The sequence below is a fragment of the Salvelinus fontinalis genome, chromosome 35 (genome assembly GCF_029448725.1).
Source record: "Salvelinus fontinalis isolate EN_2023a chromosome 35, ASM2944872v1, whole genome shotgun sequence".
Classification (NCBI taxonomy): domain Eukaryota; kingdom Metazoa; phylum Chordata; class Actinopteri; order Salmoniformes; family Salmonidae; genus Salvelinus; species Salvelinus fontinalis.
The window spans coordinates 24,405,499-24,477,587 of NC_074699.1; the positions used below are offsets into that span (position 1 = coordinate 24,405,499).

General features: G+C 43.3%; 1 protein-coding gene across 1 annotated transcript; it reads left to right on the forward strand.

Moving 5' to 3' along the window:
- The first annotated feature begins 669 nt into the window (after positions 1–669).
- On the forward strand, positions 670–21,128 carry LOC129834138 (transcription factor SOX-6-like). The gene is made up of 5 exons (XM_055898879.1): positions 670–798; positions 1,142–1,247; positions 12,177–12,419; positions 13,968–14,184; positions 15,286–21,128. Exons 1-5 carry the CDS (start codon positions 670–672, stop codon positions 15,596–15,598), a joined length of 1,008 nt encoding a protein of 335 aa, XP_055754854.1. The 3' UTR covers positions 15,599–21,128.
- The last annotated feature ends 50,961 nt before the right edge of the window (positions 21,129–72,089 follow it).

Here is a 72,089-nt window from a genome sequence, read left to right on the forward strand (position 1 = left end):
GTGGGTGGAAAAACAAGAACACAAACAAAAGAGTGAAAGCCCATAGAACAGTGAAAGATGAATGTGTGTGTTGGTGTCGGTGTCTGTGTGTGTGGCAGGGGAGCTGTTTGCATTATAGGGAGCCCACCTGAGTGTCTGTTCAAACTGCGTGGGATAGGCAACCTCAGAAAAGACACAGGAAGAGGAGGAGTACACATAGTGCACCTTTGGCAGAGATAGAATGCTCACCCTGGGAGTAAAACAAACACTCTCGGCTGAACCCTGGCAACATGCCTGCTTTTAGTGTCTTCCAGGCCAATCCGAGGGGAGAGATTATTTGTGTCATGCCGAGTCAAAGTGTACATCTCCTACTTGAGTCTTTAGAGAGGAAGACAGCCCTGTGCTAATGCCCTGCGCATTCACTGCCGAACTAGGTCATTTAACAATGGAGTGAGCAGCAGTCGGCACTCTCCCCTGCATAATACATTAAGTGTAATGTGCAGCAACTATACAGAGGGCCCCGAAAGCTGTTATTTTATTCTGTAAATGCACACGGACATGCCGTTTAACATTGTCACAGGCGAGCGGAATGAACGGGTTTCATTGTGCGTCAAGTACAACATGATGCCAAGTTTAATCTGAGCATAAAGCAACATGACAAAAGGGAGAACACGGTGTGTTCTATAAAGCATGAGCCCTAAATACGTGAGGGCTGCTGAGCCCTGGGCGCTAGCGACAGACAGACAGACAGACAGACAGACAGCAAAGATTACAGAGGGAAAACCTGAGCGCTGCAAGGAGAGGGCCCCAGTCCCTATTGTGTGCTCGGGATCACAAAGTGTTCCTCTATAACTCTATTTACAGCACCCCTGGCTCCTACTGTCTCTACCTCCCTCCCTCCTGTCATACATTATAGCATCTGCTGAATGCAGCCAGGGATGATAAAGGCAAGCTCAATACACTTCCATCATGTCAAAGGAGCGGCTCTACAATAGAGCTAGCAGTTATTTCAAAGAGATAATGTGTTTCAGAAATGACTCATTCAGTTATTCTACTGATCAGCTATTCTCTTGATATGGAAAGAGATGTACTGTATATGCAGCCGTTTGTTCAGGTTCCTCATTGTCTCTCTCTGTCTTTCCTCTGTTTCTGTGTACTGTAGGAGCGGGCACACTTTGAGAGCCTTGGTCACCATCTTAGCAAACTGGGCGAGGATGGCAAAATTGGCCACAGAGTCATCGACCTCACCAGGCCAGAGGATCTGGATGGTAAGTACAGACTTCTCTCCTATAGTTTTCCCTTTTCCCATGCTGAAAAGTCATCCAGTCAGTTCTATGTGACAGTGAATTCTTCAGACTGCTGCCTGCATCCCCCCAGTGCACAGTGTGTTCCTATAGTGGACCAGAGAGAGGTGAGGGCTGCCAGAGCAGTAGACCAGGGGGAGCTGGGTTGGGGGGATAGTGGTGTTTGAAGGCACCCACCGCTCCTTGGTTTTCACAGGTAAGTGAGGGGAGGACAGGGTGCCTGAGGACAAAGCTGGCCCTTCTCCAGGCCTGGCCCTGGCTGCCGCTGCACTTGTTTGAGGTCCTGGGCACAGAGGTGTAAATTCGTGTAGCACCCGTGTGACAAAGCGCCATCTCCCTTTGTGGGCCTGGAGCGTAAACAGTGGCGAGGAATGCCTTGATGCGCCAATGTTTCTCTGACGTAAATATTTGTGTCAGTTTCCATGGCACTTCAGAGCCCCGAGCAGAGGGAAAATGAATCAGGCTCACCTTTAATAGCTGCAACATTCTCAAGATGGAGGGAGAGATATTTATCAGGACAATACAAGAGCACTCGCCTCTTTAGATCCATTCTAAAAGCCCTTTTAAAACATTTCCCACCAATTTCCCCATTTCCCAACATTCCCAACAAAATAATTACAACACACAACATTTCACAAATTGTATGGTCTACCTCACATAAACCTGCTTGTTGACAAAGTCAAAGAACTGAAACATAAATGAATTGTCTTGTCTGCTTTCACATCACACCCATAAATTCAGGATTAGAGGTGCAGTTAGTGGCCATAGAGGGATAGTTCCCACGTCGTCGACCGCAGCAGACTCTGTCCCACCCCTCTGGCCCTCAGGGCAGATGTTCTCTAGGTCCTCAGCCTCTCCCAGTTACCCCAGTGGGAACCTTTCTTCTGTGGCTACTGTGGAGTCAGGACAGGAGCAAGGCGCGCACCAGCCCCTGTCGTCAGGGATCAGTTGTGTCCTTTTATGTCCTGTACAGGGCCGAGGGAAAGGCCAGCGCCAGACGCCTCTGGGAAGTGAGTTCCCAGCAGGCTGTGGATTAAGAGGAGGCAGGGAGGAGAGGAGAGGCAGGGCCCACGGAGGTCCTCTTCCCAGGGGGAGAGAGAGAGTGGTGGCTAGAAGCCAGAGACATGCACATAGCTCACCAACACAGTCACCATTTCATCTATCTCCACAAATATATCTGTCTATTTCAACAGCACCACCAGATGAATGATGTGAACGGGGTTTTAACATGATGCCCACCACATTAAAGCCTGTTTTTACAACCACAATCTGTTTACTTTGGAGAACAAGATATGTGTTAACTTTTGAGGTTCTTGTTTGGAGGCATTATGTTGAGCAAATCTAAGAAAATGCATGTTTACTATGAGAATGGATAGGATATAACAATTATAATAACATTATTATCATTATTTACTTTAATTATTTGCCATTTTCAAATAATCATAGCTGTCAACAGCATTTTCAACCGCTTAAACTTAAGTGATTTCTTGAGGGAGAGCCAGGTACTACATGTAAATATGGTTCATTATTTTAAAGCAGGGACTTTTTATTCTGCAACACGCTATTCCACAGCAGCACAGAGTGTACTGCAGACACCTTTCTGCACCCCAACATGAGGAAAACTACTGGTAGTATCTGAATATACCTGAACAGGCTGTAACTGCTACCTAGTGACTGTAGGTCTGTCAGGGCAGGGGTCAATCTCCCTGCAGAGGAGAGACAGTGTTATTCAGAAGACCACTGTACAGAAGGCCTCGCTGCAGTTCACAGAAAGCTTTAGGTTGCTTAAACTAATATTTGCAAAGCATGCAGCAACCAAATTAACAACTGCCAAAGTTCTAACGAGGGCCATTGGAAAATAGTGGCGTGGTATGAGAATAGATAGGATTTCCTTCATTTTGGAAAGCCACAAGCCACATGCATCAGCTCACCGCAAAGACATTAGGTCTTTTTAAGCTCAGATGAAAAACATGAACAAATACCACAAAAGGCCTCAACCCAGCCTCTTTGTTCATTCACATATGGCTTGGTAGAAGTAGAATGACACGCGGGTTGTGTGTTTATCTAAAGCGCCTCCGCCAGAGAGGGTCCTGGGAGAACAAAGGTGGCGTTGAGAGATGCAGGGAGGCAGGAAACAGAGTTCATCGGAACGCACAGCACAATATCATCTAAGGAGAAATAAGCAAGGCAGCTTGGCTAAGTGGAAATATGCGAATAGACTTCTTATGGGGTAGGAGAAACAGTAGTGTTGTACTTTTGTTGTACAGTAACAGACAGTGATGTTGTGTTTATTTGTCTTGGTAGCTCAGAGCTGTTCTTCAGTTTATTATCAGATGATTGTTTTGAGAAGTTCATGTTGTTGTTTTCCTTCCTAACCAGAGGTTCATGTTGTTGTTTTCCTTCCTAACCAGAGGTTCATGTTGTTGTTTTCCTTCCTAACCAGAGGTTCATGTTGTTGTTTTCTTTCCTAACCAGAGGTTCATGTTGTTGTTTTCCTTCCTAACCAGAGGTTCATGTTGTTGTTTTCCTTCCTAACCAGAGGTCCATGTTGTTGTTTTCCTTCCTAACCAGAGGTTCATGTTGTTGTTTTCCTTCCTAACCAGAGGTCCATGTTGTTGTTTTCCTTCCTAACCAGAGGTCCATGTTGTTGTTTTCCTTCCTAACCAGAGGTTCATGTTGTTGTTTTCCTTCCTAACCAGAGGTCCATGTTGTTGTTTTCCTTCCTAACCAGAGGTCCATGTTGTTGTTTTCCTTCCTAACCAGAGGTTCATGTTGTTGTTTTCTTTCCTAACCAGAGGTTCATGTTGTTGTTTTCCTTCCTAACCAGAGGTCCATGTTGTTGTTTTCCTTCCTAACCAGAGGTTTATGTTGTTGTTTTCCTTCCTAACCAGAGGTTCATGTTGTTGTTTTCCTTCCTAACCAGAGGTTCATGTTGTTGTTTTCCTTCCTAACCAGAGGTTCATGTTGTTGTTTTCCTTCCTAACCAGAGGTCCATGTTGTTGTTTTCTTTCCTAACCAGAGGTTCATGTTGTTGTTTTCCTTCCTAACCAGAGGTTCATGTTGTTGTTTTCTTTCCTAACCAGAGGTTCATGTTGTTGTTTTCCTTCCTAACCAGAGGTTCATGTTGTTGTTTTCCTTCCTAACCAGAGGTTCATGTTGTTGTTTTCCTTCCTAACCAGAGGTTCATGTTGTTGTTTTCCTTCCTAACCAGAGGTTTATGTTGTTGTTTTCCTTCCTAACCAGAGGTTCATGTTGTTGTTTTCCTTCCTAACCAGAGGTTCATGTTGTTGTTTTCCTTCCTAACCAGAGGTTCATGTGAATTATAGGCTGACTTTTATTGCCCTGAATGTTCCCATAGGAGGCTATTCGTTTGAGCTCAAACTAGGTGGTTTAGACATGAGACCATATCAGTTACAAGTGTAATGTATTAGATCAATTAGGGTGTCCCTTTTTGAAGTTGGTTGATTCCCAAAACAATGAATTCAAATGTTTTTTGATGAAGGGATAAAACATTACATTTGCAAACATTTACTTGGTTCAGACAATTCAGACAATTCCCTTTATACAGTTCACGTTTGATTTCCAATAGTTCTGTTTTATTCATATAGGCCTATCCTTGGAGATTAATGTGCGTGTGCCTGTGTGTCATTCCCATAGTCTGTTAGGACGAGTTGGTTTTGCATGATGTTGAGGGCTCAGAGACTGCATGTCAGCCCAGGTTGCCCAAGTTTTATTGATTCATTCTGGAATAGTGAGATGTGAACAGGAATGCTCCTTGCCCCACTTTAAGGCTGATGGCATGCGAGAGGAGATGGAGGAGACAAAAGTAAGAGCTATACTGTGGCATACAAGTGCCAGCCTGTCAGCTTTTAGTTCCTTTACACACACATAGAAATGGAAGAATTCAAAGCATCCAACTGGCATGTTATTGTTTAATTAGCGGACTATGAACCACGGCTTGAATAGAGGCACTGAGCACTGCATGTGTCATATCTGTCCATACACTGCATGTGTCATATCTGTCCATACACTGCATGTGTCATATCTGTCCATACACTGCATGTGTCATATCTGTCCATACACTGCATGTGTCATATCTGTCCATACACTGCATGTGTCATATCTGTCCATACACTGCATGTGGGCTGATCCCCTCACTTGGAGGGAGAGGCCCTATTGTCAGCAGTAAATACCTTTAGTGAGAGGTGTTTGATTTGATCCCACTGGGCGGGGAGCAGGGAGGGCTTGGCAGGTTGGAGTGATTGTTGCCTGCTCACTGAGGCAGATCCTCCTGAGCAGATTCCAGGGTAAAAGTCGGTGTTGCCCTCAGAACAAAGCCGAGGGGAAGGGGAGAGAGGGGCAGCACAGCCCTCTGGCTCTGCTCGGCACAGGGTCCAGTCTGAACCTGCAGCACACATGTGTCATAGGCTGCTGGGCTTCACTACACTCTCTCCATTTTTTTCTCCTTTCTTTCCCTCTCTCTTCTTCATTTTGCCTCCATCTCTGATTTCTTTCTCGTTTCCCTCTTTCTCTCTTCCCCTCTCCCCCTCTCTCCTTCTCCCCTGCTCTCTCTCTCTCTCTCTCTCGCTCTCTCTCTCTAGCCCCCTCTCCTTCTCTCTCTTTCTCTCCCTCTCTCTCTCTCCCTCCCCCCCTCTCTCTCTCTCTATCCCTCTCTCTCTCTCCCTCTCCTCTCTCCCTATCTCTCTCTCGCTCTCTCTCTCTTTCCCTCTCTCTCTATCCCTCTCTCTCTCTCCCTCTCCTCTCTCCCTATCTCTCTCTTGCTCTCTCTCTCTTTCCCTCTCTCTCTCTCTATCCCTCTCTCTCTCTCCCTCTCCTCTCTCCCTATCTCTCTCTCGCTCTCTCTCTCTATCCCTCTCTCTCTCTCCCCTTCTCCCTCTCTCTCTCTCCCTCTCCCTCTCCCTCTCCCTCTGTCTCTCTCTCTCTCTGTAATTCATGCTGCTCATCTTCAGTGTCTGTGGGAGAAACAAATTAAAAGCAGATTCTCATATCGTTCCGTCACATTGAGCTGCAGGCCTCATGAATCACAATAAATTCGATTAAGCAGCCCTCCCCTGTTACCCCCCTTGCCCCCTCCCTAGCCTCAACCCTGGGGGCTGCCCTGTCACTGCTAAACATCTGTATTTATTTATACAATCACACACCTAACTAACTGCTTCCCCAACGTGCTGCTCCTCCCCAAAAAATCAATTAATGCTTGTTTGTAAATGTCAGAACAGTGTTGGGTGTTTTATTGAAGAGAGAAAACAGCATTGTTGTAAATTGCATGTTACCGTTGTGGGGTGATGCTTGGTGAGCTGCTGCTGCCAGCTCCCTCAGTGGCTGCTGCTGCTTCTGATTAGGACACATCATGATTACCCTGCAGGGCCAATGAGAGGGCGGCAGGGACCTCCCATGTGACCATACACAAGCACTGTGGTACGGATGGACGCGGTCCTCTGTCCCCATGGAGTGGTGGCATCATGCGGCTCTTAGCAACCGCCTTCTAGCCCAGGGTCAGGCTCATTTCTGCTCCCAGCTCCAAGTCCCAACACTGACAGACAGAGCCCCCAGCCCTGAGTCTGGTTCTGAGTCTGGGTCTGCTTAGCCCGTCAACACTCCATTCCATACTCACACAAAGCCACCAGGATGTTATAATGCTGTTTAGAGGAGCCATAGATTTCCCTTTCATGGCCTGCTGGTGCAGATACGAACTGGAGAAGAAGTGCTCCTCCTCGTCATCCGCCTGGCGAACCAGAACCCAGGGCTTCACGGGCCTCATCTCTAACGAACTGATTGAAGTGGTTTGTTTCCTGGCGCTGGTGTCAGGGTGGCGGGCCGTGTTGTGTCCCCCTCCTCGTAAGAAGCTCACCTCTGCCCGTATGCATGCATGCCAGTATATAAATTGCTGAATCAGTGTCAGTGGCAGAGTAATGGCACGGGGGGCATCGTAAATTAGAGCGAGCGATCCCAGGGCGCAGACACTGGCTGTCGTGTCTGAGTGAGCGCTGCGCTCCTGCCCTAATGAATACCTTCATCTGGCCCGGCAGTCAGCAGATTGGCCTACGTTGATGGATACTGTCAGCCCCACGCCACACCACATTTCATTGCACAATAAACATGGCTGTCAAAACCAAACAAAGTGAAATCAATTCATCCTGTACAGTGAGTGCGTGCTAAATGAAATGAATGTACTGTGGGGACGGTGGCAGCAGAGGTAGTGTATTATTCCTGAATCGTGATGGCGTAAAGCAGGGAGGTAAAGACATATAGGTTTTTCTCAACCAGGCATGTGTACAGGTATGTGTGTGTTAAAGGGGATACTTCGGGATTTTGACAATGAGGCCTTTTATTTACTTCCCCAGAGTCAGATGGACTAGTGGATACCATTTGTATGTCTCTGTGTCCAGTACGAAGGAAATTAGAGGTAGTTTAGCGAGCCAATGCTAACTAGTGTTAGCTAGCAGATACCCATAGACATCAAGTCATTACGTTAGCAATTGCGCTAGCGCTTATTAGCAACTTCCTTCAAACTGCACCCAGAGACATAAAAAGGGCATCCACAAGTTCATCTGACTCTGGGGAAGTAGATAAGGGGCATTGCCAAAATCCTGAAGTATTCCTTTAAGGAGAGATAGGTGTGAGAGGATTTTTTGTCTTGTGTGTATGTCTGTTGAGAAACAGGCTTTTTACCTCAAGTTGGAGAAGAAAGGCTGGGCTCTAGAAGAGCTTGTTGACCGGGGTCTCTCCCCAGGGCTCTGAAGGAGGATGATCATATGAACAGTATGGTGCAGGCCAGTCTGAGCCAGAGAGGTAGCTATATCCATCCATGCACAGTGCAGAGCAGGCAGATGAGAGCGGGTCTGACCGTCAGATGCCTGATATGACTGTGGCTCTGAGACTGTTGCCTGGCGAAGGCTAAATGACAAGAGCTGAGTCCCCAGGGCTCTGGCTGATGTACCGTGACAGTGTGAAGAGGCAAATTGCACTGGCCTCCCAGATAAAGGGAAGCCTTTCTGGATCATAAATGTGTCGGTATGACTGTTAAACATGAGCTGGTGTAAATGGATTTGGAGGCCCTATATGGAGGCACAGCCCAGCGGGGTCCTGGGAGAATAGGGCCTCCTGCTGGACGGCCGGACCTCAGCCGGAGTCCCCCCTGAGTCCCAGCCAAGCCTCAGCCGAGACCCAGGCCTCGCTCCTAGAGATCAGGCCTACCACCACAGGACCTCCATCCCCTTATCAGTCTGGACATGGCTGTCCACCCCAAGCCCAGCGGGATGTGTGTGTGCGTGTGCGCGTGCGCGTGCGTGCATGCGTGTCGTCTCTCACCTACTGTTTCCTTTAACAGTCTCCTGTAGATAGTTAAAGCTCTATCTAAAGTTGAGCCAGTCCTCTTCTCGCCATGTCTTACTTCAGGGCTTATCTCTGTACTGTGCTGAATAGAGCCAGTGAATGAGTCTGTGGATAGTGAATTAATCACAGAGTAGCGCTACATTCCATTACTCATTAACAGTTTGATTTTGTTTATCAACTGAAATAATACTAGAAATCAAAGTGCAGGTAACGTGTGCCAAGATGGAGGGCTAGTAGAAGATCCTAATGAGAACACTTCACATGTGGATGATGAAATATGCATGAGTCATCCTAAGCTTTCCTTTCCAGATTTTGGATCATTAAAGATGGATGGTAGCATATGGAAAGCTTTTTTTGTCTTATTTTTCAAGCCTTGTTTATCAACATGTTTTTGTTTGTTTAAATATTCATACAGCTTTTATTTAATTCTTTCACATCTTACATATAAAAGGAAGCAAATGCGCATGCAAACATAAATCATTATCAGGCTGATGTACAGTTTAATACGGAGAGAGAGAGAAAGAAACTCTTCTCACATGCTGATTGTGAATGGCCTGATTGAGAAACAGCACTTTACTGAGGAGTTCTGTGTGTGTTGGTATGCTCTCATCTCACACTAAATGTGTGTGCATTGGGGTGAAGTTGGCATTTGTGCTTCCAGAAACTTCTGGAACTTCAGTTTGAAATGTATGGGGCTGAGTATAGAAGTGTGAATGCTTGTCGAGCCCCAGAAAAAATATTTAACAGGTATTTAAGTCATGGTTCTCGTCTTTTGGGTTTGGATACATGTGTTGATTCGTAGGGTTGTTCCCCTGCTCTCACAATGTCCCCTTGTTCTACATTCAAAACATGCTCGTCAAATCCAGTTGTCAGAGCCAGTCTGGTCCAGTGGAAAGGAACCTTGAGAACTCAATTTCCTTCACCTTGTAGTGTAGCACCAACCCCACACCTGGTCTGGTCTCAGTCTAGCTCCAGCACCAACCCTACCCTACCCCTGGTCTGGTCTGGTCTCAGTCCAGCAACAACCCTACCCTACCCCTGGTCTGGTCTGGTCTCAGTCTAGCTCCAGCACCAACCCTACCCTACCCCTGGTCTGGTCTCAGTCTATCTCCAGCACCAACCCTACCCTACCCCTGGTCTGGTCTCAGTCTAGCTCCAGCACCAACCCTACCCTACCCCTGGTCTGGTCTAAGTCTATCTCCAGCACCAACCCTACCCTACCCCTGGTCTGGTCTGGTCTCAGTCCAGCAACAACCCTACCCTACCCCTGGTCTGGTCTGGTCTCAGTCCAGCAACAACCCTACCCTACCCCTGGTTTGGTCTCAGTCCAGCACCAACCCTACCCTACCCCTGTTCTGGTCTCAGTCCAGTCCCAGCACCAACCCTACCCTACCCCTGGTCTGGTCTGGTCTCAGTCCAGCACCAACCCTACCCTACCCCTGGTCTGGTCTCAGTCTATCTCCAGCACCAAACCTACCCTACCCCTGGTCTGGTCTGGTCTCAGTCCAGCACCAACCCTACCCTACCCCTGGTCTGGTCTGGTCTCAGTCCAGCACCAACCCTACCCCTGGTCTGGTCTGGTCTCAGTCCAGCACCAACCCTACCCTACCCCTGGTCTGGTCTGGTCTCAGTCCAGCAACAACCCTACCCTACCCCTGGTCTGGTCTCAGTCCAGCACCAACCCTACCCTACCCCTGGTCTGGTCTGGTCTCAGTCCAGGAACAACCCTACCCTACCCCTGGTCTGGTCTGGTCTCAGTCCAGCACCAACCCTACCCTACCTCTGGTCTGGTCTCAGTCCAGCACCAACCCTACCCTACCCCTGGTCTGGTCTGGTCTCAGTCCAGCACCAACCCTACCCTACCCCTGGTCTGGTCTGGTCTCAGTCCAGCACCAACCCTACCCCTGGTCTGGTCTGGTCTCAGTCCAGCACCAACCCTACCCTACCCCTGGTCTGGTCTGGTCTCAGTCCAACAACAACCCTACCCTACCCCTGGTCTGGTCTCAGTCCAGCACCAACCCTACCCTACCCCTGGTCTGGTCTGGTCTCAGTCCAGGACCAACCCTACCCTACCCCTGGTCTGGTCTGGTCTCAGTCCAGCACCAACCCTACCCTACCTCTGGTCTGGTCTCAGTCCAGCACCAACCCTACCCTACCCCTGGTCTGGTCTGGTCTCAGTCCAGCACCAACCCTACCCTACCCCTGGTCTGGTCTGGTCTCAGTCCAGCAACAACCCTACCCTACCCCTGGTCTGGTCTGGTCTCAGTCCAGCACCAACCCTACCCTACCCCTGGTTTGGTCTCAGTCCAGCACTAACCCTACCCTACCCCTGGTCTGGTCTGGTCTCAGTCCAGCAACAACCCTACCCTACCCCTGGTCTGGTCTGGTCTCAGTCTAGCTCCAGCACCAACCCTACCCTACCCCTGGTCTGGTCTCAGTCTATCTCCAGCACCAACCCTACCCTACCCCTGGTCTGGTCTCAGTCTAGCTCCAGCACCAACCCTACCCTACCCCTGGTCTGGTCTCAGTCTATCTCCAGCACCAACCCTACCCTACCCCTGGTCTGGTCTGGTCTCAGTCCAGCACCAACCCTACCCTACCCCTGGTCTGGTCTGGTCTCAGTCCAGCACCAACCCTACCCTACCCCTGGTCTGGTCTGGTCTCAGTCCAGCACCAACCCTACCCTACCCCTGGTCTGGTCTCAGTCCAGCACCAACCCTACCCTACCCCTGGTCTGGTCTCAGTCCAGCACCAACCCTACCCTACCCCTGGTCTGGTCTCAGTCCAGCACCAACCCTACCCTACCCCTGGTCTGGTCTGGTCTCAGTCCAGCAACAACCCTACCCTACCCCTGTTCTGGTCTCAGTCCAGTCCCAGCACCAACCCTACCCTACCCCTGGTCTGGTCTCAGTTCATCTCCAGCACCAACCTTACCCCTGGTCTGGTCTCAGTCCATCTCCATCTCCAGCACCAACCCTACCCTACCCCTGGTCTGGTCTCAGTCCATCTCCAGCACCAACCCTACCCCTGGTCTGGTCTCAGTTCATCTCCAGCACCAACCCTACCCTACCCCTGGTCTGGTCTCAGTACAGCTCCAGCACCTACCCTACCCCTGGTCTGGTCTCAGTCCAGCTCCAGCACCAACCCTACCCTACCCCTGGTCTGGTCTCAGTACAGCTCCAGCACCAACCTTACCCCTGGTCTGGTCTCAGTCCATCTCCAGCACCAACCCTACCCTGCCCCTGGTCTGGTCTCAGTCCATCTCCATCTCCAGCACCAACCCTACCCTACCCCTGGTCTGGTCTGGTCTCAGTCCAGCACCAACCCTACCCCTGATCTGGTCTGGTCTCAGTCCAGCTCCAGCACCAATCCTACCCTACCCCTGATCCCAGTCTCAGCCCCAGTCTCAGCCCCAGTCTCAGTTCCAGTAGTAGTGATGACAGCCCATTGGGTATGGGGGTTGAACGTGGCTCGTAGCAGTTGATTAACTGCTCGCCTCGCTTTCTCTTCTCCTTCTTGTTCCTACTCTGGTGTTTCCAGGGTGGAAAGCTCTGAATGGCTCTGGTACCGGAGCAGATAAACCACAACAGTATTATTGTTGGCCTACAGGAGGCGCCAGCACAGCCGAGGCACGGGTCTACAGGGAAGCCCGGGGGAGGAACAGCAACGAGCCCCACATCAAGAGACCCATGAACGCCTTCATGGTGTGGGCCAAAGATGAGCGCCGCAAGATCCTCCAAGCCTTCCCAGACATGCACAACTCCAACATCAGCAAGATCCTGGGTAAGCCTTTCTTCTTTCTCTCTCTCTCTTCCAGCCATACCTCTCTCCTTCATCCAGCCATTACAGAGTCTGTTACAGTCTGTTAGCCTTCCTGTGTTAGATTATGTTTAAAAAATGTTTTGACCAAGTTGGAAGGAACAGGATCGGATTTGCTCAGAAAGTCAGGAAACTGGCATGAAAATATATATTTTTATAGGTTTGTTGAAACTATTTTTATAGGTTTGTTGAAACTAAATTTTGTCTCTGAAAAAACAGTCCTTATACAGTTGATACAATCAGTTTACTATGAAATGATGTTGTAGGCTTTCGTTAAAATTAAATGTTCCCTATTAAGCACAAGGAAGTGAAACAATAGCAAGTGTCCGAAAGCGGCTTCCCTTTTTAAAGTCTGGTGTAGTGTACTCCTCCTCAATAGCCTCTCTCTCTCTCTCTCTCTCTCTCTCTCTCTCTCTAACTCTCTCTCTCTAACTCTCTCTCTCTAACTCTCTCTCTCTAACTCTCTCTCTCTAACTCTCTCTCTCTCTCTCTCTCTCTCTCTCTCTCTCTCTCTCTCTCTCTCTCTCTCTCTCTCTCGCTCTCGCTCTCGCTCTCGCTCTCGCTCTCTCTCTCGCTCTCTCTCTCGCTCTCTCTCTCTCCCACAATTCTCCCCTCAGCTGGGTATAAACACTAGGCTGTTTGGCTGTTGGCAATAGTGATAAACGTGTAGTGTTTAAACCACTATGTTAACAACAAGAAGAAACAGAACCCCATTCATGAAACAGTGGAACACTGTGGAGGCAAATTGCCTGACGGACAGAATCTAACACGTTACTGTTCGTGACGGGAGACCCAGCGGTCTGGCGGTCCAGAGCTGAAATCTAGTCGTTCATTGATATGTAGAAAATATTTGTTCTCCGTATAAAAAAGTAAATTATTTCTAACTGCACATTTGATTCAGACAGGGTATAACTTAAAACCTTTGTAACAATTTTAATCTCTTAATGACTTTTATGCTCAGCTGCCAGCTGAAGCCCACTGTGGTTTATACCTTTCTATGTGGACATAAACATTTGTAGCCCGGTACCAGTGGGAGTGGGGGGTGAGGCGGGGGGTGGCATGTTGTCTGATTCGCACCAGTGGCTCAATCAGCCCTTTCTTACAGATGGATTTACCGCCATGTCACTGCCGTCAGTGTTTGTCATGAAAAATGACAGTGGGTCTCGTCCCCACTGCACTGAGAGTCAATAGATCACAGCCTTTAAAAGTGGCGTCACCCAGGCAGGAGCAGGAGCAGGACACACTAGAGATCAGCTAGAGACTATTTACAGGCATGGTGTAGTTTCTGTTAACTCACCCACAGCCCAGCCACTGGCTTTATGGGTTTACATGGTTACTACAGAGACCACATAATAATATACTGTATCCACAATGGAAACTCCTATTTGCATTGATATATCTATTGATTCTTATTAACTAATTATTCCTAAGTCCTTTTTACACCTCTGTAGTAAAAATGTACATTCAAAGTGAATGTTGTACTGATATCTGTGTGTCTGTGTTGTGTTACAGGCTCTCGCTGGAAGTCTATGACCAACCAGGAGAAACAGCCGTTCTATGAGGAGCAGGCCCGTCTCAGTAAGATCCACCTGGAGAAGTACCCCAACTACAAGTACAAGCCCCGGCCCAAGAGGACCTGCATCATCGACGGGAAGAAGCTCCGCATCGGCGAGTACAAGCAGATGATGCGTTCGCGACGGCAAGAGATGAGGCAGTTCTTCACTGTGGGGTAGGTGCACAGTGAAGAACGCCAGGCTTAGAGCACAGGCGCGACACACACACACGTAGACACACAGCTAAATGACTATTCTGAAATCAGTTGGCTTTTTGCCTGAGAACATACTCTCTCTTCACTGTGCTTACACTAAAGATAGTTGAAATGTGTCTGTAACTTGTCACACTAAGGCCCTGACCTTCGAATCAACCCAATTCATCAACCCGTTAAATCATGTGTGTTATACAGCCCTCAGAATAGATGAATAACGTTTGAACTAGTTTCCCTTTTCCGTAAAAAAAAAACGTGTTATTTTTTTCTCCACGTGTAGTGATGACGGTGGTGATAGTTCGTCGTACGCAATTTCCAACCGATTTGCGGAGCATTAATGAAACCCCAAGTCAAACACATTTCCTCATCCACCTTACTGTCAGGTGTTTTTTAGTAGTAGTGATTTATCAATTTGATACAATAGCCGACAGCAATAGCAGAGAAAGAGATGCCGACATTATTACAGGATATAAAGCATAAGTATAGATTTACAGAGGCCTGGAGGGCAGCTGTCTGGAGCTTAACTTCCTCATTTACTGCGTGTGGTCAGTAAGGAGAAGGCTTCTCCAGGTGTTCCCTCATCACCCGTAAGCTATACGATCACTGGAGTATCAATCACTGCTAAAACAGCAGATGAGAGAGAGAGAGTGCACTAACCACCAATGGGCTTTATGTTACCAATAAACTGGGTGCCGTTTCAGAACGACTCAGAACGGTGCTGTCTGGACAACTGTTCTCCCAAATCATTTTCACAGAACCATTGGCTGAGAACACACCTCTGTGGAGAACAGTTAATCCAGCTAGCTCTCTCGGTTTAAGTGCTGAAGTGGAGGTGTCTTTAGGGTTGACTCGAGCAGCACACACACTGTCAGCATTCTTTCCATTTGCTCATCCCATGTGATTCTAATTGTTTTCCTTTATACATATTTGAAGTAAAGCCTTTTTCCATCTAAAAAATAACACAGAACTGATATTGTTATGAGAAGTAAGTCTGGATTATAATGATGAAACAGGAACAAACTTGTCTAATGGTCTCTCTCTCTGTCCTTCGTTTTCTCCCTACAGGCAACAACCGCAAATCCCCATCAGCACCAGCGCCAGCGTGGTCTACCCTGGGGCCATAACCATGGCAACGACCACACCCTCCCCTCACATGACGTCTGAGTGCTCCAGCGCCTCAGCAAGCCCGGAGCCGGCCGTTCCCGTCATCCAGAGCACCTACAACATGAAGATAGAGCCCAGTGCCATGTTAACCAACGACCCCATCATCAACGGAGAGGTAGATGAGATGGACATGTACGAGGACTTTGACGAGGAGCCCAAATCGGACTACAGCAGTGAGACTGAGACACTGGAGCCTATCGTCAGCGCCAACTGAGGCCTCTCAACACCCGAGCCGAGACATACACACATTCATACTGGAGAACCATCCCCAGGGCGGAAGACTGACTGAAGGAGGAGAAACAGAAGAACAAAAAAATACAGAACAAAAAGAAATGGTTCTGTTGATGCATCATTTAGGAGCCTGCATGCATATGTGGCTCCGTCAGAATCAACAGCTAAAGGTCTTAAATATTTCTTACAGTGTGTGAAGCCGTTTGGTTTAGTTCGTTTTGTTTTTTGTTTTTTATTATCTCATCGTTTATTTTTTTGTGTTTTGTTCATAGACATTTACACAATTAGGTTATTGCCTATACAACTTTGGATGACAGGACTTGAAATGTAACGTTTGATATGAATCCATAATTCTTACAGTCTTACTTTTTTCTTATTATATACATATTTTTTTCTCTTCAGTTAAATGCTTTTAATAGATTTCATTACTGTTTTTGATGGGAGTTATATATTCTCACTCAGGTATGCTGTGCCAGCCAACAGCTTGTGAATGTTTTAAATACGAATTTATTTGAAACTATTTAGAAAGCAAAATATTTGGAAATTCATATTAACTAAAAACAAACAAACAGAACAATTCCATAATTCTGGGACATAATCAGACTCCCGTATTATTAATTGTATTAGTATTATTATTATTATAGTTATTATTGGTATTATTAACATACTGTACGATTTTGTGCAGATGTGCCAAACGTTTCAAGGTTTTTTTCTCTTAAATCATTTGTTTGAGTCTCGAGGGAGAGACTCGAGTCTTAGACAATCTCTTAATATCTTAGTGCGGCTTCAAAATCCAGTTTCTTTATATACCTTCTATATTGAAACACTCAGGAATCTGGAGACAGTGTGCTGTGTCTAGGGCAGGAACAGGAAGTGATGCAATAGCTTCAGGTGTGGTTGTTCATAATGGCAGCTGTTCTCCATGGAGACCAATGCGGTGACCAACAGGCCCTTCTCTCCCTGTCCCTCTCCAGCTCATGTCACCAGCCCAGTCTAACACAGAGCACTATAACACTCCCCTCACACTCTCTGCTCATTCTTCAACTCAGTCTTACCAAGTTCTTAATCAGAGTGATTGTAATCAGGCCAGAATTCCAAGGGGCCAAAGGCATCCAATCTGTGGGATTGGAAAGGCAGCGAAAGGCAGCTTTGGGGGCATTATAATCACAAATTGCTGTTTTACAATGTGTAGCTACAGTACATTCGGTTAAATACTTTAGCCCCTACTGGGGCGGCAAGTTTTAAAGTCTTTGGTCTTAACATTTTTTTTGTTAAATCTTAAGTATTTTTTCGACATTGTAAATCTTAAATTGACACGAGAAGGTCTTAAAGCAGAGTTAACTACTGCAGCAGTCTTAAGAGAAGAGGCAGTGTGTGCGGGAATAACATCGTGTTTTTATTAAAGGAGGGTTACAGACAAAGTTTTACATTCTAACGAGTCATATGAAACACACCAGTATTCCATAAACCACACCAGATCTGAGATGGTGATTCTCTACATTCATGCACTTAGATGTTAACACTTACTACTTCATTTTTCAACTAAGTTAATATTTTATATTGAACAAAATTTGTGTTGTTTTATAATGACCAGTTGCCTATTTTACATAAAGTTTAACTTAAGTATTTTAGAGCAATTGAAAATGCACTTCTGTATTTTATTTACATACAGACAATGAATATGACATATAACACAATCAATCAGCTCTTAATCTTGTGACAATCAGTCACAAACTGAAAGTCCTTTACCTCTTGAATGGTTATTTTACCAGTTGATCAGATCCCAGGTTGTTACCTATGGAGAAAAAGCTAGAGATGGCCAGCAGTCAAGGCCTTACTGTCCATAATACAGCCCTCCTACAGGCCAGAAGGACTAAGTGCCTCCCTCTCTGCCCTGCTATTGCCCTGTCTCGACTCCTTCCCATGGCAACCCCCACACCCAGGGGGTGCCATCTGGCTCAGAGTGGCAGGCAGCGCTAGGCTGGGGAGAGGAGAGAGGGGGAACAATAAGGACGGGGCACGTAGAGCATATTGTGCTCTCCATCAAAGCACAGACAGTGAGGCCTCCACCCCGTTTTCCACCCTGGCCCAGCCACTAGGCGCTGGCGAGCAGATGGAACAAGTACATCAAGCTGTGGGGGATTATTAAAATGACTGACGAGTGGGTATCATCTCAAATGCAGCATTATTAATGCATGAGCCCGGCTATTCTCCTCCCGTGCCCTTGAACCTGTCCATTTCAGACCAAGTCCAGAGGTTTAAAATGATCTAAATGGCTGGTCACCAGCGCTAGCTGTCTACATGGCCAGGACTCCCTCCTACTGCTGGTCACTGCATTACTCTCCCAGGTCTAATTGATACAGATGGCTCTTTAGTACTTTTAATTTTACTCGACCCATTCAGAGCTGGCTTTTATTGTGTTGTGTCCACGTTTGAAAGCATTTATCTTAAGTCTTAGAAGTTTTTAAGCACCTCATTATTAATTGCCATTTCAGTTTCGTTTTCTTTTTTTGGTTGGTTTCTTTGTTGCTATTGTTGTTTTAAGGTACAATGCTTTTTTATAGGATTTCCTCCCATACACAAACCTAAACGGATTTCCCTCCAGGTCAACATGTCTAGGTTTTTAAGCTGTTACTTCTGTTTGCTGGTTGATTGGTTGATTTGTACGTGATTTGTACATATTTCTATGTCCATGCCTAACCAATTCAGTGTGCTGGTAGTTACAAAAGGACTGTTGATAGGACTGAAACTTGACTGCGCTTGTATAACAAAAAAATTACAAAAAAACGAAGAACTTATATCTCGCAAGGAGTCAAAGTGTTATAAGCACTGGATATAAATTGTATTTTTATCAATTCTGACTAATGTGAAGCTGTTGTACCAGAAAAAAACCTGAATGAACAAAAGTCACGACGACTTGGACTCGTGGGCTCGTTCTCACAGTTACCAGATTTGAATAATTTTTCAGTCTACTTGTTTTGTTTATTTATGCAAAGACATGTGTAGTGAATGAACACTTTGTCTAAGCTCCAGGGCCACCAAGGGGAGAGAGACAGCGCGCGAGAGAGACTGAGCAGTAAACTCAACAGAACGCTTGCATAGTGACTGGTTAGCTGAGAAACACCGGATTTCAGACACGCATTTTATTGGTCACATATGTTTTGTGTTTTATATTGTATTTGAAGCTATATAGTGAGTATAGACATTGTATTTATTAGCCACTGTTGGCTCTAAAATTGTCAGTAGAACATAATGAAAGGACAATAATCAGAGAGAAAAAAAATATGTTTAATCAATTGGAGCTTCATTTTTCAGTAAATTCACCATTTCATTATAGATTTTATTGTAAATACAACATAGGAAATAGAATTATATTTTTGTTCATAAGTACTTAGTGAAGTATTAGTTATGTATTTGACTGTTATTTTTTTCTTCCTTTTTTACATCAGTGTATGTTGATCATCAGTGTATGTTGATGTTCTTAAAACTGACAGGTCACTGTACGTCATGTAGATTCTGATTATTTCTCCCAGTTGAAGAGAGCAGTATTGGACGGTTGAAGAGAGCAGTATTGGACGGAGCTGTAGCTGAGATAGACAGACAGGCCCCTTCTTGCTAGCGTTTCAATGACCTCCCTCAGACAATTCAAGGAGCCAATCAAAACCCAAGCTATACTCCTTAGCCTTGGACATTAAGGACAAACGTTTTAAAAATAAATAACTTCATTTGTATCTAATTACATGCACAGTCGGTACAAATAAAGTACTCTGTATGTTTCATAGGGACAGTGGTAAAATTAATCTGAACAACAAGCAGTTAGGATGTATATGTTTTTATTATACAACTTGCGTTTGCAATCATGACTCAATCCTAGCGACATACCTTATCGCTTGTGTTTTGTGTTTTTCACAGCCCTCAGGGGTTATACTGTTATGTGTCAAATTTGAACGGAGAGGTTGATAGTAGCATAAATGAATAGCTACATTTTAATTGCACATCTGCATGCATTTGTTACATTTAAAATTAGAATGACCCAAGAGGATTTAATTCATTGGCAATTTTACACAAGTGAGGTTCTTGGGGAGCTGAAATTGAAGGGAGTGTGCAAATATTTTTTAGTTTTAACGTGGCACAATGCAGAGCCACTCGTGTGTATTCTAGGCCTATACTCTTTTTGTCCTTCTCTATGTGTTGCTAACCTTTTTAAAGGCAGCCCATCCAGCCATCAGCAAAGTGTAGTCATGACCTTTTCTATGTGTTGCTGACCTTTTTAAAGGCAGCCCATCCAGCCATCAGCAAAGTGTAGTCATGACCTTTTCTATGTGTTGCTGACCTTTTTAAAGGCAGCCCATCCAGCCATCAGCAAAGTGTAGTCATGACCTTTTCTATGAATCCATCTGTCTCTCAGCTATGTAAATGCGAACAAGATTCAACAACTGAAGACTAAGCTTGTATGCTGTTTCAATAACTTAACTTAAATGTAATGATTTTTTTCTGTCATTGAACTTTGTGATGTATATGGTGGGAATGTTCTCTGTGTTCATTGAGTTAGCACAATTCACTGACATGCTGGACTGACATGCTAGCTGCTGTTCAGGAGTGTAACATTTGCTGTTGGGGACAACTTATACAGTTGTCAATGGTACTTTGCTTTCTAAATTTATTTTTTGTCTCTCAAGCAACACTGTGTGTGGCTCTTCTGTCGCTGGGGCTGTTGCTGTTTTGAAACCGCTGGCAGACTGATACAGTTTTCTGCGTAGAAATCAATTTCTTGGCAGGTACCTAGGCCCAGGGCAGGTATTGTTAAGGGCGTAACTAGAGAAAATGAAATAGTGTCTGTTGCTGCTTTGAAAAATGTTTTAATTCTGAAAATGTAAATAGTTTATCATAATATCTTGTACAGTCCAGTGTAAAGTTTTTAATTGAACTTAAAAAAAAGGTTGCCATCACATTTGTGTTCACTTTCTTCTTCATACAGTACAAAAGGACAGCTACTTGCTGAGGATATTATTGTTAAATTATAAAAAGGAAAAGGTACTAAAATATTTTATTTTGCTTGGCTTCAAAATGTAAACCAGCAAGTCTTTGGTTTCCATGTGCAGTATTGACGTGAGGTAAACTTAAGGTGAAATAATTCTACAGTGGTATGTATTGGAGACCAGTCTCCTCTGTGTTGGTAGTATTAATACACTATATCAAATAAAATACACCAGATGACTGACACATTTGGGTGTATCTAGGCACCTTAGTAATGTGTGCAAATATCTAGGTTGTATTCCCCACAGGATGCATTCAGGCATATTGTAATGTAACATCATCTTTCTATATGTACTCAATCCATTGATGTAACAAGGCAGGAGTGGGTTGTATAACTGCCTGTTTAAGCTCATTTACCTCAAGAGTTTCCTCCTTTTGCGTAAAAGAGTAAGAAATTGTGTGACAAAGTCTCACCATCACTCCCATATTTTGTACTGCTGTTGACACTTACAAATTAAAGAGACATTTTGTTTTAAGATCCGAGTCTCTATTTTGTTGTTGTTGTTGTGCATTGATTGTCCATTGATTTCTCATGCAAAAACTACATTGATTTCTCATGGTACTTTTCAACATTTTATTTTCTACTGCAGTGTGGGATTGCATTTCTTAAGGACAATTATTTACCTAAGGTGGCCCATAAGTCATAGTTTATCATTAGAATGAGTGCCACAAACTGATTTTAACATTAACTAATGGTAGAGATTATATTAATGTATGGTGTCCATTTTCGGACATCCTCAACCTCATGCCTAAAATATAATTTGTTACTCAAACAAAGCAATACATTTATGTTTATTACCTTTTTGTCTCAAGACAATGATGCTGTTTTCTGAAACCCTGGGGCATCCCAGCCCTCCAGTCCAATGAGAAGAGACCATTAGGGAGACAGAGAAAGCATGCAGTAATGGTGTGTAGAGGACCTGTGACCTATCGCGCAGGTAGACGTTCAGAGGGCAAGGCCCAGTGTGTGTGCTCCTGCAGCCAGACACAGACAGGTTTATGTGCCAAGCAGGGCCAGAGGAAAGGTCAGGCAGAGAGCGATCAACTCAGACGACGTGTGGTCATTCATCTCCTTGGATCCCTGCCATCCATGGCTCATCATCATCTTGCTAGGCCTAGGGTCGAGGGTAACAAGATGGAGTCATTTGTAGACAAGGTTTCAGGAAACAACAACCTTTCAGAGGTGTTTGATTCCAAGACAATTAACAACACTGTGGTCTTATAATTCTTTTGAGATTAGGTTTTTGATATACACTACAGTTGTCATAGTTTCAAGTTGATATACACATGCAGTCATTTCTCTGCTGCCATAAACAGTCCCTCTTTCCATTCACAAAAAAAACCATTTGCAGTTATGTTGAGTGATATATCAGGGCTGTAAATAAAATGCATATCCATGGTGTATACGGTTCAGCAGGGAGGAAAGCTGCTTTTACTTTCTTCAAACTTCGGTTTGCTGGAGTAAAAAAATATCTAAAAGTAAAGGTTCTGGAACAGGAGCCATTTCCAAACATTTTGGAAAACCATTTAAGAGTGTCTTTTGTTCTGTTCATCAATCTTTTTTTTGTCTTTTACCAGAGTGCTGCCTGTGAGCTGTCTTCCTGAGAGCGTAAATGCCCCAGTTTAACTGCGGTGTCTATAAAAGACGCCTCTGTCAGCTCTCTCCAGCAGAAGCGCCCAGCGGTAGATGGAAAATTAGACATATACCGCTGCACAATAAATCTTATAGTAATTCTCCAGCTTGCATTAGGAATAATGGCCAGGAGAAAAGCCCTGTGCTTTGTGTATTTCTCTTTAAGTTACTGTGCATGGGTGTGTGGGCGTACAACATTAAAATGATACTGGGCCTGTGACATTTTCATCTTGAGTGAAAGACAATAATTCTCATTTCCTTTGGCCCATATTTTTTATCTTCGATGTGCCATACTATTTTTCTACGCTTGCCAGATGGGAGAAGGAGGTCGGAGGGGGGGGGGGGGGGGGGGGGCAGGGTGTATGGAGACTAATGCCACTGCCTGTAAGTGGCCTGTTTAGATGAACTGCAATTTCACCACTCCGATGACTAAACATTGTAGGGGGGAGGCGCCTGGAACAATATTTTACTGTTCTGGAGTCCCTGTCTACCCTTGCGCTCCACGGCATGGCCACTGAGCCCAGTGAATCAGTCAGAGAGCGCTGGCTCCCCAAGCACAGCTGCTATTTATCTGATTTTCTCATTAGACTTGACTCATGACTTTATTGTAGGCCAGAGCTACTGCAATGCTGAAGTATTACTCTCTCTCTCTGAGCAGTTTGAGTGCTGCTCTCCCTGACAATCTGCAGGTACTTCAATCTATGTATGGTTTTACCCTGTCAATCTGACTATTAAAGGAGAATATATTAAGTATTTCAATACTTTGGGAGCGAGGAATTTAGGAGTCTCAGACGATACGAAAGAGAGGTTGAACAGACTGGTAATAGGGGTTGCAACAATGGCGGGGAATGGTCCCCCACCCAAAGGGCATCCAGTCAACTTGACACAACTGTGGGAAGCATTGGAGTCAACATGGGCCATCATCCCTGTGGAACACTTTCGACACCTTGTAGAGTCCATGCCCCAATGAATTGACGCTGTTCTGAGGGTAAGGGGGGGGGGGGGGGGGTGCAATTCACTATTCGGAAGGTGTTCCTAATGTTTGGCATATGGCCAATATGAACAATGTTGAGAAAACCCAAGAAGATAACCACTCATTATTATGACTATTGAGATATGATATGTCTTTGTAAATTGCTGACGTCAGTTCAGATTTCTTTCTACAAATTAATATATTGTGTAGATAAGAAGAATTCCCTCAGAACTTTGACTTGGCTTCCTTCTCTGAGTTATCGGACATGCATACATATGTAAGGACGGCTCAGGCCCTCAGCCATTTTTTAATCCTTGGAGGTGAAGGACTTAAGAAATCTTGCTAATTTCACAGATGGTTTAAAATAGATTAGTGTGGAGTAGCAGCTCCCGGAGATGGGCCGACCCACCAGGCTCCCTGTGCAGCTGCCAAAACTCTGCACCACTGACACTCACAAGTGCCTTCCAAAAGTCCTGCAAGGTTAAACTCAAACTGTACCATCCTAATGCACCACCTGACTAGTGATTTACTGGATCTCACCTCTTTTGTGTTCTCTCACATTCTCTCTGTCTTGAAGACGTACAATGAACTTCCTATGTCTGACTGACACGTGCCTCTCTTATTTGAGAGCTTTATAATGCAGTAGACTTGCCAATTCCAGTTGCAATTAGTTTTTCTAGCTTCCCTTTGGCATGGGTTGCCAGCTGTTGTATATGGCAGAACAAGGACACATTCCTCTGAGTATCCCAGGCTGTAGTTCAGTTTCCCCTACACAGTAAGAAATCATTATCATCTTGTGTTCGTTCTTTGTTTCTTTTGACATTTTCTGGCCTCAGTTACTTTCAGAAGCCTTTTCCAGATTGTTTAGATTGTGTACAGATCCAGAGTTCTGAGTTCTTGTGCTTGGGAAATAGAACCCCTCCCTCATTTTCTATCAAAACAATGGCTGCAAGCACAAAGGTCCTCACATTGAAATGAATGAACTCACTTGGCTGAGAAAGGCCATCTTTAATTGTATAACTTCTGTCCTGCCCCATCAATCGTTTGGCACAATGTGTCTGAGAGCCAAGTCTCTATAAGGGAGAAAGGAGAGTCTGCATGGTGTGCTGTGCTGGGTTGGCCAAGCCTGCTGATAGAGCCGGGCCATGTCCGAGAAGGCAAGACACAACTCTGGCCAGGCTCAAAGGGCCCAGCTTGGAGTTAATGTGGGAACACAATGGGTCTGGGTGAAAAACTCGACATGGTTTTGTTGGACTTGTCATTCCTCAGTGCATAGCTGTGAGCAAAGCCTAGGAACCATCTGAATGTTGTTTGTGATTTTATTTAATGAGCCATATTTGGGCCAGCTTTCACAAGACCTTTGTGAGTAGGTTTTAACAATGGAAAGACGCTTTGAGAAGTGACACACACTATGGCTGTGGCCAGACCTTCTTGGACCTGCCACATTGGGGGGATGGCTCCAGAAGGCTGACACAATGGGACACAAGCTGTTTTCAGCAGCTATCACAGAGATAATGTATCAACAATTCACAACATTTTATATGGAAATTCTTTAAAACGCTGATGTAAAACACAATACTAGAGTGATACTGATCTGAGGGAGTGTTGGGAACAACTTCCGAATTCCTTGAGAGACAAAAACTCTGAACTTATTTAAAAGGAGTGCAAGATAAAAGTTGTTGGGAACAACTTCCAAATTCCTTGAGAGACAAAAACTCTGAACTTATTTAAAAGGAGTGCAAGATAAAAGTTGTAGGGGCATCCATTTTCAAAGAGTAAGAAAAAATAGTGGGTGTGCTTGTGTGGATTAGCCTGCCTTTATGTTTACTTAGTTGTGATTATATCATTTGACATTGCAAATATGTTTGTGTTTTTCTGTGTAAAATCTGACTTTCCGAGCACGGTTGTTGGGCACATTGGTTTGCTAAATGAACTTTTGAAAAATCCACATGGGACAATATTTCAGAAAATGTAATTTTACATACTGTTTCACATCATTGCATCTCCTCAGTGTCTTTATCTCTCAAAGCATTTGACTGCATTTCTTTGGGGAAGAATGAATACGTAATGGATATTTAAAAGCATCTCGGCTCCCTCTGCTTTTTGCGAATTTAACAAAATAAAGGTTCCTATGTTGGCATGTGTTATTATCTCAAAGCCATCACTCAGCTCTCTCATGCATACGTCAATTACTCAACCACACCTTTATGAATATGTAAATACGGGCAGAATGCTTCATTAATTAGTCATTCATGCATTTTTCACGAGCCCAATACATTGCCAATGTAGTCTGATGAATTAACAGCGAGAACTCTGAAAAAGGAAGGTTTTCAGTGGTTCTGAGCAAAATCTGTTATTTGTGTTTGTCAATGTAGAGCAGGGAAAAACATCAGTATCATTCATGTACTACTGTGGAGCTTGTGTTTGGTTATCCATGGATCTCTGGTGCATGATATGCCTTGGGGGTTTTGGCAGTGTCTCTCTCAATGTAGAAATGTTGATAAAAAATGATGTAAATTTTGCCATTGCCTTCTGAACTGTATCTCATCCTGGGGGAAGCAGCTCTGGTGCCATGGTTACTGCTCAGGACCAGGAGGGCTCAGTACTTGTATCCACAACCTGGACTCAGACTTAGATGTAACATAGTAAATGCAAATCCGGGACACTCCGATTAGTATGATATGTTACGTTTCGTATGGTATGTATTAATTTGTTGATGTCCATCATCCATTTCGTATGTTATGTTTTACGAATTACAATTCATACAATATGCTACGAATTTGCAAAACTTTTGAAATGGTACGAATTACAATTTGTTGTGGCTAACGTTAGCTAGGTGTCTAATGTTAGCTAGGGGTTAGAGTTAGGGGTTAAGGTTAAGGTTAGGGTTAAGGCTAAGGTTAGGGATAGGAGTTAGGTTAAAGGGTTAAGGTTAGGGTTAGGGAAAGGGTTATCTAACATGCTAAATAGTTGCAAAGTTGCTAAAAAGTAGTAAGTAGTAGCTAAAGTTGTCCGTGATGAGATTCAAACACGCGACCTTTGGGTTGCTAGACATCCACCCTACTTTCTTTTTTGTCTTAAGTGTTAAAAAACCTTCTGTCTTATCTAACCATACCAAACCTAACATGTCATAGTAATTTGAGTGTCTCAGTTTACATTTATTATGTTACCTTTAGTCTATGAGACTAGGCTGAATTAATAAGCTTACAAGGACATGGGAGCCTGATCCTAGATCAGCACTCCCACTCTGAGTTGTTTTATGAATACGGGCCCAGGGTTGTCCTCATAGGGGGATGAACCACAGACGGAAGCCTGGGACAGCGAGGACTAGGGAAAACAGTATGACTTCTGAATACTGGCACAGTGATAGGGACCCTTGAGAACTCTTTGGCACCGACCTTGCAACCCTCAGCAGTGCACTGGCATATTGTCATTAACTGAAAACCTGCCCCTTTCCCGCCTATGTTCTTTGAAGTCAAGCTTGAGATCTATGACTGAAATGTGTTGATCCAATATAGTAAAGAAAGAAAATGTGAATGTATTTGCATAAAATTATTGCAAAATAATGTGCGATTATTGTGGATATCAAATCTGTCTTTTTGATTAAAAGTAAAGAAAAGTATTGTATTATGATTATGCCAGGGAGCCCAACCTCTTTAACATAACTTAGTCTCCTGAAACTTAGACCCATACTGTAGTAGGCTAACAAAATACATATATAACTGGGCGGCAGGTAGCCTAGCTGCTGAGGAACGCTCAACTTCGTTCTCTTATATGGAGACGGAGCTGAGTTTTGATAACTAGACGCAGGATTTGCAAGAAACAACCTTGAGTCACCATCAGTCGATTCATGTAAAAATGTAATTCTGAAAACGCTTACCTGCTGCAATCCTTCCACAGGGTGCTGAAATAAAAAGTTCAAGTGAATATAACCCCCGACTTTTTATTTATTTGTGTTGCTCAACTCAGCGTGAATGTGCATGTGCCAGTTGAATCAGTGTTGTTGTTGCTAGCAAATCCAGAGTTGAGCGTTCCTCAGCTAGCTGCCTAGCAGTTAGAGTGTTGGGCCAGTAATTGAAAGGTCACTTGTTCAAATCCCCTAACTGACAAGGTGAACAATCTGTCTATGTGCCTTTGAGCAAGGCACTTACCCCTAATTGCTCCAGGGTTGCTGATGAATGGCCAACCCTGCCTGTGACCCCACTCTATGAGGGTGTCTCAGGGTTGCTGATGAATGGCCAACCCTGACTGTGACCCCACTCTATGAGGGTGTCTCAGGGTTGCTGATGAATGGCCAACCCTGACTGTGACCCCACTCTATGAGGGTGTCTCAGGGTTGCTGATGAATGGCCAACCCTGACTGTGACCCCACTCTATGAGGGTGTCTCAGGGTTGCTGATGAATGGCCAACCCTGACTGTGACCCCACTCTATGAGGGTGTCTCAGGGTTGCTGATGAATGGCCAACCCTGACTGTGACCCCACTCTATGAGGGTGTCTCAGGGTTGCTGATGAATGGCCAACCCTGACTGTGACCCCACTCTATGAGGGTGTCTCAGGGTTGCTGATGAATGGCCAACCCTGACTGTGACCCCACTCTATGAGGGTGTCTCAGGGTTGCTGATGAATGGCCAACCCTGACTGTGACCCCACTCTATGAGGGTGTCTCAGGGTTGCTGATGAATGGCCAACCCTGACTGTGACCCCACTCTATGAGGGTGTCTCAGGGTTGCTGATGAATGGCCAACCCTGACTGTGACCCCACTCTATGAGGGTGTCTCAGGGTTGCTGATGAATGGCCAACCCTGACTGTGACCCCACTCTATGAGGGTGTCTCAGGGTTGCTGATGAATGGCCAACCCTGACTGTGACCCCACTCTATGAGGGTGTCTCAGGGTTGCTGATGAATGGCCAACCCTGACTGTGACCCCACTCTATGAGGGTGTCTCAGGGAGAGTGGGATATGCAAAAAAAACACATTTACAATTCACATACAGTATTAATACAATAATAGCACAAATATAAGCATCCACCAAATTATTATTATTACTGATAACACTAGAGAGGGATCTATTACTGTAAACAAGTGCATATTATAAACACGTTGGCATGCTCACCAAGGCCCTCACCAGCCACCTTCTATAAAGACAGACAGGTCAACCTGCACAGCTGAGGCAGTGAATATTACAGCACGTCAGAAGCATCTGGTCCACACATTAACATTCACTCCATCCACAGAGAATGTGTGTGTGTGCGTGTGCGTGTGTGTGTGTGTGTGTGTGTGTGTGTGTGTGTGTGTGTGTGTGTGTGTGTGTGTGTGTGTGTGTGTGTGTGTGTGTGTGTGTGTGTGTGTGTGTGTGTGTGTGTGTGTGTGTGTGTGTGTGTGTGAAAGCTTGTCTTTTAAGTCCTTGTAAGCTGTAATATATTCATTAGATAGACCCACTTGATCTTATTTGTCTTTGATAATCACTTGAATTAAACAGACTGTGTTGGGTGTTTGCTTTGGGGACCCCTGTACTTGCAGCACTATGAATGGAGACATGGTCTTGTTGACCTGCGTTGACTCCAGGTCTGTTTGGCTGAGTGGATTTTAGATGAACCTCCCTATTAAATCATGAGGCTTTTCTGGAGTAGATGGAGGAGACAGTGGAGGATATACTATGGCAGCAGCGCATGTTGGCTAGCGTACATTCCAGGCACCATGAATTTAACATGAAAGCTACAGACAAGCGCACTGGGATGTTGCCTTTCCTGTAGGGGATTCCAGTCTGCTACCTCTTGGATGCAGCCACTTTGTTCCTACCTCCTCATTGGCCCAGGCATACAGTATATTTATGTAAATGGTAGAGGGGCTCCTTAGCTGAAACATGAGTGTACTCAGAGGAGAGGGTGTCAGGGGACCTCTGGAGCAGGAAATATGGGGTGGCGGGCGAGGGGTTAAAAGAAACAAACAAATGTGCCATCATGATAATGTATAACACTTTACAATTCAAAAGTGCATGCATTAAATCATTACGCTGGATTATTTTAATAAAACTGTATTCGTTTTGAATAATGGGGCGAGTGGGGTTTTGTGCTGTCAGATTTAAATGCAGTGCTTTCTCACAGGGCTTTCTCTGAGATATGGGCCTGTGAGTTGAACTTGGCATGGATGTGGGGAACACACATGAGCAAATGTGTTCCAAGCGATGGCTAGAAAAAAGGTCAGCAACAACCTACACCATGAAGTCCTTTGTTTGCATTGATCATCATGATTATTTCAGTTATATGTGTGTTGGAAGCTACACTGATGTGTGTTTGGGTGCATGTCATGTGTTGGTTGATGAGAGTCTCCTCTCTCAATAGCAGATTCAGGATGGGTATGAAAACATTTCCATCTGCGGTTGTTTCTTCTATCAGCTGCCCTCATTGGCGCTGAAATATAGCTGTATACTGATGGTGTAGAGAGACACAGAAAACATGCAGACTTATCCAAGTGCCATGAGATGGCTGAAGCTTTGATTGGTCTTGCTGCAAAGGTTTATGACATCTGTTTCTGTAGCATCTCCTCCATGCTTTTGGGGCATTTCTTCTCTCTGAAGACATGGTGGAGCTGATGAGAAACTGATCTATGATTAAAAGATGGAGCCAGAGGAATTAACATTGTCTCCAATCTGCAAATTCAACACATTCTGTATTCCATAGAAAAATGATATTCCAGAAAGCTTGTCAGGCATTCTGATTATCACTATGCAATCACACAGATGCAAGTGATATTAAATATTCATCCATCTGCTTCCTTGAGGAATAATGGTGATGGAAAAATCTTGGAAGTTGTTTTCTGTTTTTTTATGATGGTTTTAACAAAGCTAAAAAGCTGTGCTGGAAATGTGAAAATCTGCATGCAGAAAGAAAGAGCTATGTTTGGTGGATAAAGGATGATAACCGTAGAGGTGCGTCTCATACATTTAGTAAAACCATTTCTCTATTTCTCTCCCTCCGCTCTCATCTCAGACTCCATCTAAAGAGATTGACACACTAATAAACTGATGTTAATTAGACATACTTTGATATTCTCCATCCTGCTCTCCTCCATTTTACCATTCTGGATCTGGTGGCTTATTAAATCATTTGCTGCTCTTGGGTGATCTCCTTTTGAAACTCGGCCTGACCCTCCGGGCACAATTTATTTTTTATTTCCAAAATTATTTTTACCAGCAAATTTTGCATTAGTTCAAGAGAATTATAAATCATTATTACACAGGCAGACACTTCAAACATTTTGTTTAAAAGCTTTCTGCTCGACGAGGCTTCAAAGGAGATGGTGGGACTGATGACTGTTACACTGGCATGCATCCATTAATTAACACACTGAAGTTGGCATGATAATATTGCGAACATGCCCCATAAACTACAAGACAGTGTGATTGTATTAAAAACCTTTGTTACAACAAGGAGGAGGTGCCCTATAAGGATTATATCAGGAAATGCCAAAGCCTCACACAGAGCAGCAGCAGCACAAGCGATCAACAGGGAATATGTGTGTAGCCTAGCCTGCTGTCTGATCTGTGAACTTCATGAAGGTATTTTAATAGGCCTAATTGGCTTCTAGCTACAAATCATTACTGAGATAATACCATGAAGGTAACACTTGATTACAGGCTATTACTTTTGATTGTCTGTTCACCTATATACAATTGGCATGCTCTTGATGCTGGCATATGTTTTATATCAGTAAAAGTGAAAATGTACTTTCAAGCAGAAAATAAATTATTTACAAGATTGAATTTACACAGGAACACAGGATTCACTCTGATTTTCTCAAGGGTAACACTTAACTTCTTCTGCTGGTCTTGACACTGTGGGTTATTGAAGGATCCTGATTTGAAAGCAAGGGAAAGCTGAATGTCTCACTGAAAAGATATTCAGACTTCCTTTTGTCTTATTCAAATCTAAAACAACCTAATTGCATTATTTGTTGCGATTTTTATTCTAAATGCAGGTGCAAAAATCATGAGAAGCACACTGACTATAAACAGAGCTTAATTAAGAATTCCCATTTAGTAACTGATGTTAAAGCCTTGGCGTGGCGGATAGGTATAGGTAAGCCTTGGCGGATAGGTATGTTTTCATTCTCCTCCCTTAATTAGATATCACATATTCTACAAAGGATGTATACCTTGGAGGCAGAGCCCCAGCCCTGATCAGTGTAATTGTGTGACTCTGGAGTTGTGAATAAAGACTTTGTAAGCGCCCATGGCACAGCCAGTGGAACAAAAACACTGGTCTCAACATCAATTAGGATGGTACCATTAGCATGGCTTTGTTTCCCAGTCCCATTGAGCCGCAGATCAAAATACAGTCAGGCAGTTTAATTACCCTCCACCCAGGGGTGGCCAAGCCTTCTGATTCATCCTGCTTCTTTAATTCTAATATGTCACATTGTAGTAAGCTGGCCTATCTTTATACATGAAGAGCTCAGAGAGAATGTCCAGAATATTCGCCGTAGTGGTAATGTCCCAAGTGCAATTACAATTCATTTAGATATGCAGGCTGTACTGAAAACACACAATTCATTCCAACATCCAATATGTGATAATTTCTATGATGATTAAAAAAACATCCATAATTTAAGATAATAGTCCAAGTAGCCCATCAATCCACATAGAGTACTAATAACCAGTTGGTAAAAGCATTTCTTTTTTTAATGTGAGGAGCCATTAGACATAGCCCTGGACGGATGGACTCAATGAAGGGAAAACTAGTTAGGAGAAGTTCATCTTTAATCGGGCATTGCACTTAGTCTTAGGGGGTTCTGACCACTTACAATATGTACCAGATCAAGAGTGATCATATATTACCATTGACAGTGTGGTGGAATTTACTATAAAATATTAACAATAATAATAAAATCTGCCGTGTCAGCTAAAAAGGGGTCTGGAAAAATGTCCCACTGTATAATAAATGTTGAGAGTAGGGCTTTACATTTTACAGGGTTATGGGCGTTCTTAAATTATAATGCTCGGCTGCAGCAGGTTTTGGATATGTAATTGAAGGTAGACAAGGATGTAAAATAAGAATTTTGGATTATATTGAAAAATCTTAATTTATCCGTTTATTGGTTTTGCTGTTAAGTGCATTTCATTTGAAGAGCTGGTAGCTACAGTATCTCCATTGTGGTTTTGTGCTGAATAGACATAAAGGCATCTTTAGATCTAAAAATGATTCTTACTCTCCATATAAAAATGACCCAGCTGTGGAAAAAAGACTTGAATAAAATGTTGCAATCATTTTATGACTTTAATTCAGAGGATAAACGAAATAGGAGCTCTGCATATCTAAGGTGTCATAAATGTGGCTACTTTTTAAAACTCATTCTCGCTTCTGGAATCCTTTCCGCTAAACCAAACACTGCAATCTGTTTGGTATTAAGACTCTGTTTTTCAAGTAGTCTACTAAATTGTAATGCCATTTTGCCAGAGCTTCTTTCTTCTTTCTTTTTCTTTCTTCTTTCTTTTCTGTCCCACTGCAGAGAGAGGATGTAATGGTGTGTGGTTGAAATATTCCTCCATTGGAACTGTTGTTATCATCAGGGTTTATTCAGATCCACTCCCCCTCTCCCAGGTCAGGCACAGACATAGCAAAGCTATCATTACAGCTGAACCTTCACAAGGCATGACTTGGAGTGATTGAGGAGGATTTGACTTGCATATTTCACCAAGTCCACAATGACTTCATTCATTGGCCAGACAGTATTATCTTTGGAGGACTATCACATTTGACTCATTGCATTTGTAAAAAGGAATGTAATTTTTTTCCTTCTATTGATCAATAGTCAGCTCTTATTATTAGTACAAACAATATCACTTTATGTAAAAAAAAAAAAAAAAACTATACTTCATCACCTCAGTCTTTTAACACATTGTCAACATTTCTGTATACCTCTAGCTGTCCAATACTTCCCAGGAAAATACTAATTTCCCTTTGACAAAACAGTAAAGCCGAGTGGCTACAATCTCAGCTCATGAAAAGGCTGTACATTAGACTCCTTTCAAATCAAGCCAGCTTGCAACTGGTCTTATTTTGCCACTGAGTTGATTTTTGCGTTCCCCTTAAAAGAACCCTCTTAAGGTTTTATGATGGCTCTTTATTGTTGCGGCTTTAAGCTGCCTGGTCAAATAAGGAAACAATTACAGGATGTTGGCCTGGATATTGGTTCAATTTGCCAAATAGATTTATCTTCATTCTCATTGCAGATGAAAACATTCAGAGATTTTTGCCAGTTAATTAATCAGAAACATACCGTACAACAATTTCAATATTATAAAGGGTATAATTATAATTTGGTTTCATTTTTCAAATGACTATCAGCCAGGCCTGGAAACAATTAGACCCATTATCTAGATATTTCTTTGTTACTCACTTAATTAAATCTCAAATGTCAAACTGAATAGCAGAGAAACAGAGAGCAGTAGCCTTTTTCTTTCATATTCTATAACCACGGATTTGATCAATAAAATATTTTCCATGTCTGGTATGGAGGTTAAAATTATACGTTTTATAATCTGTGGTGAGTCTATCAAAAGGCGGTCAATCAACCTAGAAGACATATATTGTGTATTCATAGAGAAAATATATTCCCTTTCTGTACGTTACATTTCTTTTTCACCCATACATTTGCATGAAGATGAGTAAAGTACAGTAGCTAAACTATTTGAAGTTTGTCGTCACTGGCATTGATCAGCGAAGCCTCACCTACAGTACATGTCGTGTCAAAGGAGGTAAGAACTATTAAAACTAAATGACTAGGATAAGTCTTTAAGCTTCAGGCAGGAGAGTCTTGAAAACAATCTCTGTGCCTGTGAACTCCTGAGCCAGGATCTGATTTAAAAAGAGATGAATGTACATGGCTTTGGCATGTTGCCATGCTGCCATTGCTTTCAGTGAGAGAGGGTGATGGAGGGATTTGTCTAATAACCGTTATTAAGAGTTTTAACTAATGCCTCTGCAAAAGTGATTCATTTTTGATAGAATAGGAATGGTGAAGTAAAATATCTGTCATTTACAGTTAGATACCAATGATAAAAAACAAGATGAGAGAGTTAGTGTTTCAGTAGGATACGCTTGGTATTAGTTATAGATAGTCTGTGGACCAAAGACCAAAAATATATATCCAAGAAATGTACCAGAATTTGAAATGGTGTTATTTTTTACATTGGATAAAAGTAGAGACTCAGAGCTAGAAAATGTAATATCATACACTATAGTTGAGGAACAATGGGAAGTAATTCTGGTTTGAAAGTTGATAAACTTGTAAAATCACTTTTGAGAAAATGGCCTTTGAACGTTTTTGGTACACATATTGGAGCGGTTTTCTTTGTCTACACCCATTCAGCATCACTCTATTGAAATGGTTACTTGCATAGTGGAGTCTTTTGTTTAGACATGTAGCTAGCTAGCTAGCTAAACAATTAACCATAATCCCAACTCATAACATTACTGCCCTGCATGAATCTGCAGGTAGCTAATCAACCTGGTTCAATGTTAGCTAACTAACATTAGGCTATAACTAGCAATGCAAATGGATCTGAGGTACAAATAATATTACTACACAGATCATACATGTAATGTTAGATAGTGAGCCAGCCAGCTAGCATTAGCTAGCTAGCTAACAGTACACTTTAACTTGAAATGAAAATGACAAAATTAGAAATGTGTAACATCTGAAAATGTAGCTAGCTAGACTATCTTACCCGTATACATGGATGTACGCTTCTCCCTCTCTGTCACGAATGCCATGAATGGTTGCCCTTAGTTTGAAGATGTAATCCGGAGACAGGTGTTTCATACAACAGCCTTCTGTGTGTTCTCTTTTTGACTCCGTCTGCATATTTGCAATCAAACAACAGAGTTTTCTCCATCTCCTCATAGCCATTAAACTCTGTAACTGCTTTAAAGTCACCATTGGCCTCATGGTGAAATCCCTGAGCGGTTTTCTTCCTCTCTAGCAACTGAGTTAGTTAGGAAGTACGCCTGTATCTTTGTAGTGACTGGGTGTATTGATACACCATCCAAAGTGTATTTAATAACTTCACCATGCTCAAAGGCATATTCAATGGTGCCCTTCTTTGCGAGGCATTGGAAAACCTCCCTGGTCTTTGTGGTTGAATCTGTGTTTGAAATTCACTGCTCGACTAAGGGACCTTACACATAATTGTATATGTAGGGCACAGAGATGATGTAACTTATTATGTGACTTGTTAAGCAACAGTTTACTCCTGAACTTATTTAGGCTTGCCATCACAAAGGGGTTGAATACCTATTGACTTAAGACATTTCAGATTTTCATTTTTAATTAATTTGTACAACTTTTGAAAAACATAAATCCACTTTGACATTATTGTCACGCCCTGGCCATAGAGAGGCATGTGCCTGCGCCTAGAATTAATCCTCCTGTGTGTCTCCCCAGCCTGGTGAGCCCTGTGGCAGCTCAACGTACCAGACTGCCCATATGTCTCCTCCCTCCAGTGATGATCCATGGCACGAAGCCTCCAGTGATGATCCATGGCAAGAAACCTCCAGTGATGATCCATGGCACGAAGCCTCCAGTGATGATCCATGGCAAGAAGCCTCCAGTGATGATCCATGGCACGAAGCCTCCAGTGATGATCCATGGCAAGAAGCCTCCAGTGATGATCCATGACACGAAGCCTCCAGTGAGGAGTCATGGCACGAAGGCCTAAAGTCCGGAGCCTCCAGTGAAGGTCTCCAGTCCGGAGCCTCCAGCGACGGCCTCCAGCGACAGCCTCCAGTCTGGAGCCTCCAGTGATGGCCTTCAGTCCGGAGTCGCCATCGAGGGTCGCCAGTCCGAGGCCTGCTACGAGGGTCCCCAGTCCGGGGCCCGCGACGAGGGTCCCCAGTCCGGGGTCGGTGGCGAGGGTCTCCGCACCAGAGGCGCCACCAAAGTGGGGGGAGCCAGAGGCAGAGGGGGACCCGCAATGAGGGTGCCCAGTCCGGGGCCCTCAATGAGGGTCCCCAGCCTGGGGCCCGCTACGAGGGTCCCCAGTCCGGGTCCAGCTCCAAGGGTCCCCAGTCCGGGGCCCGCGACGAGTGTCCCCAGTCTGGGGCCCGCTACGAGGGTCCCCAGTCCGGGGCCGGCGGCGAGGGTCTCCGCACCAGAGGCGCCACCAAAGTGGGGGGAGCCAGAGGCGGAGGGGGGTCTACGTCCCGCACCAGAGCCCCCGCCGTAAAGGAAGCCCAACCGGACCCTCTCCTTTAGAGTCAGGTTTTGCGGCCGGAGTCCGCACCTTTGGGGGAGGGGGGTACTGTCACGCCCTGGCCATAGAGAGGTTTTTATTCTTTATTTTGGTTAGGCCAGGGTGTGACTAGGGTGGGCATTCTAGTTTCTCTATTTATATGTTTTCTATTTCTTTGTGTTTGGCCGGGTGTGGTTCTCAATCAGAGGCAGCTGTCTATCGTTGTCTCTGACTAAGAACCATACTTAGGTACCCCATTTTTCCACCTGTCTTTGTGGGAGGTTGACTTTGTTTAGGGCACTTTGCCTTTGAGCTTCACGTTTTGTTTTTGTAGTGTTTATTGTTTTGTTCGGCGTCTTTTTCAATAATAAAAGAAAATGTACGCTCACCACGCTGCATCTTGGTCCTCTCCTTTCAACAGCCGTGACAATTATGGGGTATTGTATGTAGGCCAGTGACATTTTTGTTGTTGTAATTTAATCAATTTTCAATTCAGGCTGAAACACAACAAAATGTGGAAAAAGTCAAGGGATGTAAATACTTTCTGAAGGCCCTGTACTTCACAACTCTCATTTACTTCACAACTGTCATTTACTTCACAACTGTCATTTACTTCACAACTGTCATTTACTTCACAACTGTCATTTACTTCACAACTCTCATTTACTTCACAACTGTCATTTACTTCACAACTCTCATTTACTTCACAACTCTCATTTATTTTGACAAACAAATACAGAACAGTACACGTGTAACACTTTACGTTTGGTTAACATTTTATGTTTGCTTTTACATCAATATTGTGTTTATTGTGGCATAGGTCCTATTGTTTGGCATACTGTAGGTCAATGTCACCCTAGATTTAGAAGTGTGTGGTATTTCTTTGGAACCTTAACAAAGAATGTATACTTTTGCAATTTTCTTCTCCAAAATGCCAAGCTATCTGACAAGTGAACAAACAGAAACTCCTACAAGAGAAGAGAAAGCGCAGAGATATTCTATTATTCCACACACTCCCTCTAGAGTCTGTTGTCACTTACAATTGGCTTTCATTGTGTGCTTGCCCCAGGCACCAGCCTGTACAGGAGCCAACAGTGATTTGGTTTATAGAGATCATATGGCAAGGAACCAAGCCTTGCAGAAGCAGATTTGATGTATTTCCTATGATTTGAGCCTGGGTTTATTCTTTCCCTTATTCTTTCCCGGTGTGGAACAGACACCCCTACAGCACGTGCACTGGGCCGAGGACAAGCGATGGAGCTGGCCAATTAAACTACAATATACGCACTGTTTTCACACGTCTTGGGTTGCATTTCCTATCAGGAGGAACGGGGACTCTGAAAAGGATCCAAATGTGGGCAGGAAACCACACAGATTGAAGGTTGCCTTTGTTATTAACAATTAATGTAACCGGCCGCGACTGGGATCAGCTGCAGGGAAAGAGAGGGCTCTATCAGGATCCCTGGCATGAAAAAGAGAAGACGACTGAGGAAGAAGTTTAGTTTACAGCAAGATCGCAGACACAGTGTAAGAGCAATACATCCTAAAAGCTTTTCTATTTCAGAGGGTGGTTGGAGTGAATGAGAAGAGTTTCTTATTTTTTTTTAAATAAAGTATTTGTGGCTAAGTTTGATCAGATCACACAGGACTGTCTGCTGGTTATGCCCCCTCTCAACCCCCTTCTCCCATACGCAGTGCCACTCTTCATTAATGTGACCAAAATGTCATCAACTAGTTTAATACCCCTTAATATCACTGTATCATTTACATTCCCTAGCATACTGGAAATGAGTCCCAGCTGGGGAGTTTGGAAACCCAAAGAGAGAGAGAGAGAGAGAGAGAGAGAGAGAGAGAGAGAGAGAGAGAGAGAGAGAGAGAGAGAGAGAGAGAGAGAGAGAGAGAGAGAGAGAGAGAGAGAGAGAGAGAGAGAGAGAGAGAAAAGGGGTGAAGGGGAGGGGAGGGGATTGACAGGCTATTTAGATGTGCTACTTCACTTTGCATTAGAGTGTACAATATCAGGCATGGGGAGCCAAAGTGAGGCCAGATTTCAGGCGGTGCTGGTCAGGCCTGGAGCGACGGATCACTTACCTCAGGAAATCAAAGTCAATGGCAGAGGATTTGACCTGGAGTGGAGCCCAGCTCCCCAGGCAGAAAAAAGTGTGAAACCTGGAGAAAAGAAAGAGAGACTCATTGAGAAAATCCATTACTGCTTGAGAAGCCAACAAGCATGAAAGGAGATGTCTTGTTAAATCGGTTGCTTGATAAAGCAGGTCTTTGACTTGGTGAGATCGCTCAGAATCAGAGCCTCCGACCGGGGACATCAGACAGAGAGGACCTTATTGATACAGGGAGATGTTTAGAGAGTCACCACTGGCTATACAGACCAGAACATCTTCTCTGTGTAGCATGTAGAGAAAAAGTGACGGGTAGAAACCTGCTGCCAGTGTTTCAGTGTTTCTGACTCCCTGCAGGCTTCTAGACTTCAGCCTCCAACCAGAACACCATACTGCCTACCCTATGATCCCACTTCAGTCAGACACTCAACCCTTGGCTGGTTTACCTCTGGGTTTTGTTCACTGTTTAAGTCTTTGCCCTGGGCAGTGAAAAACAAATTACATTTGAGAGGAAATGTTGTTTCTTAAAGTGACTTTTCGCAGGTTATTTTCTTAACGTTTTAAGTATTTCAGCACAAGCCAGTCAAGTACAGGTGTATCTACTGATAGCTAGGGTAACAGAGTAACCTTACAGCTAGAATCCTTAGCTACATACATTTTTAAATTAATAATATATACCCTTTTATTCTTGAAGAATATAACTTAGAAATGCCTCATGAGCTTAATTAAACTGTATTACCCCATCTGAACCAAAATATACGCCTTTTTTTACTCCAATGCTTGTAAACAATGCAAATGTAAACAAACAGTCTATAGCCTCAAAACATGGTTTAAATGATACTTTTGATATAATCGGTGGTCAGTCCTTCCATCCATAGATCTGTCTATGAATTTGAGAGGCCCATCCATAAGCTTTTTACCAAAACAGAGACGGGGTGTCCGCTTTATTGTTATTGTTTCAATTAGGTACTTTAAAATACAGATCCTGCCGTCTATAGATACTGCCGTTATATTGTGAGGTAATTTCTTCCCGAAGTGTCAGGCATGGGCTTTTATTTACAAAGGTGCCAAAATAGGTGCCAAAGTACTTACAAAATTTACAAAATAATAAAAAGGACAAAGAGTAGCAAACTGGTCTGAAATCAACAATCAGAGCACTGACCTAACTCAGGCCTCAATAATGTGTGATAGCAGCATGAGCAAATACCCAACCTTAATCTGTCCCAAGTATGGGTAACTGCAGCCCTATATGGCGACCGTAGTATGGGTGAGTGGGTGTCAAAAGGAGTGGGTGTATGGAAAGCGAATCAGCTAATTGGGCAGATTTGTTGCCACTCAAGTCTGTTTTGCGTGGCTGATTGGGCTCTACAACGAGTCGATAAGCCGGCGACCAGTGCACTGGTGTTGTATCGAGGTACCACTGAGGTATTTATTAGGTAGACCCATCTAGTACTGGGTCCAACCCCCCCTTTGCCTCTAGAACAAACGGAATTCTTCGGGGCATGGAGACGTTGCTCAAATGGTATCAAGGGACCTAACTTGTGCCAGGAAAACACGGTGATTCATCAGACCAGGTGATGTTTTTCCACTCCTCAATTGTCCAGTGTTGGTGATCACGCTCCCACTGGAGCTGCTCCTTCTTGTTTTAGCCGATAGGTGTGGTCGTCTGCTGCAATAGCCCATCCGTGACAAGGACTGAGTTCATTCCGAGATGCCGTTCTGCACACCACTGAGTTGTTTTCGTCCACAGGACTACCGCTAACTGGAGGTTTTTGTTTGTCACACGATTCTCGATAAACCCTAGACACAGTCGTGCGTGAAAAGTCCAGAAGGCCGGACGTTTCTGAGATACTGGAACCGGCGCACCTGGCACCGACGATCATATCAAACTCAAGTTGCTTAGGTCAATCGAACAGTAACTGGATGCCTTGATCCCTGTCTGCCCCGTGAATGCCTCGTGAACGGGGTGATGTACCTAATAAACTGGGCACCTGAGATGCTTCCAACTGGGCAGCTGTATCACGGTCGAGTCGCTGACGGTAGCTAATGTGGCATTTTTTTTACCGCAACAACCAATGGGTGAACTCTGCCTGTTCAAGCTGGGTTCATATACAACAAAGTATCACAATGGCAGAAATAAGGATATAATTACGAGATGCACATTCATGTCTCCACCCTAACAATGGGAGTCGTTGGTAAGGCAGATGACAGGCTTAGGTCCAAATTAAGCCCATAGAAACATATTGGACAGATTTTGGCAAGAGTCAAACCTCTCGCTTTGCCTCTTCCTCTCTGAGTAGTCACCGCCTGCTTCGATGAAATGGCCACGAATTGCGCAGCACTGAAGTTGGTCTCCACTACCTAGCTCACGCAGCAAAGATGATCAATTAACAAAGGAATGTTTGGTGGGAAAGAGGGGCCGAGCATTGAGAGTTATACAGTTCTAATTATCGCCATCTAAATTGGAGGTGTGAATTGCAGGCTATTAGTCTACCAAGTGCCATGTGCTCAGGTGCTAAAAGCCACATTAGCCTAGACACAAAGAAAGTTGATACATGTGCATCCAGGTGAGTCAACTTATTTATAAATAAACTGTATTACATTAAATAAAACATTGAATAATTTTGAGACTACAGAAAATAGGTTGACTGCTATGTTAATTTACACAACTGCAGTAATGGTTGTTTTGGTTGTCAACACCCTTGTGGCTACTGTAGTCTTTTGACCTTAGGCAGGCAGCAGGCAGCATGCGAGGCGGGGGCAACTCCGCAGGCGCCTTACCTAGTCAGTCTGGGACACGACTATTATTTCCTCAGTTGATCCACAATCAAAACAATGGAGTGTTCGTCTGTCTGTCCATCCACTGATGGCTCCATAGTGATGGCTTTAGTTCTAACCCCCTTCCTCCAATCTGATCTTCTGTTCCCACAAAACTTCATGCCACTCTCTCTTAGAGGATTTGAAAGACATTTCAGTGCACAATATTCAATTGCTTAAAGGCTGCAAGCTGTTTGAGGCAAGCAGTGCTCAGTTGAAAGATGCTCTGAGCATAAACTGATTTGAATCGTATGATGGGGAATTTTCTGAGCATCACTGAATACATTGAGATCTGTTGACTGTACGGCTGTGTTTGATTGTCATTATCTAAGTTTGCATTGACCTCAGTGGAGGCTGCTGAGGGGAGGATGGCTCATAATAATGGCTGGAACTGAGCAAATGGAATGGTATAAAATGCATGGAAACCATGTGTTTGATGTATTTGATACCATTCCACTAATTCCACTCCAGCCAGTAACACGAGCCCATCCTCCCCAATTAAGGTTCCACCAACCTCCTGTGATTGACCTTCAGTATGTTGACCTTCTATGAGTGTTTGTGGTTTTGAGAGACGTGTTTTGGCACTGTCTCCATTGGGCCAAGGTGAGAAGCATCAGGTACGTTCCACCTGCGGTACGACCATTGACCCCTTAATCGTCTTGGCTATCCTAAGCTGCTGCATCCCCCATTAGACGTGTTTTTAATGCGCTGTGATTTTTTCCTCTCTCCAAAGCTGCTCTTTTTATCTTCTTCATGCTGTGTGGATGAAACCCCAGTGTAGCCAAGACAAGCCTCAATCCCTCATATCCGGACAAGAAGGCAAATACAGCTCAATCAGCCACTGCAAAAAAACAGTTTACCTCTGCTGAATTTAGGCTAAGGCAAAATGTTTGTAGACAAACCATTAGAGGAATTTTCTGCTTCTAATTACTTTTACTGCAATTTTTTTTAGATTTGAAATCTATTAGTTATTTGCTTATATGGTTATTTCTCCCTCAGAGGATCTGACTTCTTTCAGATGTTGTGTTGTGTTGTCGTTCTGCGATTTTCATGGTCCTTACACCTGATTTATATAAATGTAATCATATGCATCTTTGATTCTGTTTTTGGTCTGCTGATATGATCACTATTGATAATGAAATAATGGCTGTAATGAGATAAACCACATCTGAATCAACAGCGTGACATTGACCTGAATGTAGAATGTGATCAGCTAAATTCACTTACCGCTGTCTCTTAAAGTCAACTTCCTTTCAAGTTACAAAATGACCCCCTCTTACCTCTGCCCAAAATTATTATCATTAATCTTACTGGAAAATTTGCAACAAATGAGAACCTGTTTCACCATATACACCAGGGGTCATCAACAAGATTCAGCCACGGGACGATTTTTACTTGAGCGGATGGTCGGGGGCCGGAACATAATTATATATAACTGGTGGGCCGCCAGTTGGAGATCCCTGATATACACCATTAAAGGCTATATAAAGACAACTGTCTTAAGGGAGGCTTTATGTGATTTATGTTGTACCAGATTATGTGATGGTATATAATACAGTTGAAGTCGGAAGTTTACATACACTTAGGTTGGAGTCATTAAAACTCGTTTTTCAACCACTCCACAAATTTCTTGTTAAGAAACTATAGTTTTGGCAAGTCGGTTAGGACATCTACTTTGTGCATGACACAAGTCATTTTTCCAACAATTGTTTACAGACAGATTATTTCACTTATAATTCACTGTATCACAATTCCAGTGAGTCAGAAGTTTACATACAGTAAGTTGACTGTGCCTTTAAACAGCTTGGAACATTCCAGAAAATGATGTCATGGCTTTAGAAGCTTCTGATATGCTAATTGCCATCATTTGAGTCAATTGGAGGTGCGCCTGCGGATGTATTTCACGGCCTACCTTCAAACTCAGTGCCTCTTTGCTTGACATCATGGGAAAATCAAAAGAAATCAGCCACGACCTCAGAAAAAATTGTAGACCTCCACATGTCTGGTTCGTCCTTGGGAGCAATTTCCAAACGCCTGAAGGTAACACTTTCATCTGTACAAACAATAGTATGCAAGTATAAACACCATGGGACCACGCAGCCATCATACCGATCAGGAAGGAGACGCATTCTGTCTCCTAGAGCTGAACGTACTTTGGTGAGAAAAGTGCAAATCAATCCCAGAACAACAGCAAAGGACCTTGTGAAGATGCTGGAGGAAACCGGTACAAAAGTATCTATATCCACAGTAAAATGAGTCCTATATCAACATAACCTGAAATGCCACTCAGCAAGGAAGAAGCAACTGCAAGGAAGAAGCCGCCATAAAAAAGCCAGACTACGGTTTGCAACTGCACATGGGGACAAAGATCGTACTTTTTGGATGAAACAAAAAAAAGAACTGTTTGGCCATATTGACCATCGTTATGTTTGGAGGAAAAGGGGGAGGCTTGCAAGCCGAAGAACACCATCCCAACCGTGAAGAATGGGGGTGGCAGCATCATGTTGTGGGGGTCCTTTGCGGCAGGAGGGACTGGTGCACTTCACAAAATAGATGGCATCATGATGCAGGAAAAGTATGTGGATATATTGAAGCAACATCTCAAGACATCAGTCAGGAAGCTTGGTCACATGGTCAATGACCCCAAGCATACTTCCAAAGTTGTGGCAAAATGGCTTAAGGACAACAAAGTCAAGGTATTGGACTGGCCAACACAAAGCCCTGACCTCAATCCTATGGAAAATTTGTGGGCAGAACTGAAAAAGCGTGTGCGAGCAAGGAGGCCTACAAACCTGACTCAGTCACACCAGCTCTGTCATGAGGAATGGGCCAAAATTCACCCAACTTATTGTGGGAAGCTTGTGGAAGGCTACCCAAAACGTTTGACCCAAGTTAAACAATTTAATGCAATGCTACCAAATACTAATTGAGTGTATATAAACTTCTGACCCACTGGAAATGTGATGAAAGAAATAAAAGCTGAAATTAATCATTCGCTACTATTATTCTGACATTTCACATTCTTAAAATAAAGTGGGGATCCTAACTGACCTCAGAAAGGGATTTTTTACTAGGATTAAATGTCAGGAATTGTGAAAAACTGAGTTTAAATGTATATGCATACCACCCTGCATACCACTGCTGGCTTGCTTCTGAAGCTAAGCAGGGTTGGTCCTGGTCAGTCCCTGGATGGGAGACCAGATGCTGCTGGAAGTGGTGTTGGAGGGCCAGTAGGAGGCACTCTTCCTCTGGTCTAAAAAAAAATAAAATATCCCAATGCCCCAGGTCAGTGATTGGGGACACTGACCTGTGTAGGGTGGCGTCTTTCGGATGGGACGTTAAACGGTTGTCCTGACTCTCTGCGGTCTTTAAAGATCCCATGGCACTTATCGTAAGAGTAGGGGTGTTAACCCCGGTGTCCTGGCTAAATTCCCAATCTGGCCCTCAAACCATCATGGTCACCTAATAATCCCCAGTTTACAATTGGCTCATTCATCCCCCTCCTCTCCCCTGTAACTATTCCCCAGGTCGTTGCTGCAAATGAGAACGTGTTCTCAGTCAACTTACCTGGTAAAATAACGGTAAAATAAAAATAAAAAAATAATAAATTTGGTTAAGGTGTATGTAAACTTCCAACTTCAATTGTATATAGTATCATAAAATCATATATTGAAATGTATATTCTAGGAATCTGAAAATCTACAACATTAACAGTTGTCCCTCTTACCCCTCTCTCTTTCTCTCTCTCTCACTCCCCCCTTCTCTTTTTCTCTCTCACCCCCCTTACCCTTTCCCTCACTCACTCTCTCTCACTCATTCACTTTTCCTTAGTATCTCTCCTTCCCTCTTTCTCACAGACATTTATGTTTCACCTCCCTCCATCTCTTTCTCCTTCCCCCACTCCCCCACTCTCTCACACACCCGCATACACAGACTCAAATGTCACTGAAGTTTGATTTGAAATGAAATATATTAATTCTCTTCTTACTTCTTCTTACTTCCAGCCCAGACATTTCTTGGTTTTGGCAGTATCTGGGTCATTTCAAAAGAAAACACTTTATCATCATCTACTCATAACCTAAAGGCACTGTCTACCTACCGGCAAACCCCCTCAACAATTTAGTCCTTTGTGCTGTTGGTTATAAAACCCTTCTGGAATAGAGCAATGTGACTCAAGCTTCCAAAGAATGAAGATTTGTCTTCAAACCAAATGAATACTTGGCAGGTTCCCAGAGTTTTTCTAACTTTGCTTAAAAATTACTTATAAGGAAGCCCACAGAAATATACTGTATAGTAGGAACTTCAATCGATATCACATACTATGTAACAACAAGACATTATCTCATGTTGAAGCTATGTTTTGACCGTTACTGTATATATCATGTTCTTCTTACTGTCTGTAATTTGTTCTAGAACGTTACAACGTCAAACATCTGGATTGATGTAGCCTATCCTGTGAATGTGATAATGTTTTTAATATAATATATAATTAAAAAGAGTTTATCAAGTGCTTATATTGTATTTATTTAATTTTTATTTAACTAGGCAAGTCAGGTAAGAACAAATTCTTATTTACAATGAAGGCCTACATCGGCCAAACCTGGACAACGCTGGGACAATTGTGCACCACCCTATGGGACTCCCAATCACGGCCGGTTGTGATGCAGCCTGGATTCAAACCAGGGTGTCTGTAGTGACACCTTTAGCACTGAGATGCAGTGCTTCAGACCACTGCGCCACTCGGGAGCCCAATAGGAGCAGTAACAAGATTATTATTCAGATTTAGTACACAAGTAAATAGCGCATGTGCACGTCCTACACTGAGTACTGGAATGTGGATTTCCTGACTTACTTCAGTCTGAAAGAAAAACTGAAAGTGTGTATCAGATGGTATTCCTATTTACTGGGTCATCGCTTAGGAGCTAAAAGCAGAAAAGATGCCCAAAACGTTCCTCTATTTTATGTTTCTCTATCCCCTATTTTAATTGGGTCACAAATCACATTTTATTTTCAATCAAACTGCTTAGAAGTTCTCTAAGGCATGTATAACCCACAGCTTGAGAATATAATATACTGTTCTTTTAACTTGTAAAGCAGTGTGTATAGAGGGTTGTGGCATTCCCATGAGTGCTTTGACTTGTAATAAGGAACACTGACTTCATTTATTTTAATTATGAGTGGTGAAAAAAGTGATGTATATTGCAAAGCACCACCTGCATTTGAGAGGGGAGTTGAGGATTGGTGGGAATCAGGACAACTAGAGCCATTGTTTTGGGGTGTAGGTCAGCGTTGCCAGGCTGCAGCTCTCTAGAACATTCCGTGGTGTCACATAATACTGTCAGTTTCCTGTTGGAAGTGCCAGCCCAGAAAGAATGAGTGTGCTAGAAAGTGTGTCTAAATGTATGTGTGGTGTGTGTGTGCGTGTGCGTGCGTGTGTGTGTGTGTGTTCATAGGAGCGATGGTGGTGGTGGTCTGGACAAGACCCATAATTCTGTTGGACATTTTTAAAGCGAGTTATCCCATGTCCCCTGGAACATGTCTGTTTCAGTCAGATTCTCTGAGTACTACTTCTTATGTCCAGTATGTATCACCAGATGTAATCTCCACCAGAGAGGACAGGTGTGCCCTCATGTCAGATGTTACAGTGAGTTTTCATCCTAGTGAACAGGCTATGATGGGGCAGACATCCCTCTCAGCCATCTGTCTGTCTATCTCTCTGTCAGAACGTATGGCACAGAACCCAACACGACTCATCTGCTCAGGAGCAGGCCTGCACTTAAAACATTATATAGGGTGCTCCGTGAACACAGTCATGTGCAGAAGGCTGCCAGTGAAATAACTCACCTGTACTCAGCATGAGACTGTAACCAGAAACACTCCTTCTGGAGGGGACCCAGCCAAGAGACAGACAGCAGCCTGTTGCTGTAAGGGAAGCTCATGTCTAGTAATGATCATCATCTCCGTTCATCTCTGTGAAGTATACTTTGTATGCTGACGACTGAACACTGTCAGTTATTGAAGTGAACTGGGAAAAACAATGATGTTGTCCTCATGAATTAACCATGCAATGCACTTCAAAGCTCTAAGTTCATTGTTGCTCTGTTAGCAGTTTTTGAAAGTTATTTTGCAGGTCCAAGAACCACTGAACAGAAAAGAGAGCTCTTTATATTTATGAATTGTATTTAAATTGGGTGCTTTTGCCTACCAGTATGCCATCGTCACTTTGCTAAGAGGAGCACTCATATAGGTGATTTCTGTCATTTTACTTATTTTTACATATGCTGTCTGTGGACACTGTTTCCTTCTTGACAATATAGAGACAGGCAGTGTTTGCCTTAGTTAGTCACTGCCTGTCACGCCCTGGCCTTAGTATTCTTTGTTTTCTTTATTATTTTAGTTAGGTCAGGGTGTGACATGGGTATTTATGTGGGTTTTGTAGTGTCCAGGGTGATTGTAAGGTTTAGGGGGTTTATTTAGAGTAGTTGGGTTTATGTTTAGTATAGTTGTCTAGCTGTGTCTATGTTGTGTGTAGTTGTCTAGGAAAGTCTATGGTTGCCTGAATGGGTTCCCAATTAGAGACAGCTGGTTTCTGTTGTCTCTGATTGGGAGCCATATTTAAGGTAGCCATAGGCTTTAGTTTGTTGTGGGGAATTGTCTATGTCTAAACGTTAGTAGCGTGTGCGTGTGCGTGTGCGTGTGCGTGTGCGTGTGCGTGTGCGTGTGCGTGTGCGTGTGCGTGTGCGTGTGCGTGTGCGTGTGCGTGTGCGTGTGCGTGTGCGTGTGCGTGTGCGTGTGCGTGTGCGTGTGTGTGCACTTTCGTTTTGTAGCTTCGCGGTCGTTTGTTGTTTTGTTAGTTTGTAAGTGTTTTGTTTCGTTTTGCCTTCTTCATTAATAAAAGAAGATGGCTTATTTTCCACATGCTGCGTTTTGGTCCGTCTCACTCCCACACGATCGTGACACTGCCCTCTTGTTTCAGTGAACCACCACCCCTGTTAAATATAGCACTATGGAGCTGTTCATGTGGCATTTGATCTAGCAGCAGAGAAGTGATTGTTAGTTTGCAGGGCTGAGTATTGTGTTATTCACCACATTTACATGCACGCCAATATCCAGATATTATTCGGTATACTCAAGTTTTCTGTTTTTGAGTTGACATATAATCGTCATATCCCGTTTACAATAACCTGAATAATCTCGTATCTCGGTTTTGAGAAACCCGAATAAGATGCCTGGGATATGCTGATCTTAGATGGGATTCTGTGGCATGTAAACATCTGGCTCAGTTTCACATAGTAGGACTGTTGAAGTTCAGATGGGAAGAGTAGTAGTTGGAATAGTAACTGAAGTAACTGAAGTCTTGTCACTGACTTTAGGCCTCACATGTAGCACATTATAATATTAAATCCTGCAGAATTAAGTGTCTTTTGCAGTAGAATTATAGACCAAATGTACATTGTGTGGAGACATATGACATTTCAGTGGGAACTTTCAAAATACAGAACTCATCCCCGTATCATACAGGGATGATTTCTGTATTTTGAAAGTTGCGCATCTTGAAAACTTGATTGCTGACAAGCAAAACATGTTTGGAACTATTTCAACAATGGACTAATGAAACCAATACCAAAAGACAGTTTTGGGGTGGAGTTATTTTAAATTATTTATACTTTTACTTTGGATACTTAAGTATATTTTAGGAATTACATTTACTTTTGATACTTAAGTATATTTATAAACAAATACTTTTAGACTTTTACTCAAGTAGTATTTTACTGGGTGACTTTCACTTCTACTTGAGTCATTTTCTATTAAGGTATCTTTACTTTTACTCAAGTATGACAATTGGGTACTTTTTCAGCAACATAAAAGCTGACAGTTTTTCCACTTTCAACCACACAAAATAAGCATCCAATACGAACTGAAATACTTTCAGAAACATGTTGGATCGTTTCACCGGTTCTAATTTCCTTAAAACCAGTCAACAAACTGTAATTTCAAAATTTTGCATGGAAAATATCCCGGTACCTAAACAGCTTCGCTCCACAAGAGAAGCAGAAATAAAAGACAACTTTACCGATGTCAACTAGATTGTTGATGATGCATTCATTCTTTATTTAGTATTCTAGAGCATCAAGTAATGACAGAAGAGAAGCTGCATGTATCTAATAATAGACAAGTTGACTAACAAATAGCCTTCCTAATATCGGAAATTATAAGCAGAAGAAATATGTAAAGGAGGCTTGTTTTTTGGATTGTTGTTTTTCTCGCACCCCCTGCAAAAAAACTATTACCGCCGTCTCTGAGCAAATTAGGAATATTCTGTTTATTCGTGGATACAGGGATACTCGTGAGCGGGATATCAAAGGTGCATGTAAACATCTTATCCTGAATAAGAGCTTAACTGGGATATGAGCTATTATCCGTAACACTGTGCGCATGTAAACGTGGTCACTGTGTGTTTAACCCTGGCATTGGTGTCACACAGCTACTCACTCGTAACTTTTCTTCCATAGTGCTGTAATGTACTCAACAGGGAGAGAAAGCCCTTAAACATTACGCTGGTGAAAATGTGTAAATGAGACTTGGCCTGGCTGGGCTCTGGAGCTGTGTATGTAGGCAGAGCAGACATTAACGAGGAGTGAGAGACCTGGTGATTTAGAGGGGAAGCAGCCCCACACCACGGAAGGTTAGTAAAACCAAATAATATATCTCCAGGCTGTAATTAAGAGAATTTTGATTCAACAATGAAGTCATGATCAAGTCATTTAGACAGTACCGCAGCCAGCAAAGTCCCATTTAGACATGTTTACATTATATTGGATTTTCCTCCTCAGGCAAGTCTCGCAGTGTTCTCCATGGCAACTCGTTGTCACCTGAGAGTAGAGACAGACTGGTGGTTGGTTCTGTGATGGCATGTGTCTGAGGCACTAGCGTACCTACCTGCCAGGGGCGCGAAGCGGAGGAGTGGGCCACTGCCATGCACCCCCACCTTGTCTAATAACACCACTGGGCCTTATTAGTCAGCCTAATAGAATTACTGCCATCCATGCTGTGGATGGTGGCTGAGAGACCATCTTGTTGTGAGGGGTGGGGGAGAGAAAGAGCAGCATGAGAACCTGGTAGAGACATGTTTGTTGAGTCCAATAATTGTTATATACACTGCTCCAAAAAATAAAGGGAACACTTAAACAACACAATGTAACTCCAAGTCAATCACACTTCTGTGAAATCAAACTGTCCACTTAGGAAGCAACACTGATTGACAATAAATTTCACATGCTGTTGTGCAAATGGAATAGACAAAAGGTGGAAATTATAGGCAATTAGCAAGGCACCCCCAATAAAGGAGTGATTTTGCAGGTGGTGACCACAGACCACTTCTCAGTTCCTATGCTTCCTGGCTGATGTTTTGGTCACTTTTGAATGCTGGCGGTGCTCTCACTCTAGTGGTAGCATGAGACGGAGTCTACAACCCACACAAGTGGCTCAGGTAGTGCAGCTCATCCAGGATGGCACATCAATGCGAGCTGTGGCAAGAAGGTTTGCTGTGTCTGTCAGCGTAGTGTCCAGAGCATGGAGGCGCTACCAGGAGACAGGCCAGTACATCAGGAGACGTGGAGGAGGCCGTAGGAGGGCAACAACCCAGCACCAGGACCGCTACCTCCGCCTTTGAGCAGGACGAGTACTGCCAGAGCCCTGCAAAATTACCTCCAGCAGGCCACAAATGTGCATGTGTCTGCTCAAACGGTCAGAAACAGACTCCATGAGGGTGGTATGAGGGCCCTACATCCACAGGTGGGGTTTGTGCTTACAGCCCAACACCGTGCAGGACGTTTGGCATTTGCCAGAGAACACCAAGATTGGCAAATTCGCCACTGGCGCCCTGTGCTCTTCACAGATGAAAGCAGGTTCACACGCACATGTGACAGACGTGACAGAGTCTGGAGATGCCGTGGAGAACGTTCTGCTGCCTGCAACATCCTCCAGCATGACCGGTTTGGCAGTGGGTCAGTCATGGTGTGGGGTGGCATTTCTTTGTGGGGCCGCACAGCCCTCCATGTGCTCGCCAGAGGTAGCCTGACTGCCATTAGGTACCGAGATGAGATCCTCAGAGCCCTTGTGAGACCATATGCTGACACATGCACATTTGTGGCCTGCTGGAGGTCATTTTGCAGGGCTCTGGCAGTGCTCCTCCTGCTCAAAGGCGGAGGTAGCGGTCCTGGTGCTGGGTTGTTGCCCTCCTACGGCCTCCTCCACGTCTCCTGATGTACTGGCCTGTCTCCTGGTAGCGCCTCCATGCTCTGGACACTACGCTGACAGACACAGCAAACCTTCTTGCCACAGCTCGCATTGATGTGCCATCCTGGATGAGCTGCGCTACCTGAGCCACTTGTGTGGGTTGTAGACTCCGTCTCATGCTACCACTAGAGTGAGAGCACCGCCAGCATTCAAAAGTGACCAAAACATCAGCCAGGAAGCATAGGAACTGAGAAGTGGTCTGTGGTCACCACCTGCAGAATCACTCCTTTATTGGGGGTGTCTGGCTAATTGCCTATAATTTCCACCTTTCGTCTATTCCATTTGCACAACAGCATGTGATATGTATTGTCAATCACTGTTGCTTCCTAAGTAGACAGTTTGATTTCACAGAAGTGTGATTGACTTGGAGTTACATTGTGTTGTTTAAGTGTTCCCTTTATTTTTTTGAGCAGTGTAGTATTTGTGAGTTGTTGTCCCCACAGCATGACCCAACCACTCCCTAAAAGCCATCTAATTGTGATTTAGATGTGGTTGTTATTTGCCACAGTAATTGCTCTAGCTGTTTTTTGTTTTGGTCCCAAGCTGTAATCACACAAGTTCATTTTCCCCCAACTTAATATGAAATCTGATACAAGTATGGACCTTCATATTAATGTCAATAGAAAATGTACGTAGTTCCTCTAAAGAACTAGTGTGTCTGTGAAACTGATGTGACAGGCATTTTTGTACGGAGATGTCTCATGTTGCACCTGCCTATCAATCAACAAAAGAGCAGACCATTCACTTCCCGTTTCTCCATTGCTCAATTAACAACAAATCAAAACACAGTGCCCCTGCTACATATCGAGGGTGAATAGCGGAGCCACAAACATTAATTTCTTTGTGCCTCTGCTCCAGAATTTAATTAGCCTTTTTTCTAACCTGTGAGCCCATCATTTCAGCTCTGCTGTAAGACGCAGAATTAATGAAGCCGTTTTCTGCCCCCAGATTTTCACACCGCGGCTTTGAACATCTGCAGCCTGTCATGTATCATCCTATTAATTTCTACTTAATTTGATCCTAATATGTGCCTACACGAGGAGCCAGATGTTGCCGTCCACTGTGGCACACTAAGTTTTGTTTGGGGGAGTTTTTGCACAGGACCCTGGGTGGGTCTAAGGCGGGCAGAGTGTATTTGAAATCACTCATTAATATGTAGTTTGGTGATTTCCTTTTTTGTATATAGGTTTTTACTGTCAGTGCACACTGAAATCAATCAGCATTTGACAAGGTCCCTGTGGATAGGACTTAGAATTAATTTTTCATTTTCATTAATTCCAACAGGACGGTTTACAACATCATCATCCAGCTGATATATCTGTTCCAAACAAGTAAGTCCCTTTTTATGATTGGGGTTTTCTGGCAGAGGCTTATAAAGGAAAAATGTCAAATCAATCATAATCTCTATCATCATTTTGGTACTCAACATAAAATATGTTTTTAGTTAATGAAAAAGTCAATGAGGAGGTAGTGTAATAACTGTCAACAAATGTCAGGTGAAACTGGCAAAGTAGGCAAACAAGCTCTTCAAATGTGTCAATAACTGTGATAAACATTAGCAGAACTATGGAGAATTTCATACTGTAATAAGAAGAAAATGTGTTCCATGAGGATTGTGGCGTCTAATAGGGAAGTAGTATATGTGTGATGGTGTTCAGTGGGTAGGATGCTCAGTGTCTGTCTGATTATGTAGTGTGTGTAGAAATCCCTGTGCTTCAGTCCTAATCAGTACCATATGCCGGCCCCTGGCCCTTGGCCCTTGGCCCCTGGCCTTCACTGCTCTTGTCATATCATGTTGCTCCTAGACATGCCTCCTGACATGCCTTGCATCCAGCAGCCAGCTCTGTGCTAATGAGAAAAGTGATACATGCAGGAGGAGACAGAGGGATGCAGACGGACAGAGAGGAGGGGAGGGTCATATGACCCTCCAGAGTGGGGCCCGATCTTGAGGGGGAAGAGGAGGGCAGAGCTGTGTCACAGAGAGCTCCCCTGATGAGTCTTTGACTTGATTGTGGCGACTGGCTTTGTTACTGTTCTGTAGAGGATACCATCAATATAGAGGGTGTTTTCCCCCTCTCTAGTCACTCAATAAAACCAACATAGCCTTTACCTTTCTACCAAGGCTTTATTGATGGAATTGTCATCTCTATCACTGTACTATGTCACTGAGAGTCACCCTTCCTAGCTTTAATGTAACTCAAAACCTGGTGTAAAATACATACGGGTCAACAAGACATGTATGGAAATCAGCAGGATTTTGAGAGTTAAATTAGATTCATGTAAACACTCCAAATATGCTTGGCCTTGATTACATTGTTTGTATTATCCTCACTGGGGTCATGGGGTCAATTGCGTCGTTTTGTTGTGGATGGTCATTACATGAGGAGGAAAAGCTGAGCTGGGATGTCTGAGGAGAGGAGAGGAGACCCAGGCTGGAGCTCAGCTGAAATTGAAACACCCACCCATCTCCCTGCGTCTGTCTGAGGGGGCATCTGCTCCTGTTTAACCCAGGCCCTCAGCACCAATCTAACTGACTGGGTCAGAGTAGAGTATATACTGTCCTTAACTCCCCTCCTCCACTTGAAAGGAGTGACACGTGGCACTACAAACACACAGCACCATACAACACTCAGGCTGTAGTTGTCTGACATTTTTTGGAAACCATCAAAACCTGAAGCTTGGTATGGGATTTTAAACTGTACATCAATGTATTGTTTCCTCCTTTGCTTTATAATTAAACTATACTAGAAATATGTTAATGGTAGCTCTCCCTATTGTAACAGATGTTGCATCAAAGTTGCAGTACACAGTATACTACAGTATTCTGAGATCTCTAGGAATCTCAAGCCAAGCTGCCGTTAACGCAGCGGCTCCAGTCCCAGACAGACTGTTGTCATCTAAAGTGACTGTGCAGCTTAGTGTCTTTGTCAGCTGACTGGTCTCTCATTGTTTTACATGCTGTCACACCATGGCTGTGAGAGGGAGCCCCCTCAGGCAAAGAGCATGTCAGGCAGCGTTGTTATACTACAGGATGCTAGTGCTCCCAGGGCTGCTCCACGGCTCCACTGCTAACTGGGGAAGTCAAAGAGATTAAATGGAACATCCTGAAACTCCTCGTTTGTAATGGATGGTGACATGTACGCTCTGCTAAGACTGTAGGCATGCTGGTACAAAAGGAAGACAGAGACAAACACGTTTTGCTACTGGAAAGACCTTTTGTCGTAAGGTCTGTGTTTATTTGATGTTCGACAGAGGCGCGTGCATGTCTCATCTCACAAGGGAAATATACTGTACGTCATTCCTGATTAAAGAATGTGCGTTTATGAGCACGGTCTCTTGCCCTGCTGCTGATAGTGTTTAGTGTAGCATTTCTTTTGGTTGAGAAACTTCTGCTGCTTCTTCTGAGAGTGAAGGTCTTTGGATATGTGACAGGATGTGTTGAAAATGCATCTTGTTCATCACCTCAAGGGCTAAAGAAACAACTGCTATTCTATTCAAGAAAATGTCTGTATAATGGATAGTCTTCGTGTGTCACATTGAATAGTATATTAATGAAGCACTCTGATACTTCTCAAATGAATTATTCAGAGGAGAATCCAGCTCCAAGTCACTCAAAACTCAGTCTTTGACATTAGGGAACTGGTCTACAGAGAAGTGGTGAAAGCCCTAGCCATTCTCAGCTTGGTTGGTTGGCTGTGATAATGGTGTTTTTCCTTAGCAGGTCAATGTGACTCAGGAGATGCAGGGGGCAGAGGGGACGGGGTGCAGGGGATTGACTGTCACAGGGAGAGGATGAGGAACACAGGTCTTGTCAGTCACTTAATTTCACTGACAAGGACATACAAGCCAGAGACCAGAGATTAAAAGCAATGGGACATTTCTACTGAGAAAATAGAATGGAAGAGAACGAGGGAGGGAGGGAGGGCGTTTGGGTGGAGATGGAGAGAGTGAGAGAAAGGGAAAGAGAAATGACAGTAAGACACAGAAATATAAATGTCTGAAATGGTCATTATTATTTCATACAAATGCCTTTTCTTTGCTTGAAGAATTGAAGCGGCAGTGGCGGTACTGATGCTGCATGCCAGAAGAAAGCCTAGGGACCACAGATGATTTAGTTTGGAGAGGGGAGCGTATGCAAAAACCACATGTGCAACAGCCAGCAGTAAACAGTGAATATGTGGTGAACTTGGCAGGACACTGCATTTTCTGGGGAGCACACAGCCAATTTGTGTTGAATAAAGAGAGGGCTAGCTCGCTTTCTTATTTCAGTTTGAGGGTACGCCAATGTTTTTATTCAGCTCTCTTTGTAATGCAGGGCATTCCCAACCGACAAAGTAGCACAACAGCAACATAGTTTTACACAATGTTGTAAATGTATTGTATGTGGAGAATGAAAAAATATGATGTGCGTGTCATCCACAGAATCGGCTCGTAATTCATCAAACAATGTAAGAAACATTTGAGAACTATTGTACTACGGAGGAGTAGTATCACCAGAGTGGGGTGTGTGTGGGGGGGGGGGGGGGGGGGGGGGCAGACTAGTGTCTGGACTAGAGCAGTACATTAGGCATATGATTAGGATCACTATGGCTGCGTTCACACCGGCAGCCCAATTCTGATATTTGTTTCCACTAATTAGTCTTTTGACAAATTACATCAGATATTTTCACATCAGATCTTTTTCAGAGCTGATTTGATTGGTCAAAAGACCAATTAGTGAAAAATACATCAGAATTGTGCTGCCTGTGTAAACACAGACTATGACATAGGGCCTGTCCTGGACTGGACTTCAGCATCACCTAGGACCTTAATGTAGGGAGCTGTTTTTAGGGGCAATGCTCCACAGGTCCTACCCAGGGTGTTTCTATGTTATATTTTTAATGACAACTAATTGGCACAATCATATACTCACCCTCATTGATTCAAAATACAAAGAACTACATTAATGAGTAACAAAATACAGAATTTTCACAATAAAACAAAATCAATAACGAGAAACCAAAGCAAACCATGGGAGCGCATGCAGCAGTTACTGTATTCTACAGGATATGTTCTCTCGGAGGGTTGTCATTTCGCAATAAAATCATGAATGTTTTTGCTGGAAAATGCTGAGTAAATTCAGTCTTTATCCAGGAGTAACCTTTACCTTTACTCCACACTGTAGGGACACCCCCCCCCCCCCCCCAGGAGATCACAATTTATAACAAAAATGGTAAGTGAAATGACTAAATCATTTTTTTCTCCCTCTCCATATGTTGACAATCTGATGAATATTCTGATATTCTGGATGATAAAATAATCTTGGGTTTGTATGGTGCAGATTAAATATTCACTATTGTAGCTGAAGGTTTCCAAATCAAAGGTGCTTTTACCAACATATTGATAACTTCCCATGTAATAATGTACTACAACTACAGTCTGGATCCAGACACATCTATCTCTGCTTGTTGTGGGCATATGCTAATGAGGACATCACCAGTTCCACACAACACCCGCGTTCAACAAGCTTTTACATTTCAACCCTAAAATTCAAACCCCCTTCCCTAATTAGTTACATGCTTGTTGGTGGCACAAACTGTCCTTTAGTCAACTGCGAATAAACAAAAATGGCCTGTATTGCTACATTCTTTAGCCACTGGTTCGTTGACCATCTGTACATAAAAATAAACAAGGCATCTCCTTTCTGCCTCTGTAGGACTCTCACAGCGCTGGAAGCTTTGATCTGTGCTCTCTGATCTATCGGGCTCATGGTGTCACGTCCCCCTGTGATGTGGCGGATTAATTAGGTGGAACGGGTATTTATCCGTTAAAATCATAATACTAATTTACCCAATGCACTATGGCATCTCTGTGGGTGGCAGCAGTGGGTCCAAGTTTTATGAAAAGTGCTTAGAGCCCCACAACGTCATCTGATGAGCCGCACACTAAATGGATTGAGAGTCTGTGGAGCCTGGCGGCATCCAGAGACACTAATTATTAACAATAATCAATTAAATGATCACATTTTCTATTGCTCCCTTCATGTGTCGCACAAATATATTAATTTGTAAGAATTAAGAAAAAGTCAGTACTAATTAAGGCCCAACATTCTACTGGCAGAAAGGCCTCTCAGTTCCTTACCCATGCTCAGACAGTGAGGTGAATTAGCCTGAGTGTGTGTGTGTGTGTATGTGTGTCTGTCAGTGCGATCTTCCGATGAGTCTCTTTAATATTAGCACATCGGTCATAAAATGTTGTGTTATTGAATTATTGCAATAGTGAACACACATGCTCTGTTTGCAAACCTTCTTACCAAACCCTTACTATCAAATCTTGCCTCGTTTCTTTGTCGCTAAACCAAATATAGTGTATATATTGTTCATTCCTGTGTATAATGCGGCGGGCGGGGTAGGCCTCTGGTTCCCTTGGCTGAATGCGAGCTGTTCTGTGCCCTGGCCTCTGAATGCTATCTCTGAGCAGCAGCGCCCAGAATGCACGCTATTCCCACACCCACCAAATGCCACTCGGGGATAAGAACAACACAATTGATAGAAAGTGTATTCTTTTCCATAGGTTCCCACCAGCATGTCGCTAACCGTTTCCAGGCCTTTATCAAATAACAAATCCCTTTGAAAACAGGGAAACAAAGTACCAGGCAGCATTGTTGCTCTGCACTATGACAGGAATAATCTGTCTTTTCCATCACCCTGCGTTAGGAGAGCGTTAACTCTGCCTGGCTAACGCTCTTCTCACAGGGGCAGGGATCCAGCCGCGTCCGTCTCAGCTATCTGCTGCACTCAGTCTCCACGGTCAGTCTCCCCTGTTGCACACCTGTAGCAGTCCCTCCATGCAGCACTAGTAGGACAGACAGACGGGAACACACTGTTCCTCTGTCTCTTTCTCTCTCTCCCCAAAGCTGGAATAAGATTCAATTACACTCTTTCATTATCCACTTTCTCTACGACAGTTTTCATTTGTTTATGTTTAATTTCTATTTCTATTTATCTAGGTAACTTTAATCCAGAGTACAATTTTGGATTTGATGAAACTCTTTGGTTCTCCTTTTTGTTTATTTTCCATGTTTAAATACCTCAACAGATTTTAAATAAATACCTCAATATTTGAATGATATTTTATGCATTTTCATTTTTAACAGCAGTGCATCGTTAAAAATAGCTTTTCGCTACCTTCATTATCCTTTCCAATGTTTTAATGTAAAACGTTGTGGCTTGTGTTTTTATATAGTTTATTCATGATTTACCATTGATGACTGCAATATTTATGTCTGAATAAAGAAAACAATGTACATCAATTTGCATTATCAGGCTATAAAGGAAAGGAAATAAAATCACAGAGTAAACATAGGAAACACAATGATGTCATACAAAAATGTATAAGGTTTTTGAATATAATCACCAGTTAAAATATAATATCAGAGGCTAGAAATGCCTGTGCTATTTAATCTAACCTCAGATACAACCCTTACCACGGGCACACTGACTGAGTACCACCTTTTTACAGGTTATCCCCACAGTGGAGTTCCATCTACTGGACTACGACGGTACTGCTCTGTCTGTGAAGTATTCAACTCAGCGACCTGCAATCAAGATCACATCACCTCAACACACTCCTTCAGATCCTTATTGACAGTGACCCCCACTACAGGCCTGAGGCAAGTAAACCCTCCACCCTCTTCAGCGTACGTTGTATGAAGCCAACATACATAGTTCTGGTCTTGCTATAATCTGTAAGTCTGCTTTTACACTCAAATCAATATTTTAAAAGATACATTGCTAGTGAGGTTTAGTTACTGGTTACTATAGGACTAGCAGTAGTTCTAACAGTAACTTAGAAAATACTTGATCATATAGTAATGAACTGAGTTTGGTATTATACAGTATTTGCTCACTCTATTTATAGGTAGCCTATTTAGCATTATACAATGGGACTAGTTTTAAGAAGGTAGTGTTGTACCATAGGACTACTTGGCTTGTACATTAAAACAGATAGCTTTCTAGGACGAACGCTCATAATGGATACATTTCTGAAAAAGCAATCTTAGATGTGTGGAGATTCCAGTAACATTATGTACTGTATCTATGTTGATCTTTTAGATTCAAATCCAACAGAACTACCACCTATTATTTTAGAAGCAAAAAACATTTACCTCTATTTTCTTATCTTATAGATTTGTAGTTCGTTCTAATTTAATTAGAATTTTGATGGACAATTATGATGACAATTGTCACCTAGAGCTAGTTTTGCCACGTGTTGAGCTGGAAATCTCTGCTTCTACTGAATCCGCTGAATATGGGACACATCTTCATAACACTTGTGTTGTCTGTCTGGTTGAGTGAGGAGGTGAAAATCTGTTTCAAGATGCAGCAGGGTAGAGATACGGCGACTGCTCTAACAGATGAATAGATCAGTAGAAGTGTCGCCACCCTCTCCGATTATGACACGGAGGCCAATCATAATTACCCACTAGATGACAACCTCAAAAGAAGTCTGTCTGGAGTACTTCAGTACAGACACACCAACCAAATAGTAGAATAGCTTTTTTTCAAATGTGTTATTTTCACTTTAATTAACTTTAACAAATTCCTTATTCTGAACATACAATGAAATAGTAATTGTTTTAAAAAAAATATTCAATGCACATAATCTTTGACATAAATGGATTAGTCATAGTTTTATTTCCTGTCGGTGGCAGATTGAATGTGACTGTGTTCTTTTTTTTCTGTTCCATTATGCATTCTGCTTGGAATTATAGATCCCTGTAACCTCTGTTCACAAACAGGAGCAACAGTGGGGCAGGTGAAAAACAAACCGTGGCCTGCATTGTGCCTCTGCTGTTGACGGTAGAGTGCGGCGGCGTCCATTGAGCCTTAGTGTGGGCTGCTTCTGCTCTGCATTCTCACAGCCTGAAGGCTGTTTATCTAATCATATTAATGAGAGAGCGATACTCCAGCCTGTTCAGCGGAGCTGGGGAGCCTCTGCATCCTATGCGCAGCGAGCATTCCTATTTACACTGTACCTATACTAATCTCACAGCCTTGATCAGGGAACAGTAAATAAAACCCCCAAGGCCTCTATTGATCAGCCTTGAGTCTACTCTTCCAACGTTGTGAGGGTCTGGTTAGCTATTACAAATGTTAGTGTGTTCGATGAATTATTTCATCAGGAAAGCATGCCGCATTAAGTATTTATTTTGAAGTAAACTATTTCAAAGGGGGTGTCTCGTCCAGGCCGGAGCGGGCCATTCTTTGTGTGTTTCTGAGGGCCTGACAGAATGGGATCACAGTGGAGGGATCGGGTCAATACCGTCCCCCCTGGTACCGTCTCCCTAAGGCCCTCTGTCTCTGTGGCGCCTTCCTCACTGACGCTGGACTGGAGCAGTGGGTCACATATTGCAATCTCTGGAAAAGCAACATGCTTTCATTATTTATGCCATTTGAACAGCTGGGGAAGAATACAGTGTTACAGATTAATTGATTTGTTGCCTTATACATCCCTGCAGTTTTTAAACCAAAGATTACAAACTTGGTTTCACTTATTCTGAGCCTATAACATGTTGGTATAGGCGCAGGTATAGAAGAGGTCTATTTATTCAGCACTCATAGTATAGACTCTATAAGTTTACAGGTGATACAAAAAAGATTTTGAGAGGATGACTTTAAACACAGAAGAGAAAACAAAAGGTCAAAAGGCATTTGTTGCAAATAATCACTACAATTAATGACCCATGGAGACCAGATTCTAAGTGATTTTCTAAATGTTTACTAATGGACGTTCTCTCTATAGTGTGCTGTTCTACAACACAGACTAGTAGTGTTGCCCTAGTGGCCTATACTGTAGCTTTCCCAGGGCCATGGGCCTGTTTAATGGATGACGCACTTGTTAGCTAATTGCCGCGGTGTCCCTGAACACAAAGGAAATGTTAAATTATGTTATGTGCCTGTTAGATAATGAGCCAAAGCAGAGTACAGCACTTTCTCCCTGTGTAGCTTGGACTCCGTTCAGGCAGATACACTACATGACCAAAAGTATGTGGACACCTGCTAGTCGAACATCTCATTCCAAAATCATGGGCATTATGGATTTTGTCCCCATTTTGTTGCCATAACAGTCTCCACTCTTCTGGGAAGGCTTTCCACTAGATGTTGGAATATTGCTGTAGGGACCTGCTTCCATTCAGCCACAAGAGCATTAGTGAGGTCGGGCACTGATGTTGGGCGTTTAGGCCTGGCTCGCAGTCGGGCGTTCCATTTCATCCCAAAGGTGTTCGATGGGGTTGAGGTCAGGGCTCTGTGCAGGCCAGTCAAGTTCTTCCACACTGATCTCGACAAACCATTTCTGTATGGACCTCGCTTTGTGCTCGGGGGCATTGTCATGCTTTCCCAGGGCCACGGGAAAGGCCAGGAAAGGGTCTTCCCCAAACTGTTGCCACAAAGTTTAAGCACAGAATCATCTAGAATGTCAGTGTATGTTGTAGCATTAAGATATCCCTTCACTGGAACTAAGGTGCCTAGCCCGAAACATGAAAAACAACCCCAGACCATTATTCCTCCTCCACCAAACTTCACAGTTGGCACTATGCATTGGGGCAGGTAGTTCTCTCCTAGCATCTGCCAAACCCATATTCGTCCGTCGGACTGCCAGATGGTGAACCGTGATTTATCCCGGTGTTTCCACTGCTCCAGAGTCCAATGGCAAGGATCTTAGGCTTGAGTGTGGTTGCTCTGCCATGGAAACCCATTTCTTGAAGCTCCCAACGAACAGTTCTTGTGCTGACGTTGCTTCCAGAGGCAGTTTGGAACTCGGTAGTGAGTGTTGCAACTGAGGACAGACTCAATGGTCCCGTTCTGTGAGCTGGTGTAGCCTATCACTTCGTGTCTTAGCGGTTGTTCCTCCTAGATGTTTCCACTTCACAATAACAACACTTACAGTTGACCGGGGCAGCTTTAGCAGGGCAGAAATTTGACGAACTGACTTGTTGGAAAGGTAGCATCCTATGACGGTGCCACGAAAGTCACTGAGCTCTTCAGTAAGGCCAATCTATTTTCAATGTTTGTCTATGGAGATGGCTGTGTGCTGGATTTTATAAACTGTCAGCAACGGGTGTGGCTGAAATAGCCGAATCCACTAATATGAAGGGGTGTCCACATATTTTTGTATATATAGAGTACTCTATCACTGACTGGGGCAAACTAAAGGGAGAGGAGGGAGGTTTTATATTGTAAGTACTGAAGGGCCAGGACCTGACAAGGAAAGACTTTGGGGTCTGTTGTGTTTATAAGACCTAAAGTCACCATTGACCTAGACCACATAGATCACACGCAATGTCCAATGAAAGCAAGAGGAGCTGTCTCTGAGAAGCATGTCTTCTAGAGTTATGTTCAAAATAAATTTTTCAATTCACATCACCTCATCCCATTCTGTTAAACCCAGACATATAGATCTCTGTCTGTCTCTTTTTCAAACACACTATCTCTCTCTCTCTCTCTCTCTCTCTCTCTCTTGAACTTACATTCACGCACACATACCCTTTCTCTCTCTCTCTCACACACGCACACACACGTACACACACGTACACACACACAATCTCCATTGCCATATCTCCTGCTGTGAGTGATCAAAACACGGAAGCAGATTTTACGAAGAGGCTAGGCTCAGATCATCACCCCGACAGTGCAGGCATGTAAATGGGTGACCTCCTGATGAAGAGGGGTCACGCAAATCTAAAACACTTAAACGAGGACCCATCACACCACCCTCTGTCTTTAATTCCTCTCTCCTCCAGTGGAGCCCAGCAGATTGGCATGGAGTCCATCACTAGAGCACTTCACAAAGCCCAGACAGCAGGGTGGAGGGAGGGAGGAACGAGGCTTCACTTCATATTCTTGGATTTGCTCACCACCAACCTGGAAAACCCATAGGAGTTACAGTCACCCAACCTCAACAAAAGCAAACTAATTCAAACCAAACGGACAGCCCACTCTTTATGGTCTGCGCCTGCCAGTGAGTAAAACCATGCAGTAAAAGACCTAAGTAAAAGACCTAAAAGACTCCAATAAAGAACTAATGTAGGAGGGGGAAATTGACTGGATTTGTGGTTTTCTAGGATGCTGTTTATCTGCTCCTATAGAGGTTTTCATGTTTCTCTTTCTCCTCTATTTTTTGTTAGTTTTACTAAGTTTGGTAACTGTTAACTCAACTAATGGGCAGAAGGAAATGAAACAGTGATTGTTTTCTTCATTCTCTTGCCGTTTGTCAAGGTTGCTGTTTATTTATATAAAATGTATATCTATGTACATCAAACTACTTTTTTAAAAGGCAGACATGTCAACGTGAAAGTGCCAGGGAGTGCTAGTGTAGGTTTATTGGATTAGTGAAGTGTCAGACTACCTCCCCACCTCTTGGAATTGCACCCAGCAGTGGAGAGGCAGGCCTGGCCAAAGAGTCTCTTCTCTCTCCTCTGAGTAAGTGTTTTCACTGGAGGCCACGTTGGCACACAGGGCATGTTTGAATTCTACTGGCACTTTTTTTCAAATAGTTGCCACAGCCAATTGGAAAGACCTGGCGTGGAGATTACATTCAATATTTAAGGTCCTGGGGCAACATCTCTGGCAGGCAGGGAACACACAGGAAACACCCAGCTAGAGCTGCTTCTGCACGGGAGGAAAATAATCATCCTGCTCTCTTTAGATGTTTTACAATTGCGGCTTATTCAAATCCCAGAAATGACATTTTTCAAGCCCTTTTCGCAGCCGCAGCTTTGTTACAGCATTATCATCGGTATCAGCGGCCTGTGTTTATTCAACCCTCAATTACTAAAGACTCAGCCGGCAGGCCTTTAATTGATTGCTTTAATTGATTGGTTGGGGGGTAACCATGGCTGAAAAGCAGTTTATCTTAATCAGTTGAGAGGAAATTTAGAGCAGGGCTTGATTTCCTCCAGCTGATCACCCCTGTGAGGCGGGAGAGGGGAGAGGGGGAAGGAGGGAGGAGAGATGTGAGGGGAGAGGGGAGAGGGGAGAGGGGGAAGGAGGGAGGAGAGATGTGAGGGGAGAGGGGAGAGGGGAGAGGGGAGAGGGGGAAGGAGGGAGGAGAGATGAGAGGGGAGAGGGGAAGGAGGGAGGAGAGATGAGAGAGGAGAGGGGAGAGGAGAGGGGAGAGGGGGAAGGAGGGAGGAGGGGAGGGTTGTTCCTTTAGGACTGAGATACAAAGTAAGGGGGCAGGGAATAGAGTGATAGGGCTCACCTGCTAAACAGGGCCATACAGACATGGTGCCAGGGAGGAAGGTAGAGGGGTTGTGGTTAATCACATCTCTGTCACCACTGCTGTTGCTGTCTGTGGTGAAGAGTGCTGCATATTGCAGTACAGAGGACTGGGGGAGTGCTACAACATCTATTAGCCTGTCAGCGACATGGTCATGTTGTTCTCTGCATCCTGCTTGTGAAACAGCTGGGGGTTAACTGGAAGGTTTGTGTGGTGGATGGATGGATGGCTTGGGGTTTCTGCATGGGATCCGTCAGCCTGTCAGGAAGAGCTAGGAGGCTGTTTGCTGCTTGGCACAATCCCTCCAGGCTCTCTCCCCAGCCAAACGAAACCCCATCCCTGTTCGTTTGTCAAGAGCTCTGGACCTCAGTGTTTGCTGCCTCTGCCTAAAGTGCTGGATGTGTCATTAAGCATGTTTATATGTGAGGTTTCTCAGCTCACCACTTGTGGGCCACTGGTGACCCACTCTCAGTGGTCGGAGACTGTCGGAGACACAGAAAGCACACTGACTGGATCTACTCTTCATCTTACTAAATGATCTCCTAGGGGCTGATTTGATTACTGTAAGGACCAGGGTTACTGACTAGGTTCTCACCTACTGCATCTGCTTGTACTGACTTTGCACAGACACAAGCTTTAGCCAGAGCAGACACAAGCCATAATCTTTGTCTAAGTAAACACATGGAGGAATGTCAAGCAATCTGTCCAAGGGGAATACTGTTGTGTCTGAAATGACCCTACACTTATTATCCTATCATCCTTTGCCAATGAGACTGCTGTTTGTATGGATGCCGTAAAAGAGACAATTCAGATAATGATGTTATTGCACACCAGAACATGACCCCCAAATGGATTGCATTGAAACATAATGGAATCTCTAAATGTGTGCTTACTGTTGTCTTTTTTTCTGTTTTCTCCTTCTCTCCATCTCTTCAGCAGCAGGCTATTTGCAAATAAAGCTCATTTGATATGATTACAAAATTTACCTCTGAGATGCCCGACCCCAGTGACCCTCACTGGCTTCATTGATGTCCCCTCACTGTTTGCCCTTTGCTGTGTGTAATTGGTCTCTGCCCGGCTCTAATGGTTCCTGCATGTGAATGTGCTTCCCCTGCCTGGCCAGATGATAATGACCAGAGGCAAGCGTGACCTTGTCTGGAAGGGAGCAGCCCTCCTCCTGAGAGCCCCGACTGCAGACCGCTCCCACTGGGCTCTGCTCTCTGTCAGGCCTGGAACCCGCCTGCTCCCCGCTGCAGCCTCGCAGCCACACAGCCCAGCCAAGCAGAGCTGGGAGTACGACGCCACACAGACAAGACAGAGAACTGTTTCCCATGGTCTCCCCTAGCCCTCACTAAGTTATTTATTTCATCATCATATGAGTATTGGACAGATACCAACAATACTAGGAATGAATCAATGAATGAATAACAAGCAATAAGAAAACAGTTCAGATTGATTTAATTATGCTTACTCTGTCAGAGCTAAAATGTTGTTGCCTCTTTTCCTGATTGGGCTATTGGTCCAAACTGGTGAAAAGTTCAACAATAAGCCATAGCTTACATTAGCTGTGGTTGTTTTATTGTGAGCATCCCACCTCCAAAGGCTCCATAGACTGACATGGTAGTGACTGTTGCTTGAGTGCTGGTAAAGTGGAAGTGGCAATCTATCCATGTCACCTTTGTGGAGTATAGGCCCTTAAACCATCACGAGTCATGTTTATTTGTACAGAAAATCAACACATAGAGCTCTGGGGGAAGTCAAAAGACAATGAGACCAATCAGTGTGTCAGCTATTGAGCCAGTGGAAATAGATCATTTAACATTGATCTGGGAGAGGTTTGTGTTGGGGAGGAAGAGAATGCCACTATTGGAACCTCAACAGATTATTTTCTCTCTTCGGAACTCACCTTTAATGGTTAAACTAGAATTGAATGTATCACAAGGATGTCTGAACGACTTCCTCCTCACAATATACAGTTTTATGTTTTTCCCTGTCTTAACAACACTCCTTTGAAAAGGAGATGTCTCCTCTCTGGGGAGGCTTCCATCCTGTCAATATAAATGACAGCTGTGGGCCGAGCGGGAGCTGTTTGTGGCTGAATGCTCCACCTGCATAGCTGTGGCATGTTGTACTACAGTAATAGCCACACTACAGATACCTGGAGGACATGGAAGTGGAAGGTAAATGTGCGGTAGTAAAGCTCTCTAGTACATTTTCACCTCTAGTTAGCAGGACGCTGAGGGGTTTGCCTCCAATGCTAACTCTGGAGCCTGTTTATAATAGGGCCTACAGTAGATAAACATTGTGTGATGCGGAACAAACCACTTTTGTTGCACATCCACTGTGATATTTGGACTCTTTATAATAAGACACGTAGATCATGAGTTATTCATGTCAACCTGCTGTATGCAGAATGATGACAGCTGGGCTGAGAAGGTCTCCTCTAATTGGCTGAGGGAATAGAGGAGTGGTGGGCACCTCTGGCGGTACATCTCCAGCGCAGTACAGAGGTAGCAGAGCAGCAGAAGACTGGAACACACTGGCAGATTATGAGCTTTGTATTGGAGCTCAGCCTCAGGGCTTTGTGTAACCAGTTATCACTCTCAAAGCCCCTGTAAGCTCTCAAAGCATGTCTAAGACAGCACTGCGTTTGTGTGCATGAGCGTGTGTGTGTGTCAGAGTTTGTGTGTAGATTTGTGTGAACGTTTTTGCCAGCGTTTCTAAGATCTGTTTCTGTATGCATTTGATTGATTCATCTATCCATGGGTAATCAGCAGAGCTGTATGTAGCTCAATTGGTTGCCAGAGTATTTGACCTCACTTGATAGTGCACTCTGTACTCTATTGTCCTATTTAACGTAACCCCAGCTTTCATTTATGTTTCTTTATTTCATAACCATACACAGGCTGCTGTACTGAAATGTCGTTTTTTTCTGTTTGGTCGTCATTTGAATGGTAGATTAGGTTATACTAGGCGACAGTGTATATTCATAATGTTTTTCATAAATTAGTGTTTTCTTGATCCCTCTCTTTCCCTCCCTTTCTCTCATTCTCCCCCTCTCTGTCTATCGCTTCTCCTCTATCCATCTCTCCTCCTCCTCCCATCCTGTCACTCCATCTCTTCTCCGCCAGCTCTCCGCTACTTTTCCCAGATAAATGTTTCATGAGGCAGCCCTCATATCCTCCTCTAGAATAACACGTCCAAGAGATTATAGGAGACATCACTCAGTCACATTCACCTTGGACCGCAGATCTACATGGCCAACTCTATCCTGCTGCGTCGCCCACAGACAGAGGCAAGAAAAGAGAAGGCAAACAAAAAAACAGGGAGAAGCATATTTTTATACCCAAAAGTGGCTGTCAAATAGCGTCTGCATTCAAATAACTATCAAAGGGTTATCCCTATCAGATGTGAAAGCTTTAAGTGGGTCACAGGCTCCATCCACTGTAATGTCACAGTAGAAATTCACCAGCTTATCATTATTTAATCATGCTCTAATGGAAAGATCCCCACCCCAAATAGAGACCCACCTCCTAACTGAATTATTCTCTAATATGTTAACAGTTGTAATTGTAAACTGACATTTGGTGTTTCAAGGTTTCATTTGGTGCCTTGCCTTGTAAAAAAATTCCTGGCATTCTTAAAGGCTAACTCTGAAAAGATGGATGTAATTGACTAATCTGATAACATACAAGAAGAGATATAACTGATGGTACTCTGAAAAGATGGATGTAATTGACAAATCTGATAACATACAAGAAGAGATATAACTGATGGTACTCTGAAAAGATGGATGTAATTGACTAATCTGATAACATACAAGAAGAGATATAAATGATGGTCCTCTGAAAAAAGAGTTATCATCATTAAGTAAAGCACTCGATAAAAGTTAAACATATTGCTAGCCGTTAACAGCTTAGAGAATGCATGTGAATAATAAACATGTGGCTAGCCGTTAACAGCTTGGAGAATGCATGTGAATCATAAACATATTGCTAGCCGTTAACAGCTTAGAGAATGCGTGTGAATAATAAACATATTGCTAACCGTTAACAGCTTGGAGAATGCATGTGAATAATAAACATATTGCTAGCCGTTAACAGCTTGGAGAATGCATGTGAATAATAAACATGTTGCTACCCGTTAACAGCTTAGAGAATGCATGTGAATAATAAACATGTTGCTAGCCGTTAACAGCTTAGAGAATGCATGTGAATAATAAACATATTGCTAACCGTTAGCAGCTTAGAGAATGCATGTGAATAATAAACATATTGCTAACCGTTAACAGCTTGGAGAATGCATGTGAATAATAAACATATTGCTAACCGTTAACAGCTTGGAGAATGCATGTGAATAATAAACATATTGCTCGACGTTAACAGCTTGGAGAATGCATGTGAATAATAAACATGTTGCTAGCCGTTAACAGCTTGGAGAATGCATGTGAATAATAAACATATTGCTAGCCGTTAACAGCTAAGAGAATGCATGTGAATAATAAACATATTGCTAACCATTAACAGCTTAGAGAATGCATGTGAATAATAAACATATTGCTAGCCGTTAACAGCTTAGAGAATGCATGTGAATAATAAACATGTTGCTAACCGTTAACAGCTTGGAGAATGCATGTGAATAATAAGCATATTGCTAACCGTTAACAGCTTGGAGAATGCATGTGAATAATAAACATATTGCTAACCGTTAACAGCTTGGAGAATGCATGTGAATAATAAACATATTGCTAACCGTTAACAGCTTAGAGAATGCATGTGAATAATAAACATATTGCTAGCCGTTAACAGCTAAGAGAATGCATGTGAATAATAAACATGTTGCTAGCCGTTAACAGCTTGGAGAATGCATGTGAATAATAAACATGTTGCTAGCCGTTAACAGCTTAGAGAATGCATGTGAATAATAAACATATTGCTAGCCGTTAACAGCTTTTAGAATGCATGTGAATAATAAACATATTGCTAGCCGTTAACAGCTTAGAGAATGCATGTGAATAATAAACATATTGCTAGCCGTTAACAGCTTAGAGAATGCATGTGAATAATAAACATATTGCTAGCCGTTAACAGCTTAGAGAATGCATGTGAATAATAAACATGTTGCTAGCCGTTAACAGCTTAGAGAATGCATGTGAATAATAAACATCTTTCTAACCGTTAAATGCTTAGAGAATGCATGTGAATAATAAACATATTGCTAGCCGTTAACAGCTTAGAGAATGCATGTGAATAATAAACATCTTACTAACCGTTAACAGCTTAGAGAATGCATGTGAATAATAAACATGTAGCTAGCCGTTAACAGCTTGGAGAATGCATGTGAATGATAAACATGTTGCTAGCCGTTAACAGCTTAGAGAATGCATGTGAATAATAAACATGTTGCTAGCCGTTAACAGCTTAGAGAATGCATGTGAATAATAAACATATTGCTAACCGTTAACAGCTTAGAGAATGCATGTGAATAATAAACATATTGCTAACCGTTAACAGCTTAGAGAATGCGTGTGAATAATAAACATATTGCTAGCCGTTAACAGCTTAGAGAATGCGTGTGAATAATAAACATATTGCTAGCCGTTAACAGCTTAGAGAATGCATGTGAATAATAAACATATTGCTAGCCGTTAACAGCTTAGAGAATGCATGTGAATAATAAACATATTGCTAGCCGTTAACAGCTTAGAGAATGCATGTGAATAATAAATATGTTGCTAGCCGTTAACAGCTTAGAGAAAGCATGTGAATAATAAACATATTGCTAGCCGTTAACAGCTTAGAGAATGCATGTGAATAATAAACATATTGCTAACCGTTAACAGCTTAGAGAATGCATGTGAATAATAAACATGTTGCTAACCGTTAACAGCTTAGAGAATGCATGTGAATAATAAACATATTGCTAGCCGTTAACAGCTTAGAGAATGCGTGTGAATAATAAACATATTGCTAGCCGTTAACAGCTTGGAGAATGCATGTGAATAATAAACATGTTGCTAGCCGTTAACAGCTTAGAGAATGCATGTGAATAATAAACATGTTGCTAGCCGTTAACAGCTTAGAGAATGCATGTGAATAATAAACATATTGCTAGCCATTAACAGCTTGGAGAATGCATGTCAATAATAAACATGTTGCTAGCCGTTAACAGCTTAGAGAATGCATGTGAATAATAATCATATTGCTAGCCGTTAACAGCTTAGAGAATGCATGTGAATAATAAACATATTGCTAGCCGTTTACAGCTTAGAGAATGCATGTGAATAATAAACATGTTGATAGCCGTTAAAAGCTTGGAGAATGCATGTGAATAATAAACATATTGCTAGCCGTTAACAGCTTAGAGAATGCATGTGAATAATAAACATATTGCTAGCCGTTAACAGCTTGGAGAATGCATGTGAATAATAAACATGTGGCTAGCCGTTAACAGCTTAGAGAATGCATGTGAATAATAAACATGTTGCTAGCCGTTAACAGCTTAGAGAATGCATGTGAATAATAAACATATTGCTAGCCGTTAACAGCTAAGAGAATGCATGTGAATAATAAACATGTTGCTAGCCGTTAACAGCTTGGATAATGCATGTGAATAATAAACATGTTGCTAGCCGTTAACAGCTAAGAGAATCCATGTGAATAATAAACATATTGCTAACCGTTAACAGCTTAGAGAATGCATGTGAATAATAAACATATTGCTAGCCGTTAACAGCTTAGAGAATGCATGTGAATAATAAACATATTGCTAGCCGTTAACAGCTTAGAGAATGCATGTGAATAATAAACATGTTGCTAGCCGTTAACAGCTTAGATAATGCATGTGAATAATAAACATGTTGCTAGCCGTTAACAGCTTAGATAATGCATGTGAATAATAAACATATTGCTAGCCGTTAACAGCTTAGAGAATGCATGTGAATAATAAACATATTGCTAGCCATTAACAGCTTGGAGAATGCATGTGAATAATAAACATGTTGCTAGCCGTTAACAGCTTGGAGAATGCATGTGAATAATAAACATGTTGCTAGCCGTTAACAGCTTAGAGAATGCATGTGAATAATAAACATGTTGCTAGCCGTTA

Coding starts and splice junctions, on each gene's coding strand:
- LOC129834138 (XM_055898879.1), top strand. CDS start 670: ATGAGCCCTAAATACGTGAGGGCTGCTGAGCCCTGGGCGCTAGCGACA. Junction 799..1,141: donor AGAGGGCCCCAGTCCCTATT/GTGTGCTCGGGA, acceptor TGTGTACTGTAG/GAGCGGGCACACTTTGAGAG. Junction 14,185..15,285: donor AGGCAGTTCTTCACTGTGGG/GTAGGTGCACAG, acceptor TTCTCCCTACAG/GCAACAACCGCAAATCCCCA.